The 58,659-nt window shown below is 43.0% G+C and overlaps 2 protein-coding genes across 5 annotated transcripts; both read right to left on the minus strand.

The window, feature by feature from the left end:
- Positions 1 to 498: 498 nt before the first annotated feature.
- Positions 499 to 30,989, minus strand: LOC146658116 (protein mono-ADP-ribosyltransferase PARP14-like). 2 transcript variants are annotated; one of them, XM_085426501.1, is made up of 25 exons: positions 30,657 to 30,989; positions 30,345 to 30,427; positions 28,651 to 28,678; positions 28,246 to 28,308; positions 26,900 to 27,073; positions 26,152 to 26,277; positions 24,850 to 25,023; positions 23,408 to 23,533; positions 21,483 to 21,584; positions 18,641 to 20,822; positions 15,507 to 15,689; positions 15,334 to 15,400; positions 14,331 to 14,567; positions 10,885 to 11,106; positions 9,298 to 9,403; positions 8,419 to 8,553; positions 7,766 to 7,828; positions 7,497 to 7,679; positions 6,645 to 6,848; positions 6,236 to 6,321; positions 5,448 to 5,683; positions 5,070 to 5,341; positions 4,791 to 4,936; positions 1,080 to 1,254; positions 499 to 981 (listed from the first exon to the last, which is right to left on the minus strand). In XM_085426501.1, the coding sequence occupies exons 1-25, from the start codon at positions 30,838 to 30,840 to the stop codon at positions 701 to 703; spliced, it is 5,838 nt and encodes a 1,945-aa protein (XP_085282627.1). In that variant the 5' UTR covers positions 30,841 to 30,989; the 3' UTR covers positions 499 to 700. The 2 variants fall into 2 exon arrangements, with proteins under 2 accessions (XP_085282627.1, XP_085282628.1); XM_085426502.1 differs by lacking the exon at positions 21,483 to 21,584 and having other exon boundaries at positions 30,657 to 30,988.
- Positions 30,990 to 44,049: 13,060 nt separating this feature from the next.
- Positions 44,050 to 56,486, minus strand: LOC146658117 (uncharacterized). 3 transcript variants are annotated; one of them, XM_085426526.1, is made up of 6 exons: positions 56,450 to 56,486; positions 53,904 to 53,974; positions 52,643 to 52,690; positions 50,285 to 50,899; positions 45,701 to 46,861; positions 44,050 to 45,611 (listed from the first exon to the last, which is right to left on the minus strand). In XM_085426526.1, exons 2-6 carry the CDS (start codon positions 53,941 to 53,943, stop codon positions 44,050 to 44,052), a joined length of 3,426 nt encoding a protein of 1,141 aa, XP_085282652.1. In that variant the 5' UTR covers positions 53,944 to 53,974; positions 56,450 to 56,486. The 3 variants fall into 3 exon arrangements, with proteins under 3 accessions (XP_085282652.1, XP_085282655.1, XP_085282653.1); XM_085426529.1 differs by lacking the exons at positions 45,701 to 46,861; positions 50,285 to 50,899; positions 52,643 to 52,690; positions 53,904 to 53,974; positions 56,450 to 56,486 and adding an exon at positions 45,662 to 45,686 and having other exon boundaries at positions 44,050 to 45,596; XM_085426527.1 differs by lacking the exons at positions 45,701 to 46,861; positions 50,285 to 50,899; positions 52,643 to 52,690; positions 53,904 to 53,974; positions 56,450 to 56,486 and adding an exon at positions 45,662 to 45,686.
- Between the last annotated feature and the right edge of the window lie 2,173 nt (positions 56,487 to 58,659).

Genomic DNA, 58,659 nt, shown 5'->3' on the forward strand with positions numbered 1-58,659 from the left:
AAGTATTAATACAAATTACATTTTTGACTGGTTTGGCCTATTTGTTTGTTTTCAGGATTCTTCACTCAGTTTTGCACAGGTCTGGATGAAAATGTCATCCATGAGGTTTGGCTCAACTTTGAACTTGGAAGGATTATTTAGCAATGTGGGATTTCACATTCTGACTTGAATCAGAATCTAGTCAAGAACAGCTCTAGTTCTTTGTTACTTTGAAATTATTTTAAGGTTTGAGAAGACTGAGCAATAAACAATAATTTAGACGTATATTAACTTCACAGTAGTGCTCAGTGGAACTCTGAAAATGATCACTGTGGACATCCTCAGTCCTCTGATGAAGGGGAATGCTCTTCCATGACCAAAGCAGCATCTGAACTCATTATTAACAAATGTATCCAGTCAAAGCTCAAGTGACTAATTCACAACATGATCTGTAAACTCAAACATAACATTATCAACATGAAGCGTGTATGAAATAACCAACAAGAGACTCACTGATGGTTGTATTGTTACTTTAATGCTCCTTCAAACTGCATCTGATTAGATTTAAAGTACAAAGTGACACCTGCAGCAAGAAAAATAAAAGCAACAGCGCCCCCTTCAAAGACATACAGTGTCTTATATTATCTGACAGAGTTGATAGACTGAAGTTAAATTAAAACACCCGACTCCCAGACATGTTGCACAGTAGGAGCATGGCTCTTTATGTAAATGTGATGAGGTATTCTGGGTAGGCCTGGATATCATTGAAGACCACAAACATGGTTGGATTAGCAGCGTCATCTGTGACGCTGTCATACAGGTCTGAGGCACTCCCAGATTTGGGAGGAGGGGTGATCATGCCTTTTTGTCCTTGGGTGTAGTCTCCAACTAGAACTCTGGCCTGGTACATGCGCTTGTGTCCGCTGGTGTCGGGCGTGGCGTAGTTTCCTGCTGAATAGCAAGGGTCCGCAGCAAAGTAAGAGCCGTTGCCGTACATCGCAGCTGCAGACAGAGTGAACATATTAACTGAATAACTAATTAACAAACTAGTGTTAAAATATTCTACCCTTGTATGTGTGTACTGTGTGTGATGGCTTTACCATGTTTTCCTGCGTAGCTGCGGTTGAAGCCTTGTTTGTTGATCAGATGGATGGAGGTGTCAGTGGTGCCGTGAAACAGAAGCAGTTCATTGTTTGTGTGTTTATTCTTCACCTCCATTTGTTTCTTCATGATCTGGTAGTTCTGCCACAGTGACGGATTTTGGACTCGTTCGATCTGCCGACGTAATCCAAACACATCATGTTGGTGATTTTCGTCGAAGTACAATAACTCTTCTTACCTCTGTGTCTGCTCTCTAATGATTGTTGACAAAGTATTTATAATTTATTCAACATTCAAATTCTGCTGGCTTGAAATGATCCAAGGTGGCAAAGTCAAGGCTTCAAACTGGGAATGGAAAACCAATGGGTGATGTCACATGTCTAGGTCCAACACTACAGTTTATGCCTAACCAACTGAAGTTAAAGCTGAGACTTGGGAACTAATTTACTCTCCTTTTGTTTTCAAGATGGCGGCGCACGTAGTTGCAGCAGCTCAGTGTTCTACCGATCGATGCTATGTTTGGATAATTTTGTACGCCTTATGTTTGTTTTTGTGTTCTACCAGCCAAGCGAATAACATCTATAGCCGACATGATCTCCTCAAGATTGGAGTAAGCTACCGCGAGAGCGTGACTAGCAAATTTGTCCGCTTACACAAGATACCGGTGGAAATAGCGAGGAGTCCGGGCTCCCCATGGATTGTTATCCCTTCGGGGTGGAGGCGCAGGCGGCGTCGAGAGAGAAGGAGACGGCGAGGCTGCAGGGCCGGCGCGCTAGCCAGGCTACGGAGGCAGCCACTCAAACCACTGCTCCCCAGCCTATTCATCACAAATGCCAGATCCCTCGCGAACAAGTTGGACGAATTGAGATTGCAAATAGCAGCGAATAACTTCATCAAAGACTCATGCATCCTTCTTATCACTGAATCCTGGCTACATCAATCCATTCCAGACTCTGCTATTGAGCTAGCAGGCTATACCACACAGCGACATGACCGAACAGTGGACTCCGGTAAGCGCAAAGGAGGGGGGCTCTGTATGTATGTGAACAACAGCTGGTGTACCAACACAGTGATAATAGACCGTCACTGTTCACCGGACATTGAATATCTGACTGTTAAATGCAGGCCCATCTACCTACCTAGGGAGTTCACCGTTGTCATAATAACAGCTGTTTACATACCACCAGATGCTAATGCTAACTCTGCGATCGCACTCCTGCATACAAACATCAATAATAAACAGAGCACTTACCCTGACGCTGTACATATCGTAGCAGGGGACTTCAATCACGCAGACTTAAAAAGAGCAATCCCCAAATTCCACCAGCACGTCAAGTGTGCCACTAGGGGTGACAAGATTCTGGACAAAGTTTATTCCAACATCAAAATGGGCTACAGGGCCAGACCTTTGCCACATCTGGGTCAGTCTGACCACTTGTCACTGTTTCTAATCCCTGCATATGCCCCCCTCAAGAAAACTGCTCTTACCATCACAAAGAATATTACCATATGGCCAGAGGGTGCCTCTCAGCAGCTGCAGGACTGTTTTGACAGGACTAACTGGGATATCTTTGAACATCAGGACTTGGAAATGTTCACAGACAGTGTCCTCTGCTATATAAAACACTGCATAGACACTGTTACAGCAGTCAAACGGATCCGGGCTTATCCCAACCAAAAGCCCTGGATGACCCGGGAGGTCAGGCAGCTGCTGAAGGAGAGGAACATTGCGTTCAGGTCTGGCAACAGGGATTACTACACCACAGCCCGATCCAACCTGAAGAGAGGCATCAGAGAGGCAAAGGGGGACTATAGGAGGAGGATCGAGGACCATTTGAAGAGTAATACCAGCCGGCAGGTGTGGCAAGGCATCCAGCACCTAACCAACTATAAGATCAATCTCGGAGCTGCGGACGGTGACCTGGAGCTGGCAGAGGAGCTGAATATCTTCTTTGCCCGCTTTGAGACCAGGGTACCGGAGGTATTGGAGCCACAGCAGCAACACGCCACCCATAGCAGCACCACCCTCACCCTGGAAGAGCACGAGGTGAGGCGCATGCTGCAGGCTGTTAACCCGAGGAAGGCGGTGGGTCCTGATGGTGTGCCAGGTCGAATATTGAGGGATTGTGCAGGACAGCTGGCTGGGATCTTCACCAGGATTTTCAACAAATCCCTCGCACAGGCGACTGTCCCACTCTGCCTGAAGTCCTCCACCATAGTCCCCTTGCCTAAGAAGCCCCACATCACCGGCCTGAATGACTACAGACCGGTGGCACTCACCCCAGTGGTAATGAAATGCTTTGAGAAGCTGGTCCGCAGACACATCACAGCAGCCCTGCCCCGCAGCCTGGATCCACACCAGTTTGCCTACAGAGCAAACCGATCCACGGAAGACGCTGTAGCCACAGCACTCCATGCTGCATTAACTCACCTGGAAGAGCATGGTAGCTATGTGCGGATGCTCTTCGTGGATTACTGCTCAGCTTTTAACACCATCCTTCCACACAAACTGGTGGCCAAGCTACAAGACCTGGGGCTTCCATACAGCACCTGCATGTGGATCAATAGCTTCCTCTCGGGCCGTAGACAGAGAGTCAGAGTTGGCCATCACACATCCTCAGCCCTGAGTCTCAGCACTGGCTCACCCCAGGGCTGTGTGCTCAGTCCACTGCTCTACTCTCTCTACACACACGACTGCACTCCTCGCCACCACAGCAACATCTTTGTGAAATTTGCAGATGACACCACAGTGGTGGGGCTCATTTCCAAGGGAGACGAGTCTACGTACAGAGACGAGGTGGAGCAGCTGACGTCATGGTGTAAGGCCAATAACCTCCTCCTCAACACTTCAAAAACCAAAGAACTCATAATAGACTTCAGAAGGAAAAAGGCAGAGATCCAACCACTATTCATAAATGGGGACTGTGTAGAAAGGGTGGCAAGCTTCCGCTTCCTGGGAGTCAATATAGAGGAGAACCTTTCCTGGAGTGTGAACACCTCCGAGCTGCTGAAAAAGGCCCAACAGAGACTGTACTTCCTGAGAATTCTCAGGAGGAATAACATCACACAGAGACTGCTGGTGTCCTTCTACAGAGCCACCATTGAGAGTGTTCTAACTTACTGCATATGCATCTGGTACACTAGCTGCACAGGGGTTCAGAGGAAAGCACTCCAAGGGATCATTAACACCGCCCAAAAGATCACTGGCTGCCCTCTCCCCACACTGGAAGTTCTACACAACGCCCACTGTTTTTAAAAAGGCCCAAAACATCATAAAAGACACCTCACATCCTGGCCACTCCCTGTTCGAACTGTTGCCCTCAGGCAGACGGTACAGGGCAATCAGAGCAAGGACTAATAGACTCAAACACAGCTGTTATCCAACTGCAATAACACATCTGAATACTACAAAAAAATGTCCATCACGCCACTCTTGTGTTAATCTATGCACAGTCTGAAGCATGTGTGTGGGAATGTATGTGAATGTTTTACTGTTATATCTTATTAGTATTTTAAGTATTTTATTTATTGAATTTTATTGTTTTATTTATATTTTGATATTGCTAGGGATGATGCAATGATCGGGGACCATTCTTAATTTCGTTGTTCTCATGACAATGACAATAAAGTTTCTGATTCTGATTCTGAAAATATAGAATACTTCTGTGTACATCATACAGCCTGGTCTGTGTATTTATGACTGAACATACACTGATGATGTTGAGGTTGAGTCCGGTCTTCGTCAGTTCTTTCTCCACATCGTTGTATTCATTAGATGCTGGAGCCACAGCAAACAGCTTCAGCAGGTCGTCCTTCATGTCCTCCCAACATGAAGGCAAAGGCAGAGCGCTGGTACCTGCAGAACAAAAAGTAAAAACTCACCAGTGAAACTTTTCAGCCTTTTCTTGGTCCAATGCAAAACGTTGGACACATTGTTCTGTGTTCTTCCAGCAGGTTAAATGAGGACTACGTGCACATTACTGACTCACCTTTCAGGTCTTTTCGATGGAGCTCCACGTCATTACGTCCGTTTGCTGAAACTGCTTTTTCACGCGCTGGGTCGGCGGTGTACGCGTCATTGTTGATCTTGATCTTTGCTTTTTGTTTGGTCTTGAAAGCTTCCTCGAGGGTGAGGTTGGTGTTCATGCCAAAGGCCACCATTGACCCATTATGGTCCTTAAATTGCCATTCCACCAGTTCACTCATCTCCAAGGCCTTTTTCATCAAGGCCTCCGCCCGCTCCACCTTACGGATGATGTCCCTGAAGGTCATCAAATAAAAAGGTAAAGCAATACTTTAACATGTAACATGTTAAACCCAAGAATTATTACATGTCAATGGTTTATGTGGCTTTCCTGTTTTCTGACCTGATTGTAGACTCAGCAGTGAACACGTCTCTGGTCAGACCCTCCAGGTGGATCTCCGGGTCCTGGTCCTCTGCTCCTTTGTCCAGGCGGATGCTGACTGTCAGTTCTCTCTGCAGAGCCTTCAGCTTTTCCATGTCAGCCTGTGACAGCTGACTAATGCAGGGGTCAGAGATGGTTTTCTGTGCCTGCTCAGCCATAATCAGGTCATTAATCCTTTTCTTGGCCTGACTCGCTGCCTGCAGCATCAGACAAATGTGTGTTAATAACAGAGATTTAAAGACAATTTTATTTTAATTCTACTGAGTGTACTGGAACTATATCCTCGTGAGCAACACGTATACAGACCAGCAGTTACTTCAACTCAGTGTCTCTGATTATAGTTTTGGTTGCTCAGTTAGAAGCAGAGATTTTTCCTTTGATCTATATTTACGATGGTAATGAACCTCACTGTGATGAAAGACTTGACGAAGCTGAACTCTGAAGGAACTGTGGATTCATTCTCTAACAATGTTTTCTGAACTTTCGACCAAACAAGGAAATCTGTTTCTCTGCTGCTTTGTTATTTATGCTAAACTAGCCTCGAGCTCTGCATTACACATGTAGGAAGATCTGAGCTCAATATTAATAAAAGAAAGAGACAGTGTGTAATAATATATTTATGCCTGACTATTAAAGTAAAAAGACTATTTAAAGAAAGGGTTCGTCCTAAAATGCACTGACCTCTGTCTAGAAAGCAGACTTCCTGTAAAATAAATAAGAATGGAAACATAACATGAATGAATTTGTACCTTGTGGTCATCGGCACACAGCTGAAACACTGCGGGCTTAAACTCCTCCCTCTCCAGGACTAAGTCAGCAGTGATTGGCTGCTCTGCTGCAGCCCAAAAAACAAAGTTAGTCTAAAACAGCTCAAAATAACTGTTGTATTATAGCAAAGAGATCTGTGAATGTCACAGAGTCCAATCTCCATAAAACAATGTGCGAAAAATCCACAAAAACACTATACTGAAAAAAAAAAACATATAAACCATATTTTAATTGAGAATAGTAAAATATAATATATTTAAGACACTGTAGCAGTTTCTATTCTTAGATCTTCATCACTGACAGAGTGTTGTTCAAAGAAGAGCTGATGTAAAAAAGTGCATCAGCCTGAATGTGATTTATTGTTCACAGATTAAAAAAACAATGTAATACCTTCAGTTTTGCTAACGACACTCTTCTCCTCCACCCTCTCTTCCTGTCTCTTCTTCATGCTCATGTGGAAATGTTTCAGCATGGCCGTCTGGAAGATCAGGATCTTCACACTCTGAACAAACCTCGGCTGTTTCCTCTTCACAAACTGCACCACTGCATCCACCATGGCCTCAGCCACCTCTGAAGGGCTGGCCCCTCCCTGACCTGATGGGCAGACAAGGACCAAGTGATGATAATGATGATGATGAAAGGATGACAGCTTGTTAGATTCAGAATATGAGTTCCATTTCAATACAGTGCCAAGAAAAAGAGCTGGACAAATGAAACATACTGACTGAAAAACAGAAATAAATCAGTTAGAACACAGAGCACCAACAGTCCACCTCAGAGTCGTTTGTACTGTTGGAAAAAGCACTAATGTGACTGAGATGAGCGAGCATGGAGGAGCAGCAGAGATGGAAACTACCTCGCAGCAGTGAATCCACCGGACAGTTAGCTGCTCTAATCACACATCGCTGTAATCTGACATCACACAGAGTCGGTAGAAGGGAGCTGTGTTTCAACTTTGTATTAAAGACATTTTAGTGGCACAAACTCAGGTTTGTGAGAGTGGGGTGAAGTAAGGATGCTTCACATTGCTGCACAGTGAACCGAGTTGTGATGGAGGTGTAGCCTGTGGCTCTGCTGCAGGGGAGGGGTGGTGCAGGGAGGCTGGCAGGGCAACTGAGTCCACTCGACTAGTCGTGCTCTCACTATTTGCTGAGAGGGGAGAGAGCGCAGATGGCAACATCTGGAAAGCTGCTGCAAAGCCCGATACACTGGGACGCACAGCTGTGTGCATCATGTACAGACCTGTTCCCAGGGCTGGGAAGGCCACAGAGCTGAACTTTTTCTTCTCGCAGACCTTCAGCACCGAGTAAACCGTGTTTTTAATGCTTGCAGGGTCGTTCTGGCCGACGACGTGGACGATGTTCCTGCTGGGCAGCTGCCCGGCTGATGTCAGGATCATTGCAGGAGGCTGAGCCGTGGAACTCACTGCAGGGAGGAAACATCATTATGAGAAGTGTGAAGCATAGTGAGTCTAAAAAGGAAGTGAAAAGGCTGGAGCTTCATGTACACACCGAGCTGAGCGCACTCCTGCTCAACTGTTACTCCAGCACCGTCTAAGATCGCCTTGGACACTCCTGAGCAGCAATAAGAGGAGCGCAACAGGTGCAGTTAGTCAGATTTTGTTACACAGAAAAAACACGTTTATTTTCACAGAGTTAAATTTCACAGTTACCTCTGTCTCGTTCTCTTTATATGTGCATATTTTAAAAATAATAATTCTCTACCCGCCCTGCAGGCGACTTTTGGTTTGTTCCTAGGACTGCGCTGCTCTGGAATCTGCTGGAGCCTCCAGCCCAGTGTGACGGGCACTGCCCTGAGTGCTCTAAAGCACCAGACAGCAGAGGTGGACAAGCAGACGAAGACAGCTGTAGGAATGTAGCTACACCGAGTGACAGCACCATCAGGAAGAATGAGAAGCTGCAGAAGTACCAAGGGCTCAGAGAGGAGCTCGAGAAGATGTGGAGGGTGAAGGTAACGGTGGTCCCAGTGGTAAATGGAGCACTCGGTGCGGCGACTATCAACCTGGGCGAGTGGCTCCAGCAGATCCCAGGAACAACATCTCAGATCAGTCTTAGGAACGGCACAGATACTGCACAGCACCCTGAAGGAAGGTCCTACTCAGTGTCTTAACTGTTGTAGCCACAAATATAAAGTCAACACTCACCTGCTTTAAGGTTAAAGCTCTGATTGGAGGAATTGACAATGACATCACTGGCTTCCTTGGTAATGTCACCTGATGATGCCTCAAAGGTGAGTTGATCGATCTGCATCTGGTACACATCGAGGGTGGTGGACAAGACTGGGACAGAGAAATGTAGGCACACACACACACGCACAGGCACAGACACACACGCACAGACACACACACACAGACACGCACACACGCACGCGCACACACGCACGCGCACACACGCACGCACAGACACACACACGCACAGACACACACACGCGCACACACACGCACAGACACACGCACAGACACACACACACACGCACAGACACACACGCACACACACACGCGCGCGCACACACACACACACACACACACACACACACACAGTCTCTTTTATAACACTCACTTTTTCACACTCACACCTATTTAAAAATCCACAGTTGACCAACTCTTCCATATAATTAAACAGGAACAGACAGAGCTGCAGGTCTGAACCCAGGACCTGTAAAGTTAATGTGCCAATGAGCAAAGCACGACGTCGCCTCCTACAGGTTTTTCTAAAACTACACTAAAGGCATTAAAATAAGACCTTTTAATAACTGTCCACCCACCAACATTCACACAGAGTTTACTCTCTTCTGTCCAATGTGTTTAACATAAAGCTCATCAGCAACACCTGCTGGTTAAACTAGGCTCGCATACATCTTTAACGACATGAATTGTCACTGATGGTCACATCAGGCCACTTAGTGAAACTAAAACATCCTCAGTTTGTCCTGGCCAATCTCTGACCTGCTACATTAAGACTAAATAACCCGTGAACATCAGGTTAAACAGGATTCTGCTCTTTGGAGTTCTGATGGTTCTTACCTGAGGAGTGCTGTGATTGGTCGACAGCCTGTTGAGCTGGTACCTCATGAAAACCACGTGCTTCATGTTGGACGTTCCTCTGAGCGGTGAACTCTCTGGTGAAACACTGATAATATATTTCATGTGTTACGTTCATGCTGGTGATTTTTTGTTTTCACAGCACTGATGAAGCTGCTGTAACTGCAGCTCAGTGCAGAGAAAAAATAATAATGTATTATTAATAATAATAATAATTGTAATAAAATGTAAAATGTAATAATTAATTATTACATTAATGTAATAATGTAGTCTGATTTAATCTTTGTTGTTTTTGATTTTTCAGTTTTTATTGTCTTTTGTTGCTAAGTTTACATCATAGGTTTGTTCCTCCTGAAGCAGCATCAAATATATTCTCATACAGCTCTAATGAAATCAGCTGCTTGTATGCTTGACACTGCTGACAAAACATAATCCTGCTAATGTCATTACCTAAGAAATAAAAAGCATTGACTGCTTAATGGTGTACTTAAGAAAGTACAGCTGTCACCGAGCAGAAACGGGAGCTGGAAGCATGTAAATATAATAATAACCACTGCAGCCAAACAGAGCGCCTGACGAGCCCAGCTGTAAGTAAGCTGTTAAGACTCGACTGTACGCTGTGTTCCTGTTTCCTCTGAAACAATAAGCTCCGTTGGAGCCTTTCAACGCCTCTCTCTGTCTCTCGCTAACAAAGTCGACCCAGACAACAAAGTAAAGCTAGTTTTCAGCTACGAGCCGACACGAACCCGACGTATCAGCCAGAGGTCCCTTTACTACGGTTCGGAGCCGCTGACCTGTTTTATATACGCGCCGAATAGTTTCTATACGAGATCACTGCAAAAAGTGCAGCCTTACCTAATGTCCACCTACTGTTACTCATTATATTAAGATTTAAACATCTAGCTGGTGTTGGTGTGGAGAGTAACCTGCAGTAATAGTAATAAATCACACAGCAATAGAACATTCATGTAGTTGTGATACCATATTAAGTAATCCAAGGTATTCAGAATACGTTACTCTCACTGAGTAACGTAACACAATACGTTACAAAATACATTGTTCGGCATGTATTCTGTAATCTGCAGTGGAATACATTTTAAAAGTAACCTTCCCAACACTGAGAGTACAGCACTTCAGAGTCACACTGCTGTAAATTTGACAAGCTGAACACATTCTGTACTGCACAGGAGACACTGACAATGGTCTACAGCCGATGAGGATGCGCAACACAATGCGCTGTAAAAAAAAAAAAAAAAAAAAAAACCCAAAAAACAGGAAACATGCAAAATTGCACACAAAAAAAATCCACGGGCGGCTTAAGGTGAAGCGCGTTATAGCGAGGGACCACTGTACTAACAGTGTGTATCACCACTCAGTGTGGTTTTTGCTACCTGTAGCCACAAGCAGCTTCACCAGTTTGTGTGCTAAGCTAGGTGACGGTGTGACTGATCAGTGTCTGCCTGCACATTATGTGTCCATCTGTTTGTTGTGGGTTTGCTCGTCTCTAGTGCTCACTGTCAGAACATGATAAGCACTTAAACAGCTCCTATCAGAGAGTCACAAACTCACATCCACGGTTTGGCTGTCACTGGGGTGAACGACGATGACCACCTCTCTCAGACAGCGAGGGTTTCTGCTGCTGCTGTACGAGCGGATCTCTCTCAACAGGAGTTTGGACACCAGGGCTCTGGGGAAGCTCAGGTTTCCTGTCCCGATGGCTGGGAAGGACAACGATGCCATCTGACGTTTCTCAGCCTCCACCAGACAGTATCTGATGATGGACGTTAACTCCTGACAAACAGAGATAAGACATAAAGTGAAGCTGGACTTCAGTGACTGGGCAAGATACACAGTATGGTATGTGAACGACCAGGAACAAAAGTGGAGTTTTCAGTGGTGGTGAGGGGCGCAGAGTTTCTCCTGATGCATCCCTCAGTGGACGAGTGCATTAATGATGGTAAAAAAGCGTTTGGGGATAGAAAACAGTGATCGGATGAATGTGCGAGGCTTGTAGAAAGAATCTGGAGTTCTCAGAGTAGAGAAGTGCTATGTTAGTATCTCACACATGCTGGGGCTTATAAGAATAACAGAGTTTAAGAAAAGAAAAGAGAATAGAAACGGCTTTCTGTAGAAGAAATGCAGATGTCTGTGGGACACACTTTAAGTGTTTGTGCTGGGGTGTGGTCTGCAGTTCCTCTGCAGAGGTGGGGTGGTGCAGTGGGCTCAGGGGCAGTACTCGGTAGGCTGACGGGGCAGCTGAGCCTAACAGACTAATCATGCTCCTTAGTTCAGTGACAACAGCATCTGGAGTTGCTATGTGACCAGCGGGAGAACCTGCAATGAGTCACAAATGAACACGTTTCACTGCCCAAAATGTGTGTCCTGGTTCTTTCACGTTTGCACTGGTACAAAACCTAGTTGGGCATGTCGGACCCACAACCCACACAACTGGCCAGATGATGGTTTAGCTTGCTGTGATGCACAAGAAGCAGGTGGCGTTGCATCAAGTCCGGCTGGAGAAGCTGCAGGATAAAGCTGCACCGGATGGAGCCAGGCAATGACTCCCAGGCATTCCTGAAAATGTTCCAGGGGAAGCTCAGACGGCTGCCCTGAACTTGCCCTGAACCCCCCTCCTCTCGGAGGAGTTAAGTAGCCAGCAATTCCAAAAGCACCTTTGCGCCCGAGACCATTAATGGAGGTCCTGTTTGAGCGCATTGGCATGGACCTCATCAGGCCATTTAATAATAATGGATTGCATTTAAATAGACCCCTCAAAGCGCTTTACAATTCCACTATTCATTCACTCTCACGTTCACACACTGGTGGAGGCAGCTACAGGTGTAGCCACAGCTGCCCTGGGGCAGACTGACAGAAGCGAGGCTGCCATATCGCACCATCGGCCCTTCTGGCCAACACCAGTAGGCGGCAGGTGAAGTGTCTTGCCCAAGGACACAACGACCGAGACTGTCCGAGCCGGGGCTCGAACCGGCAACCTTCTGATTACAAGACGAACACCCAACTCTTCAGCCACGATCGCCCCGTTTCACTGGCATGCATGCGGATATTGCTTTGTAATAATTCTGGTAGATTATGCAGTGTGATATCCCAAAGCTGTGCCGCTGTGCACCAGTTCTGCACAGAACGTGGTGTTTCTGGTCATCTCACAAGCATCTCAGACAAAATTCGAAAGAGATACTGACTGACCAGGACACGTCATTCATGTCTCACACACTCAAAGAGCTTTAGAAATTATTGGGCATTAAGTCTGTTTGGATGGCATCTGTCGCCTTCAGATTGGTGGGCTGTTGCAGCTCAATAAGACTTAAAGTCCATGATTCATACGTTCATTCACGAGGATGAATGCAATTGGGATTGCTGGTTGGACCTTCTGTTGTTTGCAGGGCGTGAGGTGCACTGCAAACAACAGACAATCCTGAGACCCCCACAGGATCGTCTCCCTTTGAGTTACTGTTTGGCATAAAGCCGCGGGGGTGTTGGACCTGATTAAAGGAAACTGGAAGGAAGGTCGGCGCCCAGCTATAATTGAAATTCAATATGTTCTGGACCTGAGAGCAAAACTGCACACATTGGGAAGGTTATCACAGCAAAATTTGTCCCAGGTCCAGCAATGTCAACAGCACCTGCACAACAGAGGGGCTAGACTCATTTTCCCTGGACATAAAGTGCTTGTATTACTCCCGTCTTCTAGCTCAAAATTACTTGCCAACTGGCACGGAGCCTTTGTGGTCACACGGTAGGTGGGGGACGTAGACTATGAGGTGGTATGGTCAGACAGGGGAGGAACTTGTATATCACCTCAACCCCCTCAAAGCATGGAGAGAGGCTTCTCTGGTGAGCCTGGTGAAGAAGAGAGATGAGTTGGAGGTGCAAAATTCCACCATTCCCACCTCCTGGACTTGTTAGGCACTGCAAGTTTTTAAAAAACAAACAAACCCTGGATTTAACCAAGGGCTACTGGCAGATGCCCTTGTCTGCAGAGTCTAAGGAAAAACTGTCCTTCTCCACTCCGTACAGTTTGCACCAATTGGTTACACTTCTGTTCGGCTTGTTCGGAGCGCTGGTCTCACACCTCATGGACCAGGTGCTGCTTATGCCTGCTGCCTACTTGGATGACGCTATCATTCAGAGTGACACCTGGGCAGAGCATGTGCAGCGGGTGGCCACAGTCCTGGAGTCCCTGAGCCAGGTGGGGCTCATGGCCAACCCAAAGAAGTGTGTGGTTTGAGGGAGAGAGGTAGAGTATATCGGGTACCACTTGGGAGGTGGACAGATGCGCCCCTTAGATGGTGGTTCTTGGAACTGGCTGGTTATTAAGACCGTCTTGTTCCAAACTTTGCAAACCTGACCAGCCCCTTGACCAAAATGGTTCCCCAGATCTGGTCCAGTGGATGGAGCTTTTGTGTGGTTTAAAAAGGTTCTTTGTGGGAGCCCCTGTCTCACACATGTAACTTCTACTTCCCTTTCGTTCTGTAGATGGATGTCTCAAACAGAGGGCTGGGGGCAGTTTTGTCACAGCAGGTAAGGCGGGTTGACTGCCCTGTAGTCTACATCAGTCGGAGGCTGTCGGAGAGGGAGGCCAGGTACAGCATGGTGGAGAAAGAGTGTCTGGCAATCCAGTGGGCAGTCAGCTCTCTTTGTTATTGCATCCTGGGACACTTATTCACCCTCCGCTCAGACCACGCCCAGCTGCAATGGCTCCACCACATGAAAGATGCCAACGCCCAGATAACCCAGTGGTATTTGTCCACAGTCATTTAAGTTCATGGTGGTCCAAAGGGGTGATAGGCTGGGAGAGGGTAGGGTGGTGCAGTGGGCTCAGGGGGCAGTGACCAGCAGGCTGACAGGGCAGCTGAGCCTAATAGACTATTCACGCTCTCCTTATTTCAGTGGCATCAGGACCCAGAGCTGGTGTGTGTGCGACCAGCAGCTGGAAAGCTAAACTGTGTATCCTGGGTCCTTCATGTTTACAGTGTCCAACCTTTATTAGGCCTCACCTCCTCTGCCTGGCCGCCTCCTTTGTCCCAGAAAGGACAAACAGCGTGAAAGACTTTCTGGCATCTGAGGTTGTAGCCGTCAGTGACGACAACATCACCGTATCGCAGCGTGTTCCTTCTGGCTTCAGAGTAGATGGCGTCCTGCAGACTGCTTCCAGCTGCTGACAGGATGGCTTTGGACACAGCTCCCTGGTTCAGTTTCATGTCCTCTGAGATGGTGTTGACGATGACGTCAGTCTGTGGAACAAAAGTAAAATCACAAAAAGCTTGGTAAATGAAAGTCAGTTTTAAGAAAAAAATCAAAAATATCTCATTATTTTTGCCTTAAAAAGGCCGAGACACTAAATGTCTGCAAACTACAGTATATAAAATACACAAACTGTACAGTCTTCCATAAAAATATTGCAGTATAAATTCTTAATTATGTGATCAGATTTGTATGTGCCTTCGTTGTTCCTGCTGATAAAGGTGTGTAGCTTTGTTCTTAATTAATATCTTATTTCTGGCTGATGGTTTTGCCCACCTGATATAGAAAGACCAGGAAATGTATCCAGGCATTTTGACATGTTAATCAAATTATAGTTAAATGAGCAAAGTTTGAGTCGTGTCTGAAACATGTGACACCTTCACACGAGTCAATTAAAAACATAAAGCAGCTTTCAAATTGGAATCAGTGGATGTTTGAATGTGCTGTATTTATCAATGCACTAATGTACAAAAGTCTTTGATGAGCATTCCTTTGTAAACTCAGCATTCAAATGAATTTATGTAGTAAGCTCATTTGGCCCTGTGGTGAACACTGTTGTGGTGTTCAGCAGAACAGAAACTCCACAAAAACATGAAAAGACAGCGACAGATTGAAAAAATACTGCATAAACCAGAATTTACTTTTAATCCTGGTTTAAAGATGCATGTAAGCCAAATCTATCCCTTCATGTTGTAATTACATGAACATTTACAGAATCCTCTAAACTATGATCCAAATGACAGCAGAGGTACTCACAGTCTGGTCCTGAATGTTTCCCTTACATAAAATGATCTTCAGCCCCTCAGCTGTGGTCTGCTCCAACCTACATCCAATCAGATAACAGGACTGATGATATCAAAGAGGCCTCATGGACATGAGGTCATCAAGAGTGTGACAAAACCAAAGAAATAGAAGGGGAACCACCTTACCCTCCATGCTCTCTATGGCTGATTTGTTGCTTGGGGCTCAGGCCTCCCCTGTTACCGTGATGATTTCCTCCTCTTCCACCTCCTCTTCCACCGCCTCTTCCTTCTTCTCGCTTTTCATTACACCAGCTGGCATCATGTGATTGGTTCTGACCTCTGCCTCTGCCTCGACCCCGCTTATGTCCACTAGGAAGTAATGACAATTTTAAATACTTTCCAAATGACTCCAATTTGACTGAATACTTAAGCAGCCATTTAAAGTTAATAATAGCTGCTCAGCCATCTTTGTGGATTAGGAAGCCATAAACCATAAATCTGACCAATAAATTGATATAATCTTTCTCAACTAGCTCAGCATCAACAAAGTTTACTGAAAAGATTTAAAGAAATAGTTTTATTTTGGGGGATTGTGGATATAGATTACCTCCATGCTGTCAGGTATACAGAAGTGCTTATACACTTATACAACAGACAAAATCCAAATAAGGACGTTACATGGAGCTGGATATTGTTACCTGTGATCATGAGCTTGATGAGTATCAATGTTAAGATTAGAGATGGCACGATACCACTTTTTTATGTCCGATACCGATACCGATATCATAAATTTGGATATCTGCCGATACCGATATGAATCCGATATAGTGTTTTTTAATCAACAAAACTGTTTTTTAAAATATCTTGCTGCATTTTGTATAAGTTCATACTCAAGTTTAAAACAACAACTACACTAAAGCTATTCTGTTATACCTGTATGCAAAAAAAAATATTTCATAGTTCAGCAATACTGATCAATAGGGCTGCTCGATTATGGCAAAAATGATAATCACGATTATTTTCACTGAAATTGAGATCACGATTATTTGACGATATTTATTTAACCCTTTAAGACCTACTATAGAACCAAGTCCACCAGAGCTTATATTATTTTTATTTTTTTTTTTTTACATGCTGTAGTGCCATTTGTGGGAGCATTTCAAGTTGCTATACATCAATACAACCATTATAGCCCAGATTTTAATAATATGTATGCATTAAGTGCATAGTAATTACATAAATTGCAAAAAAGTGCAATAAACTACAAAAAAAATTGAAAATCGCTTTTGTTTTGTTTACATATATTTCTACTTGGAGAAGTTTAAGAGGTTTATCCCTCAAAACTTTAAATACAATAAAGTTGCAAAAAATAGTTTCCCACCACAGGAAATTTATTTTGAGTGTCTTCATAGTTTTATTTTGGAGATACAGCAATTTTTATATACTGCAGGAAAAACAAAAAACAATCCTATGATGCAAATTTGCAAAGAAAACAGCATGTGCATCATTTCACTGTGGGAAGTGTTACGAACAGCTGATAGGATCGGCAAAGCGTGTTTCTGGAATATTATGTTTTTGTTCCTGCAAGCGCTTTTTATGCAATTTTTGCAAAGCTATATGTGGAACGAAACCGTGACTGAGGACAAGCTGATGGCATAAAATGTAAGTACAACTCCTCCGGTTTCATATGCAAAACAAATTATTGCGCTAGCTTACACATTCAGGTTCTACGGGGATTTAAAAATAGTTACACAAAACAGAGCGTGCTGCTCTGACCGGCTTTAAAGGGTTAACAATGACTTTAAAAAAATAATATAAAATAGTGTGCAACACCACTGAAGTTTTTTTTTTTTTTTAAACTCTCTTTTCAACCAACGGCAGTCACTCTCCAAATAACTTCTGCTTAGCTTTCCGAGCTTCCCTCGGGTCCTCTTAATCAGCGGTCTCCAACCTTTTTTGCGCCACGGACCGGTTTATGCCCGACAATATTTTCACGGACCGGCCTTTAAGGTGTCGCGGATAAATGAGGGAGGGGCTAATAATCGGCTCAGTCATTTTTAATGATTGTTGAAAGCCCAGATCGTAATCGTGATTAAAATTCGATTAATTGAGCAGCCCTACTGATCAATCTAATAAACTTAAACCTACACCATCCTCCCTATTCTGGTATTTTAAAGAGTACTTAGCATAAATATTAAGCAACCTAACTAATAGGGTTCCAACTCCCAGCAACAACAAAAATAAATAAATAAAAAATAGGGAACCACCCCTCACGCTCCACCTCATGATGCTTAATCGACATAATCAACCTTAATTTGATGCAGTGTGAAAAAAAATGCACAGAAATCAATTATTTTTCAAGAAATATTAAATAGATTCAACATCTTTCTTCAACAGAATTGCAGACTGCACAGATGGTACCTTCCCAAAGGAAAAAGTACTATAGCTTACTAGGGTATATATATTAGACTTAATAGTCACTATATACAGTAATTGACTTCTATTCCTTTTACATCAGATTAAAACTTTGGGTGTCAGATAATTATTTATTAAAAGCTAGACATTTTAAATGAGAATAAGAAAGAAAAGTATGTCTTTGTGCCCCCTTTTCCCTGTTAATGCCCTATCGGCCCCCCTGGCTAAACTTTGCTAGATCCGCCCCTGCACAGTTACCAGCGTCAGCTACGTAGAAAAAGATCCTGGTGTAGAAAGTAATATTAAATAAATTCTAACAACAGCTTATCAAGCTTAAACGTGCTGCTGTTGTTCAGCCGCTGGTTTCCTCTTTCTGGTGCAAAGTGGGCCAAAAACAAACAAGAGAGACAGACTCGCGACAGAAAAGCCGATCAGCTGATCGTTAAGCAGTTTCATGATTGAAGTAGCAGCCGGAGAGCGAGAGGCAGTCGCTTGTTAAGCTTAACGCAGGAATGCTTTACAAACATTCAGAGATGGACTTACACACTTGCTTTACTTCTCTCGGGATAACTTTGTCGGAGATGAAATGCCGGGTTGCTAGCGAAGCTCCACATGCTATCCAGACCACCGACAGGTCCCGCATGCCACAGCCGCTCTATCACGTGATGCATACTGCTCCAACGTGCTAACGTTCTGAGGTGAGTTACGGCGTGTTGCAAGTTTTGTGAGGTGCTTTCGTGATATTTAATGGATCGGATTACATTTTTTTTATTTTTCTCCGATATCCGATCCAGTAATTTAGGTCAGTATCGGACCGCTACCGATACGTAATATCGGATCGGTCCATCTCTAGTTAAGATGTTTACAGTAAAAGTTCATTATTAAAAAAGGTTTAAAAAAATTACCCTGAAGCCCCTGTTCGTTTCCCGCCTGCTTGCTGTGGGATGGTCATTGTAGGTCTGAGGTCAGAGAACTCCTTGCTCACAGCTGTGGCCATGACTCTGACGGTCGTATCGTTGTTGTCCACCAGGTGAATCTCAGTTAATGATCTCAGACCTTGTGGGCTGTCACAGTGCTCCCGAACTGCCTGGGCTATGGTCTCAGCACAGAGGTCAACAGGGAAACCAAAGATGCCCGAGCTGATCGCTGGCAGTGCAATGCTGGAGCAGTTGGCCATCTCTGCTTGTCTCAGACTTTCTCTAACTGCAGTCTTCAGGCGTGACACTGACGTCTTCCTGTCAAAGTCAGAGAATCGTGGACCAACTGCATGGACAACATGTTTGCAAGGCAGGTTATATGCATCTGTTATGATGGCGTCACCAGGACGTAGACGTCCATTTTTAGCAACGTAGTCGCTGCTTTCTTTCTGCAGCTGTGGTCCTGCAGCCTTTAGCAGTGCCAAAGCCAGGCCACCAATGTGGTCTAAGTCCTCATTAGCTGCATTGACCACAGCATCCACACCAAAGCTGCAGATGTCCACCTTACTGACAGAAATCAGAACTCCACTGATGGTCTGCACTTCACAATAACAAAGGGTAGTTTCTTCTTCATAATTCGCAGCTTCTTCTTCTTCTTCAATCTCTGGACGAAGGAAGACCGCACATCTTACCTCATTCATTAATGTAGACAGTAACATTTTTCCTTGGTTTTGGAAATATTTCTTTGCTCCTGGCTTGTCCACAGTTAAGGTGTCAGTAAAGAGAGCACTGGCCAGTTCCCTAAAGCAGGATTTGGCTTTCTGGACATGAAGACGAGCGCCAAGGATGCTGATGCCCTGCTTCTGTACATAAAACCTTACTGATACATGATTATCTTTAACAATACTGGACCACTCCTTTGATTTTTTCCTTTTAATAAACAAAACAACAGCACAGGATTGGAGACGAATGGTTTCTTGGACTTGTGAATGGCTTGCAATAAACTCCCTCAGACTCTGGCTGACCTCTTTCACTGGATTCACAAAACCCGCCACTGTTATTTTGTTTCTTCTTTCTGGATGCATCTCAATGGCAACCGTTTTTTTCTTGGATAGGTTGTAGGTATCCAGCAGCTTTTGCTTCAGGTGGCCCCAGGTGGGATGTTTTAGAACTTTTTGGTCTTCCACTTCTACAATCTGATGAGCCAAAGCAGCCTTCATCTTACTTTCTGCATCAACAAGGGCTCTGTCAGAACTCCCCAACAGGAGAAGCCCTTTGCTTTCAATGGTGTAGATTGCACTGATGCCTTGAGATGTGAACAGATCCTGGGACAAGTCCATGGGATCTAATGTTCTGAGAAAGTCTAGAAGACATGGGGGGACATTCTGTTGTTTCTTACTCATATTCATTATCTTCTCAGAGATCCATGACTTGGTCTTGTAGAACTCCGCAGTGAGTCCTGTAATGGTTAACTTCTGGGTGCCTTCATCATAAGAGAGTTTCATCTCAGGAGAAATGTCCAGAGCAGCTGTCTGGAGCCCCTCCTGCTTCAGGATGTAGAACATCGCAGGGGACAAAATCATTTCCTCAGAGATGCTGTTTGTCTGTCGTTCAATGTGACTCATGGCTTTCAGAAGAATCTTCTCCACAGGAGCCCTGATTCGTTTTATATCATCAGCTCGGCCAGCAACAGTCAGAACCCCTTGTGATGCATCCAGCACCAGGATGGCATCTTCCTTCACAACTGAACGGACATCTTTCTGTGCAGCTGTCCATCCCGGTGCATTTACGTGACATATGAATGCTGTGTACTGAGACATCAGGCGACGGAAGGCCTCTTGGGCCTTACTCATCCAGCTTTCTACATGTTCTGCTGTCAGACCTTGCTGCCTCAAAAACTCCGGCACAGGGCTGAGTTTCACGTTGGGGAAATTCAAATCCACTCTGCAGAAATGTGGACGCATCTGATCATTGATGTGTTCTGATAGTTTCTTCTCCACAAGGAATTTCCAGATAACGTGGTGAACACGCTCTGTAAAGGGCTCGGGCATCTTCCATGTTGGGCGTTCTTTGGCGTACAAGGCGGTTCCCAGTGACTCGTAGTATGGATATACCTTCACTGTGATAGACTTCATCTCGAGGTCTTTTTTAACGCAAATCTTTTCCACAACTGCAGCAAACAAGAAGCAGAGAAGCAAAGGTTAGATAAGTGGTTACTCTGCGGTTCTGAACTTTCTTTATCTGACAAATATCATTTTTCTACAACACTTTTCATCTTCAAATTACTTCAGTTAAACACATTTCAGATTGGATCTAGACTTTTTACAGTTTCTCAGTCATTGTTAGCTAACTGTTTCAGTCATTTGTACACTACTTCTAAGTACAACAGGCATTAATCTAAAGCATTTTTTATTTTATTTTATTAACTTTAGTAATAACTGATTTCTTTGCCTCTAAGTTCAGGTTCACTTTAAAAAACTGGAAAAGCTGACCTAATATTTCCTAAGTGAAGCTAGCTGCCTCAGACGTTCCTCATCCTTGGGAATGAAAGCAATATATAACCAAAGTACAGGAGTGATGCGTTCTAACGTTTGGGTTTGTTTTTTGTTGTTTTCATCTCGGCTGCTAGCTCCAGTAAGGACAACTATTAGTCGGACAGAATCCATTCTGAAAGCTTAAACACTAAAATGTTTCCAAAGTTTGCTGAACTAGTTTCTGTTTAAAGACGTGAAAGAACTTGGTGGGCAAAGCCCTCACATTAATCACCACTACTACAGCAGGCTGGTGCCTGCATATGTTCAGCACAGGTTTACATCAACAAAAAAAAGACCTTTAGGATCACTGAAAGTGATGATGGCAGCCTTTTCTTTTGGGATCATGATGATCTTTTTGGGATGAGTCCAAGTCTTCTCAAAATACAACTCCAGTATGTCTAGAAAAAAGCCAGAAATGCACAGCTTTACAGATGCATGGTGGTTAAATTACTTTCAACGTTTGTTATCTGGTTATTTTAGCAGAAATGTTTTTGGCATTAAAAATCTGAGTACTTCTATTTTTTCATTGTCAGTATAATGAAAAATGTCTATAGCCTCTGCATCGGCTTCGCCTGGTCCGGCCTCAGCGTCAGCCTCTGCCACTCCACCGCCGTCCGACCCAGCTTTGCCTGAACCACCTCGCCTTTGCCGGCCACTTTCCAGGCCTTTGGTTGGACGTCTTCATGGTCAGAACGAGGTTGTCGCCGCTGCTGGCTTCGCGGCCGGCCTCCGGACCTGTTCTGTTGCCGCGACTGCCTTCTGCGTGGCCGGCCCCCGGACCTGCTTTGTTGCCACCACTGCCTTCCGCGTGGCCAGCCTCCTGATGTGTCTCGTCTGCGTCGCCACCATTGCGGTCCACACGGCCGGCCCCCTGAACTGATTGGCCCCGTGCTGTCTACCTTCGGGTCGATCCCCTGAACTTTCTCGCGGACTCGTGATGGATCTAGTTTTGTGTTGACCTGTTTTCTTGTTTATGGACTGATCTGGAATCATGCTCCTTGTTTTCTGTTTTGTTTCCGTGCCTCCATCCTGGACCCCCTCCGCCCACTCTGGCCTGGTGCTCTGGTTCGTTATTCTGTGTTTTGTTTAGGGCTGTCAGGAGCCAGCCCTTGGAGGGGGGGTACTGTTACGGTTCTGGGTCAGTTTTGACCCAGTATTTCGAGTTTCTCGTGTCTTGGTTTAATTTTGTATTTTTTATTGTATTTTGATTCTTTTACATCATTGACCATTATGAGAATTATAGGTTTCTGTTTATTCGTGTTTTAGGATTTGCTCCTTGGTTGTGTCTCATGTTTTGCATAGTTCAAGTTCCATGTGTTATATCCTGTCTGCGTCTTTGTTTAGTGGTTTCTTGTTTTCTGTTTTATTGTGAAGGTCTGTGTCTCATGTGAGTGTGTTCTGTTTTACTGCTCCCCTGTCTCGTTAGTCCAATTTCTCCCAGCTGTGTCTCCCTCCTGTTTTCCATTCCCTGATTATGTCCCTGTGTATATTAGCCCTGTGTTTTCCCGTGCTCGGTGTTGCGTCGTACCCTCAGATCCAGCCTTTGTGGTCCTGTTTGGGTTCTTGGTTTGGTTTCTGTTTTTGTGTTGGTGCCAGCAATAAAAGCTGAAGTTTTCAGTTACATTCCGTCTCAGAGTCCTGCATCTGGATCCTCATCTCCGCCTGCCCGCACACAGGGCCTTGACATTGTCCTTATTGTTCCGAAAGGTTAGAAAGAAATTTAGGGTTGAATCGATTTAACAGCCATGTGGTAGCAATGGCAAAGCCCAGCTCAGCTCCAGGGAGACCCCTTAAAGCACTCAGCACCATTTGGATTTGGGTCAGCAGGGGGCAAAAAGTGTGGAAGCTACACTGTACACAGCTATAATGATGAATGAGCTCATTCATGCACTGAGTTCATTTCCTGTATTGAGGAGAAGATAATTATTTTTATATTTAGCTTGTGTATTATCTGTATAAGTAACTATGCCTCTTGTTGCATTGATTAGCTCCTTTCTAGATTTCATGTGTTGATTTCAGGTGAAATTGGAAGCGACAAAGCTCAAACTGTCCCAACAAATAAAGCCACTGTAAAAATATAACAGCTATATTGAGCAGTAGGCTCATGTTCTGGTAAACTTTTTTCAACCAGAGGAGTCGACCCCTGCTGTTTATTAAAAATAATCTATTAATTATCCAGAGGCTTTTATATACAGTCTATGGTTTTTAGGAGCACATGTACCTTTGACCACAGTTGGAGGAAGACTCTCCACTCGGATGTTCGTTGCTGCCTCCAGAGGCCGAGCGGTCAGTCCATGCTTCTTCATCTTTGTGCTGGTCTGGCTTACAGAGAGGAATCTCTCCACATCTGCAAAATAATCCAGATTAATCCTTTCAGACTGAAACAGGGTGAGAGAGAAATGCTGGGCTACAACATATTATCTAGAAATGTTCTTATGAATGAATGAAGGCTTCCTCTTTATTTTTAAATGTACAGTCAATAAAGATTTATTTTCTATATTTAATAATCCTGCTTTATTGGAGACAGATCTGCTGTCATTTTATGCTGTTATGTAGACGACATTATGTTGTATGTAAAGCAACAAAGACGTTGGGATCAGTGGCAGCAAACAGAATGGTGATAAAGGAGAGCAGTGATAGGTTCCTCTGCTCAAAGAGTCTGTAGAGGTATTTGGATCTTTTCATTCTTTTACTTTACTGATACCAATTTATTTATGATTACTGATATCAAAGTAAAAAATGTTTAACATGTGCTTCACTTGTTTGTGTATGATGTAAAGTCAAGCAGGTTATCCTCACTGCAGGGCCGCTGAGCGTGACCGAGATCAGGCCCCGTCTGATCCTAAAGACCTCGTAGTGCCATATGACCCCAATAGATCACCAGTTATCTACTTTTTGTTTCTATTACAAATGTTCTTAAAATAGCACGATTTAAATCCAGCATCAAGCTTTATCTTTCTGAATCCTGAGACAGACACTATCTCTACTTTCAAGATTAGGCTTCAAACTTTCCTTTTTGCTAAAGCATATAGTTAGGGCTGGACCAGGTGACCCTGAATCCTCCCTTAGTTATGCTGCAATAGACGTAGGCTGCGGGGGATTCCCATGATGCATTGAGTTTTTCCTTTCCAGTCACCTTTCTCACTCACTATGTGTTAACAGACCTCTCTGCATTGAATCATATCTGTTATTAACCTCTGTCTCTCTTCCACAGCATGTCTTTATCCTGTCTTCCTTCTCTCACCCCAACCAATCACAGCAGATGGCCCCGCCCCTCCCTGAGCCTGGTTCTGCTGGAGGTTTCTTCCTGTAAAAAGGGAGTTTTTCCTTCCCACTGTCGCCAAAGTGCTTGCCGATAGGTGGCTATCGGATTCTTGAGTTTCCTCTGCATTATTATTTTACAGTCTTAATGCTATATACAGTAAATGGAATGCAATGTTTGTGTAGTTTAAAGTAATATTTATATGAAAATGATTCATTATTCAAATCATATCACGTGGTTTGTGCTTCTCTACACTTTTCCAGATCAGATATGTGATTTTTTTATAAAGTCAGGTTTAAAATTAGAGTCAAAGGTTAATCTAAAGGGGATTTTGGATGTTTGTCCTTGTACTGGCTCGTTGTGTTTATGTATGTGGAAATGTCCAGCTGTCTGCTTCCTACCTGCAGGGCTGCTGAAGGTGACCACAGCTTTGTTGGATTCCAGGATCCTCTCCATGCTGTAGCCGTTCTCATCCAACCCAGAGATGTTCTCCACCAGCATGGAGAGCAGATCTGTGGACATGTTGTCTGTGACGTTTTCCAAAACCACCGCACAGCTCTGAGACGACTCTGAGTCTGAGAGAAACACACAAACCTGATCAAAGAAAGTGTCTGTGAGCAGTGAGGGAAGGAGGCTTTTGTTCACCTGTTGTTCCTAAAACTTTACTGTCAGCAGCATTTCTTTTCTGTAAAGTGCAGGGCCTCCTCCAGGGTGAGGGCGGCAGATTCTGGGCTGTTTGCTTGAACTAGCAGCAGAGTTTTAGTGCTATTTGATTAAGTAACAGTCAACATCAGTCAGCACACACCCACGTTTGAGTTGTTATTTGTTTCTCAACACAGTAGGAAGTTTATTCAGCTATAACTGAGAAAAAGTGATCAAATGACAGAATTATGACACTTATTGTTTTGTTTGTGCAGCTGCTTTTATAGGTGTTATAATTCTATTTTGCAGCTATTCATCCAGCGCTGGGCCCTGACCCGCCGTCCGACTCGGCCTCGGAGGTACGTGTACGAGGGCGTTTGGATCGAAGGGTCTAAACACAGTTTGTTATCAGGGGAGAGATTATTTGTTATGTTCAGCTCCACCCTTGAGACCGCAGCTGGCGCTGATATGGTAGCCGTGAGCCTCTCCACGATGTTATCCAGCTACACCGAGAAGTTATCCAGTTTGCTCACAGAGCACGAGTGTTCACGACAGCCGTCAGCCTCTCCAAGATGTTGTCAGATGTTGTCAGAGTCTCAGTACTCACAGCAGCCGCAAGCTTCTCCAAGATGTCCTCCGTGCTGCGTCTAATGAGCCCATTCTGAGAAGTCACGGCTCGCTCCATCGTTCCAATCAACACAGCGGGCAGCCTTGTGGGGATCTGAACAGCCGTTTCCGCTTTCTTTATTCTTCGATAAGCCAGGGCCAAGCCAGCGCTGATCAGTTATCATGGTTCCGAAAAGATAGACGTCTTCAATCGGCTCTCCTGAACCCAGGCTTCTCGTCGAGAAGAGGGTGTCAAATCCATAATTCCTCTTTTAGGTTTTAGAGAACAGACTGTGAGACTCTTCCAGGGCAAAGGGAGAGAAGTAGACAAGACTAGACAGAGACATGAGAAAGCCAAGCAGGAAAGATAAGGGAGGGGAGGGGGAGAAAGTGCGACCGCCTTCGTCAAGAGCCAAAAGAGAATAAGTGCAGCATGTACTGCTTTCTGTGTGTACCTTTGACCACAGGCGGAGGAAGACTCTCCACTCGGATGTTTGTTGCTACCTTTCGGGGCCGAGCGGTCAGTCCATGCTTCTTCATCTTTGTGCTGGTCTGACTTACAGAGAGGAATCTCTCCACATCTGCAAAATAATCCAGGTTAATCCTTTCACACTGAAACAGGTGAGAGGGTGAGAGAGAAGAGCTGGATTACACAGTGTTATCTATATAATGATGTCAGGCTTTGTCCTTGTTTCAAATATAAAGGCAATCTTTGTTGGATCTACTTTATATATTTAATAATCCTCGTTTATTGCAGACAGATGTGTTAATATTTTGTGCTGTTAGTGTGTCGACTGTTGCAGGACCCAAATGTGTACTCAGGCTGTCAGAGGTGAGCTTAAAGCGAGTCATTTATCGAAGGTTAAAAAGCTGTGGATGAACCGAACGAGCCTTTATCCTGGTTTCAATAGCTATGCTAACCTAAGCTGCTGGCTGCACTTAATTAATGGGCGCCTGGCCTTTAAAGTGGCGAGTGACCCAGCTGTCCTAGCTAATTACAGGCCAATCTCCAACTTCCTTTTCTCAAAAAAGTTCTTGAACCAGTGGAGTGTAAATCCAGAACCAAGTTTAAAATCCTTCATTATTTTAAATAAATAATATATTTTTAATTATTATTTTATTTTGAATGTAAATTCTTCCTGTTAAAAGGGAGTTGTTCCTTCCTGCTGTCACCTAATCAGGTGGTAGCTGTCTGCTTCCTACCTGCAGGGCTGCTGAAGGTGACCACAGCTTTGTTGGATTCCAGGATCCTCTCCATGCTGTAGCTGTTCTCATCCAACCTGCAGATGTTCTCCACCAGCATGGAGAGCAGATCTATGGACATGTTGTCTGTGACGTTTTCCAAAACCACTGCACAGCTCTGAGACGACTCTGAGTCTGAGAGAAACACACAAACCTGATCAAAGAAAGTGTCTGTGAGCAGTGAGGGAAGGAGGCTTTTGTTCACCTGTTGTTCCTAAAACTTTACTTTACTGACATTTCTCTTTCTTTACTTGAAGCACCGTCAAGGGGCAAAATCAAAATACTTTATCCAAAAAAAAATCAGTGCAGAAAAATGGCTCCAAAAATACTGGACTAAGAAGAAGAACCACATATGTTTTGATTTATTTGTTTAGTTGAGACGAACGCTGGTGACTGTGCCCCTAACACTAGTAAGTATTTATTTATAATAATTTATGAAGGAAAAACTCTTGTCCTTGAATTTCACCTCACAGAATGAAGCTCTTCTCACACATGCACTGCAGGCGTGAACTTTCATGATTGATGTGAATATATGATCAAATAAATCTGAAAGGTTTTAAACTGCAGCTTCCCGTGTGTCACAGTCCAGTGTGGATCAGGGTGGATGTTGTGGATGCAGAAAACACACAGCATCATTATTTAAAGAAAGCTTCTCCCATTCTGTCGAATGAACTCAGTTTTCCTCTCTGACAGGAGGATGGAGGTCCCGTCCATCTGCAGCTCGTCTGATCACTGAGGTCTAAGACCTGACGGACGGCAGTGTTACCCGCCTCTCTGTCTCTGTGCGTTACATTAACAGATGTTTTCCTCTGGCTGTTTCATCCACACAAAACCCCTTTAATTAGTGTTGCGAACACTGGAACACTCCACAGTTATATTTTGTCCGTCCACTCACAGCAGTCTGAAGAAAATCAATGATGAGACCATTTAATGTCAGACACTGTGTGACTCTGTAAGTTCATGTCAAAGTTCACTGCTGTGGAAATGTGAAAGAAGCATGACTGCAGAGTAACTCAGTGGAATTCATTTTAAGTTTCACATTTTAACATATTTTTCATATTTCTCATTAACAAAAAATAGCTGGACTATGATAAATATATAAGCGTCAATTTTCATCAAGAAAAACAAAACAGTGCGATTTTAAACTGGTTACATTTTCCCACAAATTCTTTTGAAATTGTTTGTGTCAAACAATTAAATGTCAATGTATCAAATGCCAAGTTAATGCAACTTTGTATAAAGTATAAATACAAACTTCCTGTAGTTTTGTTCTCGGTTCTCTTTATTCTTCATCACTTTGTTTTTACCCTCTTTGCTGGCAGCAGCAGCTCCAGGTTCAGCCTGAGGCGTCTCTGAGTCTGACGATGAGCCTGACATGAACACAGTGAAACACAGAGAGGTCAGAGCACTAAGATCTGATATATGATTATTAAAAATAAGCCCACGTGGAACTTCTTATATTTTACTGGTTTAAATTGATTTGAGTCTTTTACTCCAGACGAGCAGGAATCATCATTTAACCAGGAACATATTTGGATTCATCTGAGATTAAAATCACCAGAGAGCAATCTGACCTGAATGTGCTTCAGCTTGAATAAAGTCTGGTAAAATATTCCTTCATTGCCACAAACACACACTTATTTCACATGAAGAAGATGCTGAAACGAATGAACAAAATTCAGTGATGATAGAAACCGAGGAGGAGGATTTACCTGAGACACGGTCGCTGCTTGTTGGGCTCTGAGAACAAAAAAAAAGGTTTAAAGCAACAGAAGAAAAAAAAGAGGAAAATGTGTCGACAGTTACGTTTAAAAGAACATTCAAACTGACGGGGTTTTTCAGTTTTGCACTTTGGAAAAATATTTATAGCAAAAGCAACTTCATTACGAGGTTAATATGTATAAATACATGAATATGATACAAATATGTAATATTACATATCTGCAAATATTACAAAAATATCTTTCTTATACTTTAACTTTCAAATAAATTTGAGTTTTATACCAATGTTATTACACTTTTTCTGTTGCTGCAAACAAACTGAACTTTGGTTCAGTTCAGTGTTATAACATTAATATGGCATCAAACAGTTGCCTCAGAGTGCTCTTCATAGTACGGCAAAGACCTACAGACACAACAGAAACAATCATATGAACCCCTCTGAGGAGGCCTGGTTATTACAGAGCTTGTATGTGAGGAGCAGGTGTTTCAATTCTGAATCTAACAGGGAGCCGATATTCATGAACGGCCAGCAGAGTTCAGCCTCACTGAACTGAAGCACTTTTCTTTCTGTGTTTGGAGAACAAAAGACGAGTAAAGGAAACAGTTTAAATTGTGTGCAACACACAGACGGTGCTTACCTGACGCAGAACCGACTATCTGACAAATGAGTGAATTATTTAAGGATGTACCTTTAATGCCCACACACAGCTCGAGAAGTGACAGAAAATCTGATCTATAAGAAATCTGTGTTAAATGTTGTTGAGTGGGAGATCAGAGCACACAGCACAGGACTGTTGAAGTTTATGACAAATGTCTGCAAACTTGGATAAAGATAAGCTGGTTCCAGCAATCGCACCGCCATAAAAATACACCCAAATCATCAGGAAAGGTAGAAGGCTTGAGGTTATCCAGATCGCGCTCCATGCAAGTTTTGTGGGTGATCAGATATCAAAGAGAGCATAGATATCATACACCAGAAGAGCAGAAACACCGTGGCAACAAGCACTGAATAAACATCGATCCAAGCAGGCCTGGCAGACGGCGAGCTGCACTCGCCGCCGCCATCACGACCTGCAACGACCTGTTCAGCCTCAGTGGTTCTCACCTCCTTCGTTTAGAGACTGCATGTTGTGTTTACTTGTGTCGTCTTTGTTACATTTGTTTGCTGATCTGAAACATTTAAGTGTGACAAAAGTGTGACATCAGGAAGCGGGTGAACACTTTCTGTCCTCATGGGTGATTTCACTGCCTGACAAACCTGAAGACCATGTGACATCAGGTTGGTTATTGTTGGCACGATCACAGTGCACGGGCAAACATATGAAAATATCAGCTCAAAGTCCAACCTGCTTCTGCTGCTTCACACACCCAGGGACTGATTTATAACCACGAGGAAAACCTGCCACGCAGGCTGGAGTCACCCTGGTCATAACAGCATGTTTATGATTCAAACACTGAGGAGACACGTCAGACTGTTGGTTCATACGTCACAGTTATTCACAGTTTTCTGTTTCTAAAGAACTAACTGTGATATTTGTATAAAGGGAGGCGCTCAGTGATTAGTCATAAAAACCTAAAGGTGCTTGGTCCAAAGAGCTGAACCCAGAGCAGTGACAGTGAGCAGCAAACAGGAAGCTCTGAGTGATGAAAATCATCCACATGAAACATCTAAAACTGGACTTACTGCTTCTGAGCTCAGCCGCAACTGGATGGTTTTACTGTCCAGGATGATCTCATGATTCTTCCTCGCGAGGACTCGCTCTCTCACTGACATCACAGCACACACACACACACACACACACACACACGCACACACACACACACACACACACACAGTTTTATGATCAGCTGTTTGAATTACGTGTTTCATTCTGTGTCACAGTGAGACTCTCAGACCTGTTTGTTCCATCATTACACTCGCAGGTCTCCGTCTGTCGGTGTTTTTAATTATTAAATGATTTATTTTACTATCTGAACCACGATGAAGCGCACTCACCCTCCGGTGAGATGAAGTAAACGGCCGCCCTCGGGGCTCCTTCCTCCGCCTCCACCCGGCAGTCTCCTCCGCTCGACTTCTTCTTGCTCTGGAAGTAAATGTGCAGTTTGTTCTTCAGGGCTTTGGTCTGAGCCGGAGTCCAGTCCCCCTCCACGGTCACAGGCGGACACTCGGATCCCTCCATCTTGCTTCACACACACACTGTTACACACTGACACACACAAACACGACCGCCGAACGAGACTTCAGGCTAAACTTTACTTTCACTTTCGTTTCGTCACAAACGTCCAGAAAACTGAAACCGCGCCTCACAGGTTACTCACAGGTCACCAGGTCTGGTTACGTGTTACTTGTATCTAAAGACACTTTTACTGGTTTATTGGTTTGCGATATTTTCTGGCACTCGACTAATTTGAGTTAAAGAAGTTCGTGTTTTTAATGCTGCTGCCTTGATTTGTTACAGGTAGGCAAACATTTTAAATAAATAAATAAATAAATAAATAAACGATGGATTTATCGTTTTTATTTTGCCGGGTACTGTGTAGATCAGGTGGGTGTTTTCACATCTATAGCCGGTTTCCTCTGGACCGAATCAGCTGCTGCGTTTCTAAACTTAGTTTTTGGTTTATGTGCGTCACAACAAACCACGTCATTCATTGGCCAAGTGTGTGGGGGGCGGGCGCAACAAAAGTAAACACAGGAAGAAGGAGCAGACTGGACAGTTTGGTTCATTTCATGGCGAGCTGCTAGTTCACCTGTGCACGTGTATAGTACCGTCATGCTTTACGAACACAAAGCACACCTGGCTATTTACGTCACCAACACCTGGTAGTCGGTTCGGATCGCGTTCACGTCATAAACGAGCCGCTCCAAGGATTTGGGATTTTATTGTTTTTGACAATGAAGCCTTACTTTGATGAGTTGATGTTCGAGCTCACAAAGTCCCAGGGTGAACAAAAGAGAACCACCTGAGAGGAAGCTGACCCACAACAAAGTCTGAGTAGATGTGGGACATCTACACGTGAGTATGCACAGAAAAATGTTGGATCACAGCCCCAACAACTTAAAAGGGCTCCACCCAGTCCAGAGTCAGTGACGCTGTCATAAAGCAGGACGCGTCACTGCATCTCTGACGCGTAAACAAAGTTCAAGGTGTTGACGGGATTAGAAGAGTGAGTCGTGCTGAGCCCGAGTGCTTTAAACCGCTCATGTTTGATGGAATTATGTCAATGACAGGACTCACTGAGGATCACAGAGCAGTGAGAAAACTGAGACACTGAGAAGCAGTTAGGTCAGTGATTGAGCAGCACCCATACAGCTTACAGTAGAAGCGTCCTGGGTTTGAGTCTCCGGGCCAGACTGCTGCTCTCTACATATGCATATGTGTGTGTGTGTGTATGTGTATATATATATATATATATGTGTAAAAAAAAAAAACACCCAGCACGCCCCTGCGGGCGGTTTATCCTTCAAGCTCGGGTCCTCTACCAGAGGCCTGGGAGCTTGAGGGTCCTGCGCAGTATCTTAGCTGTTCCCAGGACTGCGCTCTTCTGGACAGAGATCTCCGATGTTATTCCCGGGATCTGCTGGAGCCACTCGCCTAGCTTGGGAGTCACCGCACCTAGTGCTCCGATTACCACGGGGACCACCGTTACCTTCACCCTCCACATCCTCTCGAGCTCTTCTCTGAGCCCTTGGTATTTCTCCAGCTTCTCGTGTTCCTTCTTCCTGATATTGCTGTCATTCGGAACCGCTACATCGATCACTACGGCCGTCTTCTTCTGTTTGTCTACCACCACTATGTCCGGTTGGTTAGCCACCACCATTTTGTCCGTCTGTATCTGGAAGTCCCACAGGATCTTAGCTCGGTCATTCTCCACCACCCTTGGGGGCATCTCCCATTTTGACCTCGGGACTTCCAGGTTATACTCGGCACAGATGTTCCTGTACACTATGCCGGCCACTTGGTTATGGCGTTCCATGTATGCCTTGCCTGCTAGCATCTTGCACCCTGCTGTTATGTGCTGGATTGTCTCTGGGGCATCTTTACACAGCCTGCACCTGGGGTCTTGCCTGGTGTGATAGACCCCAGCCTCTATGGATCTTGTACTCAGAGCTTGTTCTTGTGCTGCCATGATTAGTGCCTCTGTGCTGTCTTTCAGTCCAGCTTTGTCCAGCCACTGGTAGGATTTCTGGATATCAGCCACCTCCTCTATCTGCCGGTGGTACATACCGTGCAGGGGCCTGTCCTTCCATGATGGTTCCTCGTCTCCCTCCTCTTTCTTGGGTTTCTGCTGCCTGAGGTATTCACTGAGCACTCGGTCAGTTGGGGCCATCTTCCCAATGTATTCTTGGATGTTCCTTGTCTCATCCTGGACTGTGGTGCTGACACTCACCAGTCCCCGGCCCCCTTCCTTCCGCTTAGCGTACAGCCTCAGGGTGCTGGACTTGGGGTGAAACCCTCCATGCATGGTCAGGAGCTTTCTTGTCTTTATGTCAGTGGCTTCTATCTCCTCCTTTGGCCAGCCTATTACCCCAGCAAGGTACCTGATCACGGGCAGGGCGTATGTGTTGATGGCCCGGATCTTGTTCTTACCATTCAGCTGACTCCTCAGGACTTGCCTGACCCTCTGCAGGTACTTGGTGGTTGCAGCCTTTCTAGTGGCCTCTTCATGGTTCCCATTCGCCTGCGGGATCCCCAGGTACTTGTAACTGTCCTCTATGTCTGCAATGTTGCCTTCTGGTAGTTCAATCCCCTCAGTTCTGACTACCTTCCCTCTCTTTGTTACCATCCGACTACACTTCTCCAGTCCGAACGACATTCCAATGTCATTGCTGTATAGCCTGGTAGTGTGGATCAGTGAATCGATGTCTCGTTCACTCTTGGCATACAGCTTGATATCATCCATGTACAGGAGGTGGCTGACAACTGCTCCGTTCCATAGTCGGTATCCGTAGCCAGTCTTGTTAATGATCTCACTGAGGGGGTTCAGGCCTATGCAGAACAGCAGTGGGGACAGAGCATCTCCTTGGTAGATCCCGCACTTGATGGTAACTTGTGCTATGGGCTTGGAGTTGGCCTCTAGTGTTGTACGCCACATCCCCATTGAGTTCCTGATGAAGGCTCTTAGGGTCCCATTGATCTTGTACAATTCTAGGCATTCCAGTATCCAGCTGTGGGGCATTGAGTCATAGGCCTTCTTGTAATCAATCCAGGCAGTGCACAGGTTGGTCAGTCTGGTCTTGCAGTCTCGGCTGATTGTTCTGTCTACCAGTAGCTGGTGTTTTGCGCCTCTGGTATTCTTGCCAATTCCTTTCTGTGTCCCGCTCATGTATTGACCCATGTGCCTGTTCATCTTAGCCGATATGATGCCTGACAGGAGCTTCCATGTAGTACTGAGGCAGGTTATTGGTCGGTAGTTGGAGGGGACCGGTCCCTTCTTGGGGTCCTTGGGGATCAGGACCGTCCGGCCTTCAGTTAGCCATTCCGGGTGTCTCTCGTTAACTAGCAGCTGGTTCATTTGTGCTGCCAGACGCTCGTGGAGTGCAGTCAGCTTCTTCAGCCAGTAGGCGTGAACCATGTCGGGCCCTGGTGCTGTCCAACTCTTCATACTGGAGACCCTTTCTTGGATATCTGCCACTGTGATGGTTACTGGACCCCTGTTCAGGGAGGTCGCTATATATATATATATATATGTATATATATATGTATATATATATATATATATATGTATATATATACATATATATATATATATATATATATATATATATAATTTAATCTTTATTTGTTACAAGAAGAGATTAAATAATATACGAGGTCAGCAGGTACAGTACAGGTGTTCTGTTTTAGCGTCAGTAACGTTTACTGAACAATGAAATTATTGACAAATTGTTTGCTGCCAACCAGGGGCGGAGCGTGGGGGTGGCTTACTGGGCTTAAGCCCGGGTTGTTTTGTCAGAAGCCCGGGGTAATTCTTTCATAGTTAGATGCCTGGCTGACAACTGTATAAAACAAAAAGTACACACAATAATCGAAGCACATAGTGCACACTGTGGGAATTTACGACTGTGCGTGAATCCCCCCCTGATATTGGTATGATCTGAGCTCAGGCACTAAGCGACTGAGCGAGGGGGCGGGGCAGCTGCTGCCTGTGAGTGCGCTGTTGGAGAGACGGAGCCAGCCATACTAAGGAGAGCTTAAGTTTGACCAGATACGAAAGCAAATCATTCGTACCGTGCAAATAATGTAAATATGACGGTGCATCACGAAAGATTGATATCAAACTGATCACTTGACCAATATTACGTTACTTGCTCTTCAAGTGAATCAACAAATGGCGAAATGAAAAGCCGAACAAATGCTATTTTTTTTAGAGAGTCTTAGCTTACGTGTTTATTTCATATTTTCAGTTCTTACCCTCCCCGACTAAATCGGTTTCAGTTATGTACTGAAACATAAGAATGGACATTAGAGGCTTCTTTCAAAGAAAAAACTCAGGTAACTGTTATTTTATATATTATGCTTTGTTTATGTTTTAGATAAATATTTAAATATCTTTTGAGTTAGTTAAATGTCAGAATAAAGAGAGACAGAGCTTCTATTTTTTATTTCTTTCATCAAATTTAGGAGCACATGTACACTAAGTTTATTGTTAATTAATAAGAAACTCCAGACGATTCCATTCTGAGCTGAAGAATGTTCTGATAGGTTAGTAGAGTCCATGTGAGTAAACTGGTGGCACAGCTGTGGATGCATATAAGGCAAAACACAGAGGCTGTTTCTTTGAAATGGGAAAATCAAGAGATGTCAACAAAACACCAGGAAAAGAACTGTGGAGCTCCATAAGTGTGGCTCAGTTTGAATACAATTTGGTGCCATTTACAATTAAGAAATACAGACAGTTTCTCTCTTTACTCTTAAAGTTAACAAATATGTTTTTATATTTATCAATCTAAAAAAATAAACATTTAGTCTGATTTGATGTTACAATTAAAAAAGTGTTTGTGTTTTGATCTGAAGAGTTTGTAAATATCTGGTTTCAACTGTATATTTGATGATTGTCAGCACAAAGAGGGAGAGAGAGGAGCAGAACAGAGGTGGAACAAGAGCAGGTGAGACACACATGTTAGTCACATGGTTGTTTACCAAAAGTCATAGGTACTCATGTATCTCGTACCTAGTTTTCTTTTTAGGTTTACTAAAAAATAAGTGTAGTGCAGGTCTATGATGACTTTTAGTGCTGCTATCATCTAGTTCTGATTGTGGTTCTGTCTTGGTTAAGTCCTCAGTAGTCCTGATTTTGAACTGTTGTAGTCCTGTTTTAATTCTGGATCAGTTCTGGGTCTGGTTGAATTGGGGTTTAGTCCTCGTGTGTTGATACAGCCCTGACTTTGTTCTGCCCTGCTGCTTAATTAAAAAACTAATTTAAGGTGTCCTGCACATGTGATATATATTTTTCCCTATATGAAGTCATTCTTTTTTGAACAAAAATCAAAGCAGCGCCTATAGGGCTTTGGAGTTGACGTCACGGCGTAATGCATTGTGGGAGCGCAGCTCCATTTTCGGGGTCTATGAATCAAAGCAAACACACTGTGTTGGAACGACGACGACAAGAAACATGCTTAAAAGCAGCTCAAAAGAAAACGGACGGTATAGAGACCGATTGCGTCCAGAGGCGAAGCAGCGGTACTTGAAAAAAATAGAGTGCATCGCAAATCTGGACCCATTTGAAATACGGCAGTGGAGTAAAGACCCAGACGACTTACCGCCACTGTCCTACCCCGATATCTTCACGTATCTTGTTTGTGGAGTAAGCGCTTACACAGCGAACCAGTTTCGTAATTACAAGTCACTGGAGGCGCACATCCAATTTACAAATGGCTGGGTGCAAGATTTGGCTATTTTCAAGCCGCCAAACTCTGAGTACATCGTCAAAGTAAGTCAGCTGGAGTGCATCGAGTGAAATAGCCATTTTCCACCCCCCCACCATAATTAATGTTATACATTTATCATTGAACTGCTAAAATAACGATATCATATTATATGCCTGTAATTGTAAAGTACATGCAAATTAACACTTTACATGAGACAGGAAGGACACAATTTGTGTCCTTCCTGTCTCATTTCATTTATTGTCTTTACATCAACCAATCAAGTCACTCCATTCTATGTTTGATCGCAATTTCTATAACTTCCGAGACCACCAACGATGATATTATTCAGCTATAAAGTGTGATGTGAACATATTTAGAACTTACCGGAATGAAAATGTCTTGAGCACACCAACTGATATCTGGAGACGTAACAGAACTTGATATCAGCTCGTCTCACGGCTGCTATCCAGGCTAGACGCCTTCGTTTGGTAATATCCGATACATGAGCTCCTTCATGTTGCTTCCAGGTTGGGAAAGCATAAAAAGACAATCCAAACTTATTCCCGTGCCGGTCGTAAGATCGAACATTGCAGCCGACAACACAGCAAGTACGAACCATGGCTATGCTATCGCTCCTAGCTTAGACCCCCAAAATGGCGGATCGGGCCAAAATCCTTTCCACGCCCACCCCCGTGACATCACGCTCCAAAGCCCTATTAATCTTTCAGTCATCTCTAACCTCTCCCCCCCCCAAAAAAAGAAAAAATCCCACATGACATGCATACTACCCTTTAGGGCTAAGCCCTGGGTGTTTCAAATGTCTGGCTCCGCCTCTGCTGCCAACTGAAAGAAAATGCAGGAATAAAGCTGTCTAATAATCTTTATTTATTATTGATGCTCACAGGGAGACACGAAGACTTTAGACTCTCCTGCTGAGGTCTGATTGGTCAGTAGGCAGTGATGTCATACCTACTGATCTCTAACCTGACCTGTTAATCAGTGTGTAATCTGAACCGTAGGTGTTGATCATAACTAACTTTATAAATGGGGTCTGGTTCCTGCTACCTGAAGATTAATCCTGAGAAAATGCTTCGGATCATCGCTGCTGTGACCTCCACAGCGAGTTTACTGCGGCGGATCTCGAACAACCCAAATAGAAAAGCCAAAGATCTCCACTTTCCACAGAAGATGGAATCAACACTGAAACATTCAGGAGGCTGAAAGTGTTTCTGTTTCTATTAAAAATATGTGTCTCGGATTATTTGCAGAAGCTTGATGATTAAATCAGAGAATGGAGTCAGAACTAATATGGTTTGTCTATAAGAGCACTATTAAACACAATTATACATTTCACGTGAGAATTAAAGCTTTTAGAGCTGTATGTAATTAACAGATAATAAAGGTTTTCCAAAGTGACCAGATTAAAACATCTCCAGCTAATGTTGAAGGTATGAATTCTAAATGTGCTGTAAGAAGGAAGCTTACATGTGTTTAAAATGTACATTTTGTTCTTTATAAATAAACCGTGATAACGAATCGTAGAGAGACAAACATCGCCCCCTGGTGGAGTTTCTGCATACTGTGGTGTGGTTGAGTTTCCAGAAAGCGAAAAGTGACACTTTGTCTTCAGATAACAGATCGTGTTCTTTACTTCTGTGGAAACAAAACTGGTTAAACATAAACACATTTTAAAATGTGTTTATTTTAATTCTACAACTGTTTATAACCTGCCTAGTTCACTTTTCTGTATAGCTGCATATCTCATATTTCAGTATAGTTTTTCATATTTATATCCTGTTCATAGCCTGTACATACTTACAGTTATAGCATATTCATAACATACGTGTACATTATACCATAATAGACCCATTTCTGTAATATACTTACTTATCTATATTATTGCTAATATATGGTAAATGGCCTGTATTTATATAGCGCTTTACTAGTCCCTAAGGACCCCAAAGCGCTTTACATATCCAGTCATCCACCCACCCATTCACACACTGGTGATGGCAGCTACATTGTAGCCACGGCCACCCTGGGGCGCACTGACAGAGGCGAGGCTGCCGGACACTGGCGCCACCGGGCCCTCTGACCACCACCAGTAGGCAACGGGTGAAGTTGCCTACTGGACACAACGACCGAGACTGTCCAAGCCGGGGCTCGAACCAGCTACAAGGCAAATTCCCAAATCTTGAGCCACGATCGCCCCATATATATTTGCACTATATCTATATCATGGCTAAAGCACTTCTGGATGGATGCAAACTGCATTTTGTTGCCTTGTACTTTTGACATGTGCAATGAAAATAAAGTTCAATTCTATTCTATTCTATTCTATTCTAAAAAAAACTCCCCTAAAAGGTAAAGCTAAAACATTTATTACAATTTTTACTAAAATATGACGACGTCAGCCTGTTCTTGTTAAACATGTGTTGTGCAGCTGTCTCCATGACATTTCATATCATTTATTATACTTGTTCCGGTTTCTTGAAGAGGTCAGCTTGGTACTCGTGTCCCCTGATGTCTGTTATACTGTTGTGAATTTGAAGATACAAGACTCTTTGGGGGAGAGTAACAGAACAATATGAACCTGCATAAAAGTTCAAGCTAGGTCATGTGACATGAGAGAAACTGCTTTGGAGTGAACTCGAGCTGCTACAGTCCAACCTGATGAATCTACAGCAGGTTTTAGAGGAACACTTCCTGTTTCATGTTCATTACATCAGACAGATGGTTTTTAAAGAGAACAGGGTGCACAGATCAGAACTTCAGGTTTTTGTATTCAAAGACAGAGAATTTGCTGCCACACAGTTCTTTATGAAATGAATACAGGATAGATCGCGTGGCCACATTCTGGGGTTTGAAGGACATATGCAGCTGAATAGCGTCTGCATAACAATGGTACGAGATGTACTCAAAGCTATTCAGGATATGTGGGAGCATATATAGAACACTTTTGAAATAAAAGGCAGCTTGTTTAAAATATGTAGGGACACAGACGGAGGTCAGAGAATTATTACCTTAAGAACAAACGGTCCAATGGTGTTGAAGACCCTTTTGAAGAGTGTGCTGGTTTCATTTTGTCAACCAAACTGATGACAGCGTTCAGAGAACTTGGTCCAAAACTCTTTAAGAGTGGCGGCCTGTTAAAGCGTGGAGTCAGAGAGAAAGGAGGAGGACTGATGTTTGCTCCGGAAATATTAGACTTATTAATAAAGAAAGAAAGTTTTCACACTCTTCATGTGAGTGACCAGTTAGAGCAGGAGGTGCAATGTTTCTGACTGTGTCAAATCAAACTTTCAAAAAGTTCCTTTTATATGTTTAATAAAATTTGTTTCATCTGCTAAAAAGACAAAATCTGTTAAATTGTTTCTATATCATTAACATAAACATGTAATAAAAATGACTTCATCACTGCCAGAGATGATTCAATGATAATGAATAATCACTAAAAATGATCAAAGTCTTTGTGTTCAACGAAAACTAATCAACAGCTTTGATTACACTCTGGTTTGTTCCTGAATGGCTTCAGGGCCCTGTGGTGAGGTGGGGGGGGGTTCACTTGAACAATGGAGACCTGGACCTGTAGGTCCTGTTCTGTCTCATCCAATCAGCACGCAGCTCTCATGATATAAAGCAGCCTAAAGGGCAGAGTCCCACAGTTCACACTGAGAACATCACCCAGACCACGATGGATGGAAGCAGGACCACAGAGCACAGATCCAGCAGCCAGACTCCATCTAGTCCCAACAACAAGACTCCGACCTCCAGGACACCTCCTGTCCTCTCCTCATGTACCGTCAGCCAGACACGCTTCTACTTCTCTCCGATGGACATCTCTGACTGCCGGGACAAACTGGAGACGCTGAGCCGTGGTCAGGACTTCCAGGAGTTGGCTCGGGAGCTGGCTCTGCACTTTGACCAGCACGTGTGCGCTCACTGCCTGGCTGTGGACGGTCTGCAGGAGGTCAGTGATGTCGAGGAAACAGACCTGTGAAAGTCTTCCACCACGTCCACAGCAGCTCCACGCCAGCCGGATGTTCACCCCACAAACCAAACGGTCCTTTTAAAGACCAAACACCCACAACTAAGAGCTCTCCAACAACAGCACTCTCATTTCTATCACTGCTGTCTGGACACGTCTGATCTTCATGTTCCTTTAGGCTTCAGATGTAATCAATACCAGTTATTGATTACATCATTAACTGGCTGTTTAACAAGTTTCATGCAGAAGAATAAATTTGAGCCATTCAGCAAAACAAAGATGATTGAATCAACCTTGTTGGGTTCATATTCAGAGCGATCAGTCAGATCATCTTTACTTTGCATAACCCTTACCCTGCATTTTTGTTTTTTATTCATCTCAAACCAAATGATATTTCTACAAAGTGTGAGCAACAACAGAAAGCACCATAAAACATCCTCATCGCTCACACGAAGAGTCATTTTCCAGGCTGTTTAAACCTCCAAATAGGATCAGATATGAAATGTGTTCATTTAGTTCTGTTTTTAAAAAGATTCATTTGTTGTAGTTAATAAAAACTGTTTGAAAAGTCCTGATCAGCATTTTCTAAATGACAGAGTGAAACCAAGCTTCTCTCCACACTTCAGTTCAGAAAGGCAGCAGATGGGATAACTCTGCCTCCATCTTTACGTTGCATTTATTGTATTTATTCTTATAAACAGCAGCTCCAGCTGTGCTGTATGCTCGATTGTGTTGTTTTATGTATATCTGTTTTATATCATTGTGAAGCACTTTGTGGTTCTTATCCTGTAAAGAGTGCTTTATAAATGAGGTTATTATTAATATGTTTCATGGTTTTTCTCCAAGTTCAGATAAAAATCATGGCGACAGGATGTGATGAAGAGCAGGGGGAACAGAATCAGCTGCTCAGCCTCCATCATTCTCCACCCAGAGACTGATGGAGGCTGTCGATCAGTTATTGGACTAACATTGGATTTGAACTTCAACATTTTCAATATTGATTTAAAGCAGCTGAAAAAGGAGTAAAAGAGGAGGGACTGCTCAGTTATTGGTTAAAAAAAACATGAAACATGAATTATTTTATTGTTGCCATGGAGATTGGATGAGTCAAACAGTTTGAAATAAAATCCATGAAGGTGCTGCTCTCCCTACCTGCTGCACGGGGTGGGTTTTTTTTTCATCCAATCAGCATGAAGCACGAGGTGAGGCAACGCTCTGAACCAGCTCCCAGTCAGCCTGCACTTTATTCACACACAGAGCTTCTTGTAAGCACCAACACCTCCACCCAAGAGCTGGAATCCAGAAATATTCTGGTTTTCCTTAAATGTCACAATCCCAGAAACAAAAACACTACATGAGACACAAACTGTGCTGCTGATGAGAATGTGACACACACCACTCAGGTTATTAAAAGCTCACTGGAGAAAGAAGTCAGTAAAGCCTCAGCTCTGAGTTTGCAGCAGACCCATTCAGACAGATCAGCGTCACATGTTTGTCCCCACAGTGAGAGACGTCCATCAGAGGCAGAGTGAAGCAGAGGCGTGTCTGGCTGACGGTGGACGAGGAGAGAACATAACTGCTGTGATTATATTGCATTCTCTGACATACTAAAAATCTGCAGCATCAGCAGGAACTGAATCTGCATCAACATTTAGTTCAGATTGTTTTTTGTGCTCATTTGAATAATTCTATAGATGCTTGTGAAGAAAGTGCACAGTGTTAGATGATGCATATGATGCAGGTTAATTAACTACTATTTAACTGGTACATGAGCAATGATGCCGAAATCCAAAAACATTTTTATGTTTTTATTAATTAAAGCTGATTAAAAATAGGTAAGAAAGTAACCAATGGGATATTTTTGAGTCCAGCTCTCACACTCAGCTGTCGGTCTTTAAAAGGACTTGTGTCTCCTTTCATTGCTCATTGGCCAAAAAACATCTGGATGATCCCCGAGACGTCTGGGAAAACTTTCTGTGGGCTGACGAGACAAAAGCTGAACTGTGATTCTCGTTACATCTGGATCAAACTAACAGCAGTTCATAAAAAGATCACAACAACAGTCAGACATGGTGATGGTAGTGTGATGGGCTGGGCTGCTGCTGAATTCTGCTCCTGAATGTCTCCACCAGAAAAACCTGAAGGAGCTTCAACCATCACTTCCTGCTCTGCAGCTAAAGAGCACTTGGGTAATGCAGCAGGACGATGATCCAAAACCAGCAAATTCTCCTTAAAAAAAGTTTTTGAGTGTCTGAGTCCAGACTTAAATCAGATTAAGAAAAAAACCAAATGTTTTTTGACCACTCAGGGATCCTGCATTTACCTGCAACGATGCTGAGAATGAAAAGGCACCAAAAACACAAACCCACTCATGCTGCCACAGTATGACTCAAGAAACAAGTTCAAACTTTGCTTAAAATTCCAACCTTTGTTTTTATTAGCAACAGTTTCTTTAGCAGGACTTTGTTGTGCACATTACAATCACTAATTACCATAATACAGGTTATACACATTTTACCTTATAGACAAAAACTTATGCAAATCAAATATGTCAGCATAGGTGGAGCAGTTCATGTAATTTTGCAAGTTCAGTAATTTAAAAACACATAAATTCAGAGCTGAATGAAGATGTTTGACTTCATCATTTAACAACGATCAGAGCTGATTACAGAGAAAAACTGTTTACATTAATAATTAAAGAAAACACGGATAACATCTTAGTTCTGCCATAAAACTGGTGTAAATGATATGCAGATATGTTTTTATAATGAATAACTGCTGTGATATTTGGAGAGAACAGGTTAAATTATAACAAAATTAAAAAAATTATTTATTCATCATAAGTGAAAGAAAAATAATCATTAAGTTTTCTTTCACTTGTTTATTTATTCATCTTGTGTTTATTATTAATGACACATTTATGCAAAAAAAGCAAAAACAAAAAACAATCATAATCAAACCACAAATATTGACAACAGAACAATATATGAAAGAACATCAAGATTCCTTTTAACAACAATCTAATATTAAAAAAGAAAAAAAACATTTTGGTCAAATGGTGATTTTTACCAAACCAAAGAAAATCATCCACATGAGTAATTTTGCTTACATAGTGCAGATTAACGTGTAAATCAAAATGATTATTATTGGTTATGAGTGGAGTTAGTGGGCGGATGGCCACGCCCCTCCCTGAACCTGGTTCTGCTGGAAGTTTCTTCCTGTGAAAGGGAGTTTTTCCTTCCCACTGTCACCAAAGTGTTTGATCATCTGATTGTAGGGTTTCTCTGTATTGTTGTAGCGTCTTTTCGTTACCATATAAAGCCCCTTGAGGCGACTGTTGTTGTGATTTGGTGCTATATATATATAAATAAAACTGAACTGAACTATTTGAGATGATATCCAATCAGCAGCTTTTTCTGTGGTCGTGATGAACAATCATGTGTAAAACATGCAGAACAACAAGTCTGCACATGTTGTTTGTTTCTGTCCTCTAACAGTTAAAGAACAGCTGTAAAAGTGGATTTCTCTTTATAAAATGCTGCAGGTCGACGCGTCCTTGATCTCTTCATTCAAAATTTCTTGCATTAACTTATTTAGTTGTTCTTCATGTTCTTCCTGGAGGTTTTCGATCCCCTCTTCATTTGTCACAGATCTCATTTCTTTTTCATGTTTTTGCATTAAATTCTTGATCCTATTCGAATAGTCAGTCTTTTTGGTCACACGTCTCACTAAGTCGTAAATTTCCTTCTTATGTTCTTCCTTCTGAGCTGCTAAATCATCCACGTGTTTCTTCTGGGCTTGGTTGAACTCTTCAGCTTTCTTTCTGGCTTCCTGTTCATGTTTCTTCTTTAGATCATCCAGAGTTTTCTTATGAATTTCCTCCAATTCTTTTATTTCCTCTTCTCTTCTTCTTTGATCCTCTTCTTTATTGATTTTTTCACATTCCAGCTTTTCGTTATAATCTTCCTGTAGTTTTTCCATTTTTTCTTTCTCTTCCTCTCGTCTTTTGTCTTCGTCTTGTCGTTGTTTGTCCCACCATTCCTTCTGTTCTTTCTCCCACTCCTCTTGTTTTCTTCTCATCTCTTCTCTGGCTTCTTCCAGTTTTCTGTCCACATTTTCTTTTGCCTCTTTTTCTGACTGAATTTGTTTGTCCAGCTTTTCAAGTTCTGTTTCAAATTCTTGTCTGCGTCTTTCTTCTTCAGCTTCCTTTTCCCTTTTCTCCTTTTCCCTGATTTCCTGTTCCTGCTTTCTCTTCTCTTCTTCTTCTCTAATTTTATTTCTCATTTTTTCGAGTTCTTTTCCTCTCTGTATTCTCTCCTTTTCTCTTTCTTCATCCATTCTTTTCTTCATAGCCTCCATTTCTTCCTTATGTTTTCTTTCAAATTCTGCCTTTTGCTCCTGAATCTCTTCTTCCTTCTTCTTTAAAATCCTCAGCATCTCCTTCCTTATCGCAGTTTCAGCCTCTTGCAGCATCTCATTGGTATAGAAGCTTCCTCCATTGTCCTTCACCATGGTGTCAATCTTTGCTATCAGCTCACTGACTTGTGTGCGGTTTTGTTTGTCAGAGTTATTGAACACATGGTATCTTCCTCCACAGTCAGAGATCAGCTTCTTAAAGGAACTGTGACATTTCTTCTTGATGTAATCATCAACAGACTCTCCCTGACGCTCCAGTTCATCACCTCTGGTTAAAAGAACAATGGTGAACTTTTCAGAATTCTTCCCAAAAAATTTCTTGATGAGTTTCAGTGTCTCCTTCTCTTCTGCTGTGAATCTGCCGATCTCTACCACCAGCAGGAAGACATGTGGTCCTGGAGCCAGGAGACTGACACATTTCACCAGCTCCTCTTGAATTTCTTCATTGGACAAACTTGTGTCAAACAGACCAGGAGTGTCGACCACAACAACAGGACGACCGTTCACCTCACTATTTGCTTTCTGACAGCATTGTGTGACCGACATTTGACTTGATGCAGCTTCAAACTCGTCTCTTCCTAAAATGGTGTTTCCTGTAGAGCTCTTTCCACAGCCGGTCTTCCCAATCAGCACAATCCTGAGACAGTCTGAGTCCTGTTCTCCAACTTCACCACCTAAAACATGAAAACAAGAACAAGTTAACACTTGTATACTGGATTAAAACTCTGGGTCATTGGAAAATATCACAATCTAAACTGCTTACCAGTGACAAGTTTTAAGACTTTCTCCATTTGTGCGTGTAAAAATGTTGCAGTTGTATAACAGCACAGTTGTCCTGTAGGCTGACTAATTTTGTCCACAATCTCAAACATCTCTGGGATCTGCTGTTTGTTCTTGGTGTTGAGAACAACTGATCTTCCTCCACAGCTCTGGAGGAGCTTCTGGATGTTCTTATTTTCCTTTAAAAAGTTACCAACAGCTGGATCTGTAGGATCTGAGTCCACGGTGAACAGAATCATGGTGAAGTCATTGACTCGAGAGCCGAATGTGTTCTGGATGGTCTCTAACTCTCTCTTGTCTTCATCAGTGAGGGGAGCCACAGGTAGGACCAGGATGAAGGCATGGACACCCTCAGGATCACAGAGGGAGATACACTTGAATGATTCCTCCATCACTGCCTCCTGAGGTTTTCCATACAAGGCAGGCAGCTCCACCAGGGAAACCCAACGTCCACACACCTCTCCCTGATGTTTAACACACTCTGATGAGTTGGAGACTGGATGAAGCTCAGTCTGACCTAAAATGGCCTTGGCTGCTGACGTCTTCCCTGCTCCTCTCCTCCCACACAGAACCAGGTTCAGACTGGACTTCAGATTGGGTTTAGCCTCTTCTTTTAACGTTAGATATTTTCCCCAGTTTTCACTCACCATCTCATTCATTTCTTCCATCAACTCTGAATAATCTGTAGCAGAACAATTTTTTTCAAACCAGTTCTGCCTTTGGTTGCAGTCTTCAATGAGTTTTTCCACTGAGTTATTGCCTTTCTCCTCTTTCTGTGTTATAATGACCATTGAGTGTTTAAGGGCATCTTGACCAAACAAGCTCAGGACCAAATTCAGAGTTTTTCTGTCCTCTTCGGTGAAATCAGAAGGTTTGACTAACAGCAGCAGAACATTTGGTCCAGGAGGACAGAGACTCACACAGCTCTTCATCACTTCGAACAGAGTTTTCACAGACAGACTGAAGATGTCGGGGGTTTTGACTACTGTTAACGGTTTCCCTTTCCACTCTCCAGAGGCAGCGCGACATTGCTTTCCTCCAAGGACTTTAGGCATATTAAACTCTTTCTTTCTAATGATGATCTTTTCGAGGGATGATTTTTTGTTCTCACTTTTTCCAAAAAGCATTATCCTGAGTTCATGTGCTGAAAAACAAAGATAAAACTTGTAAATTACCTTTAAAATTGTGACACACAGACTTTTGTCACCACAGTTTTACTACATTCTGTTACAGGGTTTGAAACATTAATAAGATCACCTGATTGGTTAAATACCACCACCATTTACTTATTTTTCTTAAAACAGTTAGCTGATGATTGCTCACGATAACAAGAAAACTGCAGATGCACTCTCTACTCACAGCGCACAACCAGTATCACCTTTTAATATCATCTGCCCCTCTGTGAATCGCTGCCTTATCATGGTGGAGGGGCTTGTGTGTTTCAGGGATCCCAGGTGCTATGCTGTTGGGGGGCTTTTGCCACCTGGTTGTGTGTCCCATTACAAGTTGGCCCTGAGTGAGGGACCAGACACTAAGCCATTTAGAAGACCCTTATAAGACCCTTACCAGACCAAGGGAACAGTTTACCCTGTCAGGCATCCGGTTACCTGGGCACCATTTTGGAGCTAGGACATGGGAGGTGACCCGAGGGAGAGCATCTGGTGACTTGCCTTAGCCCATGGGGCCTGGCCGGGTGCAACCTGAAGAAGGAACATAGGCCCATCCTCCTTTAGGCAACCCATCTTAAGACGCCATAGAGGTCGGGTGCAATGTGTGTACTAAGAACGGAGACACTGGCAGACTGATCCCTGCTACAGAGATTGGTGTCTTGGACATGGACTCTCACCTCTCTGGTGGGGAAGGAGCCTGAGCTAGTGCATGAGGCCTGGGAATGCTTTGGTATTCCACCGGATAAGCTAGAGGAGTTGTCTAGAAAGAGCAAGGTGTGAGGTTCTCTGCTTAGGCTGCTGCCTCCAGAAACCAGAGTCTGGGGACAACAGGGACAAAGTCATCCCTCACCGTAGGTGAGGACACAGAGGCAGTTATACAACTCGTTGGTGGTAGAGCTCCTGGGGTGGATGAGGTTTCCCCTGAGTTCCTGAAGGCTCTGGATGTTGTAGGGCTGTCTTGGTTCACACACCTCTACAGGATCTCATTGAGAGCCTTTAGATTGGTAAGCCAGGGTGGGGGTTCTTATCCTCAACAAGGTGGACATAAGGGGGTGCTCCAACTTGGCTTGCAAAAGTATTCGACCCCCTTGAACTTTTCCACATTTGGTCACATTACAGCCACAAACATGAATCAGTTTTATTGGAATTCCAGGTGAAAGACCAACACAAAGTGGTGCACACGTGAGAAGTGGAACGAAAATCATACATGATTCCAAACATTTTTTACAAATAAATAACTGCAAAGTGGGGTGTGCGTAATTATTCAGCCCCTTTGGTCTGAGTGCAGTCAGTTGCACATAGACGTTGCCTGATGAGTGCTAATGACTAAATAGAGAGCACCTGTGTGTAATCTAATGTCAGTACAAATACAGCTGCTCTGTGACGGCCTCAGAGGTTGTCTAAGAGAACATTGGGAGCAACAACACCATGAAGTCCAAAGAACACAGCAGACAGGTCAGGGATAAAGTTACTGAGACATTTAAAGCAGGCTTAGGCTACAAAAAGATTTCCCAAGCCTTGAACATCCCACGGAGCGCTGTTCAAGCCATCACTCAGAAATGGAAGGAGTATGGCACAACTGTAAACCTACCAAGACAAGGCCGTCCACCTAAACTCACAGGCCGAACAAGGAGAGCGCTGATCAGAAATGCAACGTGGAATTCCAATAAAATTGATTCATGTTTGTGGCTGTAATGTGACAAAATGTGGGAAAGTTCAAGGGGGTCGAATACTTTTGCAACCACTGTATATGGAGATCACATTCCTCAACCTCTCCAGGAAAGTCTATTCCAGGATGATGGAAAGGAAGGTCCATGCTTTAGTCAAAACTCGGACACAGAAGGAACAATGTGGTTGTAGTCCCAATCATGGAACACTGGACCAGCTCTTAACCTCGCAGAGATATCTGAGGGTGCATGGAAGTTTGCCCTACTCGTCTACATGCGTTTAGTGGACTTGGAGAACGCCTTTGACCGTGTCCCTCAGAGTATTCTGTGAGAAGTTCTTCAGGGGTATGGAGTGTTTTGCCTGTTGCAGCAAGCCATTTGATTCTTCTACAACCATTGCTAGAGCTGGGTCCACACTGCTGGCAACAAGTCAGACTCCTGGTGGGTGTTGGACTCCAGCAGGACTGCCCTTTGTCACCAATCCAGTTCATTATTTTTATGGACAGAATGTCTAGGTGCAGTCCAGTGGTGGAAGGCACAAATTCGTCTCTGCTTATTTTTTCAGATTATGTGTTTCTCATCAGTTTGGCTCATCAGGTGGTGTCCTCCAGCTCGCATTGCAACAGTTCACAGCCAAGTGTGACGTGGCGAGAATGAGAATCAGCACCTCTAAATCAAAGGCCATGGTCCACAGTTGGAAGAGGATCTCCACCTTCTTTCAAACTGGAATCGTTCAAACCTGAACTGAAGTTGGAAAGTTCACAGCTAGACGCAGATGATCTCACCTCTCCATAATCCATGACTTTCTAAAATAGTTTCCTAGAACTGTTATCAAGCTAAACACCTTTCTTACCAACAGTACCTTAGGCTACGTCCACACGTACACGGGTGTTTTTGAAAATACGGTATTTTCTATGCATTTGGGCCTTTCATCTACACATTAACAGCATTCTGGGTCACTGACAGCTGAGATTTTAAAAAACTCCTGCCAGGGTGGAGATTTTCAATTTACTCACGCAACATCAAAGGTGTGCGCCGTTTTTGACGTCACGCTGTGCGCCACGTTATTGTTTACATGAGATGAATTTCAACAATGGCGGATAAAGACAAAATACTGTCTATCCGCTGTTAATCTTACTATCTGCAGTTTTCACAGGCTTACACACACACACACAGTTACTGTCCCTCCGTTAAGAAAGACAGAGGCGTCAGAGTGAACTTCGGACGTGGTTTCTACATTCAACACAGACGTTGTCACAACCCAAATCCTGACGTCCGTTTTGAATAAATGTAATATTTTTTCAGTTACATTTCTGTATGCTCTGTGCATGTGGTTCATTCCCAACGTGTGAGTCTACACAACAGCCAAAATACTGTCTTTAGTTATTAACATTTGAAATAATGAAAGCACTTGCAAATGGCACTTGCAAAGTAACACAAAATTAGCTGCCTTTCAGAAAAACAAAAACTTTTCAGAAGTACTGAAGGTTTTGTCAGGATACAAAGGCCTGTTTACTCTTTCCCTTCTATACTTCCGATTGGCCAACATTTCATTTTTAGCGTTTACATGTGGACGGGATTATATTTAAGAGTTGGATCATTTAAAAAAAAAGTCATCTCCAGGATTTCTTTCAGAAAGGTAGTGAGCCAGCAGTTGTCACGAGTTTCCAGACAGTTTTACAAACCTGACCATCACATTATACTGTACAGAAAACACAGTTTTAGACTCACCGCCCCTAATAAGATCCACGTTGGCAGGGACTTTTTCTTCCTCATCTTGACTGGGTGAAACCGATGTTTCCTCACTGGAAACTTCCTCCCTCATGCTCTTCTTCACCACTGTATCTATGGCTGCTAACAGCTGCTCTTGTTCCAGGTTCTTCTGCCACAACAATTTTTCTCTACATTTCTTGATAATCTCTCCTAACTGTGGATGCTGCTGATACTTTTCAATGGAACTTGAACTCTTGTCTTTGGGCATTATCAGAGCCAGTGAACGATCAAATGATGGATCACCAAAGAGTTCAAGGACCATTTGTAGCCTCTGTCTGTGATCCTCAGTGAAGTCTGCAGGCTGGAGGACCAGCAGAAACACATGAGGTCCAGGAGCAGAGAGTCTCACACAGTCCTCAACTTGTTTCCTCAGATCTTCTGGGGAGATTTTAGCCGACAGCAGATCTGGAGTGTTGATGAGATCGATTTCTTTCCCCTTCAGCTCCCTTTTGACTCTCAGACAGAGGTCTGCTTTATCCTCAGAGCTGAACACAGTCACTCCCAGTATGAAGTTGCCCACTGAGCTCCTCTTAGACCAGCTGTTCCCCAGCAGAACGACCCTCAGCTCAGACACTGAAAAATAAGTTCAGTTACTGAAACACTGAGTTTATTTTAAACACACGTTTTTAAATTATTCATTGATTTTTTTGTAGAAATAATAATATTAATGTCTCATTCTGTGATGTTTTAACCACATTTTCTTCTCCTTTTGTAAAAGAAATGAAACGATTATGCTCTTCAGTCTAAAACAGTTTAAACATGTAGGAGACGAAAGTTAGCCTGTTAATGTCTAATATTTTATCCATGTTGTAAGATATGCATATTGGTAATAATTTAGATTCCAATGGTTATAGATAAGGAAACACTTAAATAAATGGGGAAATTCATTTTACTTTAAAATCACATTTTAGCATCATTTTCATGGTTATTTAGTGTTTTTCTACTTTTTTAGTTGCTGTTGCTTTAATCCGCTGTAATAACGCCCATGCTGGGCAGTCGGACCTCTGCACTGTGGAGGCTGTAACCAGTGTTGGGGAGTAACGGAACACATGTACCACCGTTACGTATTTAAAATACAAAATATGAGTAACTGTATTCCGTTACAGTTACCGTTTAAAAAGGTGGTATTCAGAATACAGTTACTTTGTTGAAATTAATGGATTACACGGCCGTATTTTCCTGTGTCATAAGGCTCTGTCCTCTCTATATTTGGTAATATTTTTGGTGAGTGCGAGGGAGGGAGAAAAAGGAAAAGTACAACTTGTCATGGAGCAGAAACGGGAGCTGGAAGCATGTAAATATAATAACAACCACTGCAGCCTGACGAGCCCAGCTGTGAGTAAGCTATGAAGACTCAACTGTACGCTGTGTTCCTGTTTCCTCTGAAACAATAAGCTCCGTTGGAGCCTTTCAACGCCTCTCTCTGTCTCTGCTAGCAAAGTTGACCCAGACAACAAAGCAAAGCTAGTTTTCAGCTACGAGCCCGACACGAACCCGACGTATTAGTCAGAGGTCCCTTTACTACGGTTCGGAGCCGCGGACCTGTTTTATATACGCGAGGAATAGTTTTCTATGAGATCGCTGCAAAACGTGCAGCCTTACCTAATGTCCACCTGCTGTTACTCATTTATATCAAGATTTAAACATGTAGCTGGTGTTGGTGTGGAGAGTAACCTTCAGTAATAGTAATGAATCACACAGCAATAGTACATTCATTATCATGCTTTTTACAAAGTAATCCAAAGTATTCAGAATACGTTAGGAAATACATTTTGGGACATGTAATCTGTAATCTGTAATCTGTAGTGGAATACGTTTTAAAAGTAACCTTCCCAACACTGACTGTGGCTCGCTGTGGAGTCAAACAGTTTAAATAATTTTGTCGTGCAGCGTACAGCGACATTCATGTGAGTTCAAGTTTGTGGAAATTAATATTTGTGCGTTTGTTTTCAGCTACAAAGCAACTTTTGTGGATTATTTCAACTGCACAAGGACACGTGTACGGCTTCACTACCAGCTGGTGATTTCCACGGTCACTGAGCATTTTTACTCAATTTCTTCAAAAATATTAACAGTATGAACAAAACAGAAATATACTTATACATATTTAATCAATTTAATTTCCCATTCAATGCATTCAAGATTTTGACCTGTAACTACTGGACTCATAAATAAGCAGGAAATCAGGCTGCAGGATTTAATAGATGCTTCGTTCTCTCTTTAAATAAGAAAGCTCCTGGCATAACATTTCATTCCTCTAATCCACCAGCTTCTCTTATTTTATTCATGATATGAAATGTTGTTAGTTTGACTTACAGTCCTCAGACTCTGAGCTGCTGTGTTCTGGTTTGTTAAAATCATCATCTGCAAAAATACAGAAACATGAATCAGTGCTCCAATTTACAATTTCAGGCTGAAAACACAAGAATCTACAAATGCTACGGGAATAAAGTTTAAAAAAAAAAATTTCAGTTTAGCAAAAGTAAGTTTAGTTTGTTAACTGCTCTGGCATCACCTTTACACAGACAGTTTCAACACATACGGATCAATATTTAATCCAAGCTGTCAGAGCTCACAGCTCACATCAGTACAAAATGAAAATGATCAAAATTAAACCATCAATCATCATAATTCAATTAGCTCATTAAATGTTATTTCCTCCTAAAATCATTTATGTTCAGTGAAGATAAGTAAATAAACACTCTGTGTGTGTGTGTGTGTGTGTGTGTGTGTGTGTGTGTGTGTGTGTGTGTGTGTGTGTGTGTGTGTGTGTGTGTGTGTGTGTGTGTGTGTACATAATCATTGCTTGGGCATCAGTGAAAGCTCAGACTTTACAGTTCTTGTAAGACGATCACTCGCCTGGCTCGCCAACACCGAAGCTGCTGCTTAGCAGGTTTTTCAGTCCCTGACTGCAGTTCAATGTGAGTTTGAGAAACTTTATGGACGTCACATTAGTGCATTAGTGTAACACATAACACAACTTGTGCAATCCATAGCAAGTTTCTTGAAACGCCTCCTTGAGCAGGCGTTCATGCAAAGCCAACAAAGGTTCATCAAAGGGCTGCACTCTAACTCAGCATCACAGCTCGACTCAGCGGCTGCTTCAGAGAGGATAAAGCTCTGCCTGTACCAGCTTCAGGTTATTCAGAAATTTAAAGCAGCAAATTATAATGCTGAGTGTAAATGTGTGAATCACTCCTGCAACCTCCGTCCTGGAAAAGTTCAGTGACGAGTCTCTTCTCTCTGGTTGAAGCTGGTGGTTTAGTGTGCAGAGTCTCAAGTTTCATTTGGAGCTGATTTATGTGCTGAACATAAATGTTTTTTATGTTTGTTTTTAAGAGAAAACTAATTCAACAAAAAGTGGAAAAAAAACTCATCATATTTCTTTTTCTGTTTACAAAACAGAGAATTATTATTATTATCATGATGTGGGGGTTTTTTTTTCTTCCAACAGGTGAACAGGTGTGTTGCATGGTCAGAATCACAGTAAGTTACCAAAGGCCAACAGTGCCAACCATTTTTCACACTCCTGTCAGTATAAAGAATGAATCTGATCTCAGCAGGCTGCAGGTCTCACCTGCAGCCTGTCTGGACTCACCAGGTGCTGCTGCCATCATGTCACTGCTGAAAGTCCACCGACTGACTGACCTGAGAGAGGAAAAGATGATTTTAAGCTCTCTTGTGCTAAACTTGCTTATACAGACACATGCAGTATCATACAGTAAGTCTCTGGATGAGCAGTGAATACTAAATACTTTACACTGTGTTCCCAGAACTCCAGAAAAACAATGGTCTGCAAAGCTCAGATGCCAGAAACACAGTAAGCTGTTGTGCATCAACTATTGAATTATTATTTTGTAACTTTGATGTGTTTCTCTGGTCTGTTGTTCAGAATGACGCAGACAGTTAGCAGCTACGTCAAATCTCCAAGCAAAGCCTTACAGTCCACATCAAGACCTTGAAAAGCTCATCCATGCCTTCATTACTTCGAGACTAGACTATTGCAATTCTCTGTTCATGGACCTCCAATTCTCTCTCCTCCAGCGTTTAGTTCAAAACGCCTCTTAACTGGCACCAGAGGGCATGATGACATCACTACTGTTCTAGCCAAGCTACACTGGCATGTCCGATGTCCGCATGTCAGATTCCAGTCAATCGTTTAAATCACGCTTAAAAACTCACCTGTTCCATCTAGCGTTTGAAGCAAATTAGTTTGGACTTCCTCTCGGTCTGCAGTTGTGCTGTGTAACTGTAACTGTAACTGTAACTGGTTTTAATTGTTTTTAACTGTTTTTGTTGCTTTTGTTGTTTCTGTTTTGCTACCTTGTGTGAAGCACTTTGATGCACACTGTCCTTTTTAAATGTGCTATAGAAATAAAACATTGATTGAGTTAGCAAACTAAAGTTTTTCTTCACAAGCACTGAAAACATTCATGCTAAGCTTCTAAGCAGTCATCGTGTGTTATACGTTTCCTGTCATTTGTTTCATTCTTGAGTATCTGAACTTTTCTTCTGCTTTTCTTTGTGTGAACATGAACAAGAATATTGATGTGAGTAGTTTCACAGTCTGTTAAGACGATGAACTAAAACGACCTGGTCCAAAACTTTAGAGGCGGAAAAACTGCGTAACAGAAATCACTGAAAGTGAAGATAAATGTGGAAGTGCAGCAAGACAGCAAGAGCAAAGTAACTCTGACGTGGACAATCTGATTTTGGACAAACGAGGTTTAATAGATAAATGTTTGTGTTTTAAGTGGATTCAGAAGGTTAGTAACAGGATTTAGAGAGGACTCAGCCTCAGAATTATCACGAAAATTGATTTTATGAGCTAAAAATGAAAAGTCGACTGACTCAAACACTTGTTAAAAACATGTTAATACTAAACAATATTGGCGTTTTCTTAAAAATAAAAAGTGGACAGCATTATTTTAGCTCACTGAAACGCTCTTCTGGACTCAAACTAAGACCCTTGCTAATGTCACAGATTACAGTACCAGCGTACATGTAACATGTAACATGTAACATGTAACATGTAACATGTCAATTTAAGGATCTTTTCATAGGAAAGAGATTCTTCATCCACTTCAAAAGTGCACTTCTTAGTTTGTTTTCATGTTGCCACTCATTAAGTCAGTCATTCCATAAAATACATAAAATGTTCAAGGACAGTTTCAGGTTTAATAAACATTTGCAAGCAGAGCTGTTTATCTAAGCAGCAGAGGGAACCAATAAGGACAGCTGCAAAAACATCTGTACACTCAAAAACGGATTAGTATCCTCACAAACATGAAGCAATAATTCTGAGTAAAATGCAGCTGAAATATGTAAAATCAAAGGTTTACTGATTTAATAAAATTATATTACTAAGGACAATAATCCTGGTATATACTGAATGTATATCAATCAACTACATTTCACCAGATTAAACATTTTATATTGTTCTTATGTAACAAATTTACAATGATTAATTACCCAAAGTCAGAGTTTTGAACATAAATATTATTTTTGAGTGTGTCCACATCTCTCAGCCAGTCAGGAAAAATGCAAAAGAGGTGGAAAACCTGATTTAATTAAAATGAAGAAATGACCGAAACAAATTTCATGTCAAAAATGTTTTAGTTTAGCCAAAAAGGAGGAAGCGAAAGAGTCACAGCAGAAACACTAAAAAAGGCAAATAACTTAGATTCTATGAGAATAAAGACGATGAAAATCTGACTGATCTGTTATAGTTTGAGTGATTGATTCCTTTTAACAGCAGGTGTGTGTGTGTGTGTGTGTGTGTGTGTGTGTGTGTGTGTGTGTGTGTGTGTGTGTGTGTGCGTGTGTGTGTGTGCGTGTGCGTGTGTGTGTGCGTGTGCGTGTGTGTGTGTGTGTGCGTGTGCGTGTGTGTGTGTGCGTGTGTGTGTGTGTGTGTGCGTGTGCGTGTGTGCGTGTGTGTGTGCGTGTGTGTGTGTGTGCGTGTGTGTGTGTGTGCGTGTGTGTGCGTGTGTGCGTGTGTGTGTGTGTGTGCGTGTGTGTGTGTGTGTGTGTGTGCGTGTGTGTGCGTGTGTGTGTGTGTGTGTGTGCGTGTGTGTGTGTGTGTGCGTGTGTGTGCGTGTGTGTGTGTGTGTGTGTGTGTGTTACCTGTTTGCCTCGATCCGACTTCACAGCTGAACACCTCTGCACGCTCTGAGACACAGCAGTGCTTCTTCTTCTGTGTGATTGTGTGTCTGATCACATGGTGTGCGTGCGGTGGGGGGTAGTGATGGTGATCATGTTTTCTGTACTTTCGCCAAAATAAAAATCTTTTTTGTTTGTATATGTTTGTAATCATTAATCATAAAAATAACTTATTTCAAAGAAGAATGATCCACACTTGAGACCTGATTTAAAAATATATTTGTACATGTACGTATTAAAGCAGGTAGCATTGCGCGAGTGTTTTCCTTTAAGAAATAAAATCATTATTTTTAAAGTGTACTTCGGTTTGACTCTCGTCGTCTCTTTCCGATATTTTATTTGTCCAAGTGTGACAAACGTCACAAATCACGATGTATTAAATGCTTTTTCACAGCACATCCATCCTCTGGGTTTCAGGCGCAGCAGCAGTCTGATCACCGCCTCCTCTGAAGAACTCGCCTGACATTTGTGATGGAAAATCTCTGAATGATCATCAGCAAATCAAAGTTGTCCTTTTGTTATTTATTGAAAGCAAACAAATCAAAGTCACTGATATATAAAAGTGCATCATATCAGACTCAACCAAGGCTGAAGCAGAAACAGTGCTACAGTACTTCTGTCACCCCCACGTCTGGATACGTCTCACTTCCTCCTGTTGACAGACGACACACCGTATGTGGTGAACAGTCCGCTGACTTTTCACCAAATAATAGAAGTGGTTTCTTTCTTACCATAATGTGCACCTACAACTTCCTGTTTACCACAGAACGCAACTACATCAAACCTAATAAAAAAACAACATCACGGAGAAACTTTATTAATCGTGGAGGAAAATGTAGTTGTCATAAAATCATAAATACGACTGACAACAAAGCGAATTTATGAAATGAAGCACAGAAAGAGAAACATGTAGCCTCCACCTTCATCCCCAACACTCAGCAGGCTGAATCGTCTTAAAGGATCTTGAAAAGTCAAAGATCAATATACAAACTGTGGTGTTGGGTCAATGTTCTGAGCTTCTCAACTGTCTTCTCACCTGAGAGGGTGTGCTGGCGGGTCTGACTAACTGGGTGGTATCTGGGGCTGTGATGCAGGGTGGCATGGAGGGGATGGAGGTCAGAGTGATGGGGGTTTGCTGGAGGAATGTGGAGGTGTCAGAGGAGCACAGATCGTGTGATGTGATGATGTTTGAGCAGGAGCAGGCGGAGTTAAACCTGTTGTTTTAACTCCTTTGCTCTATGCACATCAGTTTCACCCCCACCTTCAGCGATTTTTCTCTGCCCTCTCCTCACGTCCCTGTTATCGCTGCTCCAGCTTCCTTCAGTAGATCACGATCAAGTATCAAGTCTTTGTAAAACCAGGTTTTCTAAAATCTTAAAAAACTAAGAAAGCAGAGAAACTGCTCTGTAATTCCATCCATCCATCTTCATCCGCTTTATCCGAGGCCGGGTCGCGGGGGCAGCAGCCTAAGCAAAGCTCTGTAATTGAATACATTTTATTTCCATATTTGTAGATAATTTTTCTGTCTTATTTATATACTGTTATTTACTTATGGTCTATATTATTTTTATAAATATGCCTGTGTTTGAAGGACTGACTGCAGACTCTTATGTTATTTAACCATGTCATGTATTTCATTTTTATCAACTTCCTCTAATTAAAGGGGAACGATGGCCCGTGATTTATACCCTCCTTCCTTGTTCTTTGCACCCCCAGCTGGTCACAGCAGATGCCCGCCCCTCTCACAGCCTGGTTCTGCCAGAGGTTTCCTCCTCCTAAAGGTGAGGTTTTCCTCCCCACTGTCACCAAGTGTTTGCTCAAATGTGATCATCTGATTCTTGGGTTTTCTCTTACAGTATAAAGCACCGTGGGGTGACTGTTGCTGTGAACTGGAGCTTTATAAATTAAATTAATTGAATTTCTCTTTGGGAGCACAATGATTAAAAACAAAGGAAAAGCAGTGCACATCCCACTCTAAGTGCATCTTATCAAAGCCAGAATACTTCCTTCACACACCCATCCCACATGTGGCTATGGCTCATGTCCTCATGATCACAGCGTGCACCACACAACAGAAGTGGTTTCTTTCCTACAGTAATGTTTTCACCCACAGCTTCCTGTTTACCACAGGTATGAAATGTCACATGTTTTGTGTGCATGTTTAGTCTACAACA

The sequence above is a fragment of the Rhamphochromis longiceps genome, linkage group LG12 (assembly GCF_057381845.1).
Source record: "Rhamphochromis longiceps isolate RC_006_pf linkage group LG12, R_longiceps_female_GT1.1, whole genome shotgun sequence".
NCBI lineage: Eukaryota > Metazoa > Chordata > Actinopteri > Cichliformes > Cichlidae > Rhamphochromis > Rhamphochromis longiceps.

Bases quoted from the DNA above. Each gene is read 5' to 3' on its own strand.
- LOC146658117 (XM_085426526.1), bottom strand. From the start codon at position 53,943: ATGATGGCAGCAGCACCTGGTGAGTCCAGACAGGCTGCAG. The intron at 46,862-50,284 runs GTGAGTCTAAAA...TTTGTTTTTCAG, and splicing joins CGTGGATCTTATTAGGGGCG to CACATGAACTCAGGATAATG. The intron at 45,612-45,700 runs GTAAGCAGTTTA...TTCATGTTTTAG, and splicing joins AGTCTTAAAACTTGTCACTG to GTGGTGAAGTTGGAGAACAG.
- LOC146658116 (XM_085426501.1), bottom strand. From the start codon at position 30,840: ATGGAGGGATCCGAGTGTCCGCCTGTGACCGTGGAGGGGGACTGGACT. The intron at 27,074-28,245 runs GTAAAAACAAAG...TGTTTCTCTCAG, and splicing joins TGCTGCTGCCAGCAAAGAGG to ACTCAGAGTCGTCTCAGAGC. The intron at 9,404-10,884 runs GTGAGTTTGTGA...ATATATTATCAG, and splicing joins GTGACAGCCAAACCGTGGAT to TGTTTCACCAGAGAGTTCAC.